Genomic DNA, 57127 nt, shown 5'->3' on the forward strand with positions numbered 1-57127 from the left:
AGTTATATGAGTTATATATATATATATATATATATATATATATATATAAAAAGATTTAAACATTGGAGGCCCTTATCATTAAGAGAAAAGAGAGGGGTGGACAAGAGGAGAGATGAGAGAGAGAGAGAAAGAAAGAGAGAGAGGGGGCCAAGAAGAGGAGCGAGGGAGAGAAAAGAAAAAGACACTCTTATTGGGATAGTTTTATTGGATTTTGTCCTCATCATTAAATAAATTTATTAGGAAGCTTTTGGTTAAAATTCAAAATTTTAAACCATTTTCATTTTTTAAAATTATTTGGGTGTTAGAAACGGTTCACAAACCGTCTTTTATTGTTAGATCAAATCCAATGGTTGGGGTTAAAACCTAAATTTTTAGCCGAGGAAATTTAGGTTTTAACCCAAAAATGGTTTTTCTCCTCCAATACTCTTGACTTAAAATTTTAGCTCGATGTTATTAAAGAATGAATTGGGGATAATTTTGTTTTTCAATAACTTTTTGAAAATTAAAATTTATGTAGATTATCAATCTTACAACAATTACTAATACAAATGTTTTACCCCATTTGATTCGTTTGGAATAGGAAAAAATAGTCTAGAAGTGGGTAGAAAGAAAAATTGGAAGAATTGTATGAGGAAGGTGAATTTTTTGGATGTTTGAACAAATACATAGGTATTTATAGAGTTTTTTGCTGAATTTTGATTTAAATAATTTTTTTAATTGTTTTAGTTGTTGAATTTTATTTTGTGCCATTAGACATTTTGTTTTTTACTATAAGATTTGATTTGGGGGGGCCAACAAATTTGTCAAAGGTGGGTCCCACCGGCCGCAGCTCTGTCACATGTGGAACTTAGGGCGCGTCTGTGCACCAAGCGTGCATTTTCTCCTTGTGCGTGAACGCAAAATGGTGGGCTAGAAATATAGAGGTTTGGCCTATTGTTTGGGCTAAATATGCCCAAATTTTAGGTTGTATCCCAAAACTTGTTTTAGGTCCAATGATTGAAGATGATTTGGGTAGGTTTAACACCTAATTTTAAGTTTTAACCCAATTATTAGAATTGATTTTAGTGGTGGCTATTTATCATTAGGAGATTGCTTCTCATCGTCTGCAATCCAAGGAGAAATACATAGCCTATACCTACACTACACACATAATATTTGACAGTAAAATGAACAAAGCTTACGCACAAAACATACGTAGAAAAACCAGACCTTGGTTGCCACTTTCCACCGAGTCAGCTTCTTAGTCTTCTGTCTCATGGTCGTCAAGAAGATGAAAAATTTAAGTGAAAAAAATGTGGAAATAAGGATATTATTAATTAATCAAGTTGAACATTCAGATTGTATTTATGTCTCAAATAATAAAATTGTTGGAAGTTTAGAAGACTAACTTTCCCCACCTGCTACATAAGACTCAACCAAAGATCTTTTACGTGTGCGAACTTTTAAGGGTCTTCCAGTATTTTTATTGTCTGGGTATATATAATTTCAATTTCTCACCAAATCATCAACCACGTAAAGTTGATACATATAAATGAGGAGGCTACAACAAGGATTAAGCTTAGAGTATTTCGTTGAACAAAGACAAACGAAATTGTTGATTCCATAGAAGAATTTCTTTATTAACCTAACCTTAGTTGACCAAATTAAAATAGTTCTCTCTCATAATTTTTGAATGTCCCTGCATTACCAAAGGTGGTGGCAGTGACAGATTTATTTTTTCGGTTAATTTAAGATTTTTTTGATGTGAAATTCGTAGTTGTTAGTATAGTGTGATGTGTTAATCTAATGAATATCGTTATACATACATATATATATATATGTATGTATTAAAAAAGACATTGATTGTGCTTGTGCTTGTAGAATTCAAAACTCTAAAAATTCCAATTTCCAGTACTGACTTTTGCAATTGTATGGGGCATCATATGTCGAATTAGTAAATCTATTGGCATATGATTGTTGGAAATTTTTTGATAGCTTAATTAATTAACAAACTAATAACGAATTTGAGTATGACCTGAGGATTAAAATAAGGTTGACCGTATCTGTGATGTGACCATTTATGTCTACTACCACATAATACAACCCCTTCCAGAAACTTTGTTTAATTTCTGGGATTTTAATCGGTCAAAGATGGAATGTACGCGTAGTGGTTGAGGGTTTCATCGAAGGGTCAGCTGCGATGGATGGGTTCGAAGCAATACAGCGGCGACATGATCATAAGATGTTGTCAACTTATTGAAAAGTCTTGGAAATTGATAGAGCTCCCTCTCCAAGAAACAAATACCAATTCATTGTTACTTAATACACCGAAATAAGACTAATGTTATTCATACCATATTTTTATGCCACATTTTCACACCACCTTAAGTGGCATTTGAATTGATGTGGACAGCCACATCATTTGAAAAATTTACAAAACCCAAGAAAATGAAGGAGAAAGACTCATTGTATACCACAATTATCATTTAATTAATTAGTTTTTCTTAATTATTAGTTTATGAAGTAATGAACTAAATTTAAAAATATGATTAATTCAAATGATGTGGCTGTCCACTTCAAATGTCACCTAAGGTGGTATAAAAATGTGGTACAAAAACATGGTATGAATAGCACTACTCCTGAAACAAACTTTATAGTTGGAGTAAACTGCCGATCTCTCTCCTGAACTTTCATTTAGCTTTTGATTCCCCCCTAAACTTGGAAAATTAAGGACTTAAATTAATTTTTTTGGCCAATTTCCCCCTACTGTTAGTTTTCCATAGATTTCATCCAAATTAATGTTAATTCTTATTACGTGCACACCACGTGACTCTCCTTTGAGGACAAAAGTGTCACTTCGCTAGACCTTCATACACAAAAGCTATAGAATCACACAGATTTGCATAGGGTGACATTCTAGAAATCTAAGGTTTTCAATTATTTTTAAAAATAAAGCAACCGAACTAACCTACCCTCACATGTTGTGCGCATGCTTCCATTTAACAAAAATTTAGATGGAATTAATGAAAAACTAACATCAAGGAGAAATTGACCAAAAAAATTAGTTTAAGTCCTTAATTTTTCAATTAATTATTTCCTCATGCTTGCATTACTTTCTCTGTTTTCTATCTGTTGTTTTATTATTTCATACTCCAAATATACAATATATCCCATATCATGTTGGTTTATTAAAAAAAAAAAATTCAAAAAAAAAAACCCCCCCGTTTCTAAAAAGAAAAAAACAACACCAATAAGTTATATATATGTTGTTGCTCTCTAAATTCTATTATGGATTAATACCAATCTTTAAAAAATGAGATATTTCATGCCAACGTGATCATTGGGGATTAAGATGTTCCAATTGTGAAAATGAGCTCAACAAATTAACAAATTCAATCCCTGCCACATCAGTGATAGTAACGTATCATTCAATCCAGTTGATAGAATGGGATGAGGAATGAAGGTAAAGAGCGAAATAACAGTAGAGGAATAAGAAATAAATTTTGTATAGAGTACTCAGGGACTTAGCTAAATGCAAATAGGTATTTGCATTCAGCGACCTTACTTGATGTACAAGCCGGATAGAAATCAGTTAATAGAATGGGATGAGTATTGAAGGTAAAGAGCAAGATAATAGTATAGGAATAAGAAATAAATTTTGTATAGAGTACTCGGGACTTAGCTAAATGCAATAAATTTAATAACCATACTTGATGTACACGCATTTCCGGATAGAAATTAGTAATAAACCTTTTCATTTCATAAGCACTGAGGAATCATCCTAAATTAAATAGAAGAAAAAACTAGATACTTGCACAAATGGCACACGACCTTGCCCACTTTATCGAGAAGATGCAGTCTTACAAGGTTTACATTGAGAAATATTCAACTCTAATACACCGCGGTAGTTCCCTTATCTTAAAGTTCGTCAGCCTGTAAAGTGTAATTTGGACACGGTCCAAATGATGTTATTCAACATGGTTGGTTTACTTGAAGAACCAAGTTTCCGCCTTGTGTTCATATCTTTATGCTAGCATTCTCTGACGAGTCACCAATTTAATCAAACTGTTAAGCGCGTCTGTGATACTAAAGTCATTTTGTATGTCGGTATGTTTAACATTCAAAGTCCTTGACAAAACAAATGCAAATTTATTGGATAATTTTCCACGCAATTGTGGAAATAATGGGCCGGTTAGCAACTACTTTCCAAATGCCTATATAAACATAGCATATATCGACCTCTAAGATATCACAAGAGTAATACAATATTCCATAACAATAGACAATTCTCAAACTTCTCATTTCCCCTTTGAGCTAGCTCTTTTAATTTGTTCCCCATATGGCACGCTTAGCCTTTGTGCTAGCTTGTGCTCTAGCTCTATTGGCTTCCTCAGTAGCCTCTGGTGCAATTGTTGAGCATTCTTTTAATGTAAGTCTTGCCTCAATTTTGGGTAGCTCATTAATGTTTTTAGAATGGCTAAAAATGCATTATAACGTTTAAAAATACTTTTGATTCAATTTGACCTAAAAAATGAAAGTATTTTTGGGTCATAGAAGCAGTTTTAGAGACAATTTCAAACGAGCCATTTGGCAACCTTATTTTATCATGCATATTTCCTCACCAATTATTTGAATGTTTCCTTTGAATAATAGAAGTCATGATATTTTTATTTTTTTTCTATTGTTTTCAGGTGAACAACCTGACTGTTAGCCGACTATGTCAGAATCAATCAATTACTGTAGTAAATGGAAGTTATCCAGGACCAGCCATATATGCACGAGATGGAGACACACTTATTGTCCATGTTTTAAACCAATCGCCCTATAACATTAGTATTCACTGGTAAATACCAATTATCCAAAAATCATTTAACAACCCCCAAGGGGAATTTTGAGTTATGTTTTGCTCAGGTTGTATAGTTTTTGTCTTAATGCAGGCATGGAATCTTTCAGCTTCTAAGTCCATGGGCGGATGGACCTGTATATGTAACTCAATGCCCTATACGCCCCGGACAAAGTTATACTTACAAATTTAATATCACCGGACAAGAAGGCACCCTTTGGTGGCATGCCCACATTTCGTGGCTCCGCGCAACCGTCCACGGAGCGCTCATAATCCACCCAAAAGTTGGTCGATCCTTCCCCTTCCCCAAGCCCGCCAAAGAAGTTCCCATCTTATTAGGTAAGGATTAAACTATACCATTCAACTTACTTAACGTTAATCGTAATACGCACTTTAAATTGTAATTTTGATGACTAGCTAATTATATGTTAACTGTTCGATGGAATTGTAGGAGAGTGGTACAATGGCAATGTGGTCGACATTGAGGAAGAGGGCCTATCTAAAGGAATTGCTCCTAACATTTCAAATGCTTACACCATCAATGGACTTCCTGGCGATCTATACGACTGCTCTCAAAATCGTACGTGACCATGCATGCAAGCATGCATACACGTAAATTTATTAATATAGTTTATGTGTTATTTTTGCATGATGAATATTAACAAAGTGACATCAAATTATCAGAAACATATCAACTAAGTGTGGTGAGAGGAAAGACCTACTTGCTACGCCTAATCAATGCTGGACTCAATACCCAACTCTTCTTCAAGATAGCCAATCACAAGATGACAGTTGTCGCCATCGACGCCACCTACACCACTCCTTATGTCACCGACGTGGTGGTAACCGGACCTGGTCAGACCACTGACGTTCTTGTTAAATTCAATCAACCTATTAGATCTTATTACATGGCCGCCACTCCGTACGCTAGCGCTAGTGACACCATCGACTTTGATAACTCGACCACCAGAGGCATCATCGTCTACAAGAGCTCCAATTCATCAACCCCCATTATGCCCTTAATGCCCAACCCTCACGACACGCCATTGGCCCACAAGTTCCTCACCAATCTCACCAGCCTCGCCGGAGGACCCCAATGGGTCCCAGTCCCACTCAAGGTGGACGAGCACATGTTCGTGACAATCGGTGTCAACTTGGAGATGTGTCCAGAAAACGCCACATGTCAGGGCCTATTCAATAACCGAATGTCCGCAAGCATGAGCAACGAGTCATTCGTGCTCCCAAGCAATACATCCATGCTGGAAGCACAGTTTCACAATGTGAGCGGGGTTTACACCAGAGACTTTCCTAATGAGCCTCCAATCAAATTTGACTACACGGACACAAACATCAGCCTCGACCTATCGTTGATATACGCACCAAAATCAACCAAGGTCAAGACGCTGAAGTTCAATTCAACGGTGGAGATGGTGCTTCAGAACACAGCATTTTTGGCCATCGAGAACCACCCGATGCATCTCCACGGCTTCAATTTCCACGTGTTGGCACAAGGGTTTGGAAATTACGACCCGATTAATGACCCCAAAAAATTTAACTTCGTTAATCCGCAAATACGTAACACAATTGGTGTGCCAGTCGGAGGATGGGCTGTGATCAGGTTTCAAGCAAATAATCCAGGTTAGTTTTCTTAATCTACTCATTAATTAATTTTCTTTGTATTTTAATGTATTATAAACATTTCATTTCTGATTATTTGTTTTAAACTATTGTTTCAGGTATCTGGTACATGCACTGTCATTTGGACGTTCATCTACCATGGGGGCTGGGAATGGCTTTTGAGGTTGAAAATGGACCGACACCAGAATCTACTTTGCCTCCACCACCACTTGATTTGCCTAAATGTTAGAAGGTGTTCAGAAGAGACCTCAAAATATTCTTTCATTTTGTATTGTTTAAATTAACTTACTTTCATTCGTTTGTTTACAAATAAATAACTTTGTAATAAAAGTAGTCACAAATGTATTGTGTAAGTTGGTCATCATTATTTGACTAAAATCGTAATAAATTATTTAATTACAAATATATATTTTTTTTTTACTCAAAGATTGATTTTACTAGATTTCTATGAGAATTGTTTACATCTCCCACCAAAATATTGAACATAAAATCCGTACCAATACAATCCTAAGAACGGTTTCCCACATGCTTAGAAACAAAGGATGCTACAGCATGCCCAGCGTGATAGCTTTTGTTGAGGGAGTACTTGAATGCAATAGACTGCAATGATTTTGGGCAAGGCTCCAAACATCATGAATCAAACCTTCCAACATTGCATCTGTTTGAGTGGAAATTTAATGATTGGGCTTAGTAGGAGTGAAGGTCCAGGAACACAAAAGCAAAAAGGAAACTGAGCTCGAACAAGTCGATAGTCCAGAAAGAATTTAAAAGCATAGGCCATATGCCTATGTGAGGAAACCATACTCTACCCTTTGTAGTCGTAGATCCCCCATAGAAAGCCATCTTTTGTCAATTTTAAAAGCTCTGCTACCTTCCCCTAGTATTGTAGTATCGAATCCCTTTAGGAACCCCTATTTATATTTCATTTTCCAGAGTCTACAAACCCTTGTAAACATAAAGAGAAATGGTTGCAAGAAGTTGAATCTTGCTCGACAAGGTTATAATATTGTCCGAGTCTCTTTTGTTTGTGTTTATATAGAGTAGATGTGTTGTTCAATGCATATTACTTTGTGTTTTTAATCATTTCAAATGATCTTCATCCAAAGTTATGGTTAATCTGGCTAAGTTAATCAATCTTGTTTCTTTATTGTTAACTGTAATCAAAGGAATGGTTGAAAGGGCTTTGAACTCCCATTATTTGAACATATGATATTATGAGTTAAAAATCCTTGTTTACAAGGCAAGAAAAAAACTTTATACAGACTCAACTCATTTATGACAATCCATTGATAATCAAAAAGTCTAAATAACTTGTGGCGCAAGTAAACAACTCAATTCATAACTAAACAACAATCTGTTATACAAAGATAACAGTGGCATACTCATATCCTTGTTAGTTTTTATTGTGAGTCTCAAACAAATACCCCACAAAGGCATCCTTCAAACTAACTGCAAACTCATCTTGTAGCACACCAAACAGCAAACCTTGCACGACAGGCAAGAGCCCCGGGGAGTTATGTAAGGGACAGATCCAGCCCGAACAGCATCTGTATCCATCTCCTTGTTAAGCATCTGCAAAACCTTCGCATCTGTTTCAATCTCAGAGGGTTGAATGCCTCTCACGACACATTCCTGCAGCGCTGCCCCAAATGCAGTGGTCTCCGCCTGCTGCATCTTGAAAGTATAGGTCCCCAGCACCGCCAGTAAAGTGCAGAATGCCAGCAAACTTAGGTCTTTGACTTTTGATTCCAGGCTGCATCACAATTCACTTTTAACGTCCCAAACTTAGGTCTTTCCCATCTCTTGATCTTGCCCGCTAACTTCAGCTCAGCAGCTTCTGTTTTAGTTACCCGCGCCCCATTCAGGTTCTTAAGAGCCTCCCTGTATTCCATTATCCTTTCTTTACATATTTCCATCGCTTCAAGCGGTGACTTGAGGATTCCTTGAAATACTATTTCATTTTCAGATTCTCCAAAGTCCAAAGATAATCTCCTGCAAAATTTCCTTGTGTTTACTTGATTGAAGGTTGCTGCAAAGCTGATTCCAGCAAGCAGTGAAATCGCAGCCATCCAATGTGGATAAGTCGCGTTGCAGAGGGTTGCAGAACCAAAAAGCTCGACTAAAATCACACTGGAATAATAGGCGAGTCTCAGTTTCAGTCGGATTCCTGCAAAGAGCACAACTATTATCTACGTTCGTGAGCCTTCTTTGGAGGTTATTTCTCACAGCAAGAGAATAATTGGAGCATCTCTACCGAAAAAAATTTAGTTTTGCCTGGTACCCTCATTTGCCAAAGTTGCTTCCAAGTCTGGCACTTCAAATCCCCGTTGCTGCTGCATCCAATTCCCTTTTTTCCTAGTCTTATCGGAATGATCACCATTTTTGGTGTAATGCGAAATTACTCTATTTTAAAACAGCGCTGATGGGTAGACCAAGTATCAATTCTGCCTCGTCTTTTTTAAAACAGCGCTGGAACAAATCAATCTTCCAAGCACACAAATTCCAATCAATTAACTCATGCACCATCGTTAGCACCAGAGGACGTGGCAACCTGATTCTTCACAAGGGGTGTGCTATCCACACATCCATTTTTACTTTTCACACATCCCTTGTTAATTTTTGTCTGTTGATCTTCTTTATTTCATCCGATCTGACAACCAAAAATTAGAAAGATGTGTGAGAAGTAAAAAGAGGTGTGTGGATATCACACCCCTTTCACAAAATGACCTGATAGTTTTTGTTTATTTAATTACGTTATTTCTGATCTCTTTTTCTTCCAATAAAAATAAAGTATTTATGACTAGGCTAGTAATTTTATTTTTATGAGTAAGTGGAATGTCTCGTGTATATGACTCACATAAATGACAATAACATTTGATATTTGTGTGTGTATGTGTGTTTTTTTTTTTTTTTGTCAAAATATAATATTTGACAAAACACGCCTCTTTTTAGACCTACTCCAACCTTTAGAGTAAAACTCAAATTGTATGTTATAAACATATCCCAACTTGCTCCAATCCTTGGGGTAAATATGAGTTTTAACGCAGAACTCATTTCTGGGGCAATTTTAGGGCAGGATTCCCCTCTAGGTTAGTAAGGCTGGCCCACCATATATGTGTATTATTTTTAATTTTATACTTATAAATTCATTAAATCCAACGGTTAAAATCTACTATAGTCAAATCCAACGGTATAAAAGAAAAATCTAACGCTCCAAATTTAAATCCAACAGCTAAAGTAATTAAAAAAAAAATTGTTGTATGTGCTTCATATTCTTTCATAGTATCTGACGAGTTTCATGGTGTCGGTTTAGTAATTTTTTAATATTTATCAAAATCTTAAATACTTTTAAGTTAAAATGTTCATAAAATTAATTTATGATAGTCTACATAATTTTTTTTTAAAGTTACTTTAAGAATTTAACTCAAAGAATTTAGATTTTAATAATTTCAAACTAAAAATTTAACCCAAAATAGTTTAGATTTTAATCTAATAATTGGAGATGATCTTAGAATGAATTATCCCACTGGAATATCATTTTTTAGAAAGGAAAAAAAAGTCATATATGAACATCATTTGGATTTCTCTCTAGGCTGTATTCCCTTTTTGAGAAGCAGTAAATGTTCTGAAACTCTGAATCGTATTGAGCCCCTAAATCCAGATTCTAGGCTTCTGCACTATCAGAGATTTGGGCTGCCCATCACAACAGCGTCCACATAATAGTTCCTATTACAAAAATGTAGAAAATCTTGAGTTTAAAAACTTATAAACGAACAGCCGTTAATAATATTTATGAAAATTGCATTCCCTCTAATCTTCTTTTAATAAATCTTGACTTTATCCTATGTATAACACGCTAACACATATGAGCATGATTACGTACAATTATTATTCTAACTGACAATATAATTTGATTTTACAAGCATTAACAATTTCTCCTGTATGTGAGTAAGTTGTGTCCTTATTGCCCAAGTTGACTTCGAAATGAGTCATGGCATATTGTTATGATTGCCTTTATCACATTGCTGGGTCGATTTCCATTTGTGGGGTGGACTTACTCACCTCTCTAACAACAATGATGAGAAACAGCGATTCAAATAACATTATTAGTTCAAATGTGCGTCTTTTTTTACCTCATTTACTCCTAAAAAATAAGACTGTCATACGTGTAATTATTGAAACAGAAGTTTGGCGGCAGTCTAGTACTACGGATTACGCTTCAATTAATGTGGCAAATCTCCTCCAAAATTCATTGCCACTATCATTCATGCATGGCTATAAAGGGGCCACGGGCAAATTCATTTAAAAAAAAATTATGTACAACAATTACTAATACAAACTTTTTTACCCATCTGATTTCGTATGGAATAGAAAAAAATAGTTTTGAAAGTGGCTAGAAAGGAAAATTGGAAGAATTGTATGAGGAAAGTGAATTTGTTTGGATGTTTAAACAAATTCATAGGTATTTATAGAGTTTTTAGATGAATTTTGATTTAAATAATATTTTTTTTAATTGTTTTAACCGTTGGATTTAATTTTGGGCCATGAGATCTTTTTTTTTTTTTTTTACTGTTAAATTTGATCATATTTGATCTCAATCGTTGGATTCAATGTTTTTGTCATGTAAGGCATTGGATGAAAAATAGCCATCATGGGAGGATTTAGGTGGCCAACAAAGCTGTTAGCGGTGCGTCCCACTTGCTCCAACTTTGTCATGTATAGGACATGGGGCATGTCAGTGCGTCAAGCGCGCATTTTTTTCTTGTGCGTGAACACACAATCGTGGGTCAAAAAAATAGATTTGCCCTATTTTTTGGGCTAAATTTGCCCAAATTTTAGGTTCCCCAAAATTTGTTTTAGACTCAATGATTGGAGATGGTTTGGCTGGATTTAATAACTAAAATGTTTTAAACCAATCATTAGAATTGGTTCTAGGGGCCACAAGCTATATATCATTAAGAGATTGCTTCTCATCATCTACAATCCAAGGAGAAATACATAATAACTGTAATAACAAACTAGGACATGTGTTAACTATGTATTAGTCCACTTATATTGATTGTATTGGTTGTATGGTAACTTACTTGATAAGCTAAGTAATAGCAAGCTTTATATATGCTTGTAAGTAATAAATGAGTCAACTAACAACAATTCCAAACTTTCTTCTCACTGTCTTTCTCCATCTAGCTTTCACTACTGTTCTTCGAATTACCTAAGTTCATTCAATCTTTCTGCAAGAATCTCAAACAGTTAACATGGTACCCAGAGCTCGTTTTTCCTTTGTGGAATTACTTTGTTCGTGAATTCTTCCGCTTCACGATTTGCTGCGATTCATGGAGACAGTTTGAGATCTACGGTGAAATTTTTTGGGGATTTAGGGTTTTTCTGATGATTTCAGCTTCATGTTCTATGTTCTTCATTGCTTTGCTCAATAATTTCAGCTGCTTAGGTTATTTCTTTCCATCATCTGTTTAATTGAATGAATCTTGAAGGCCAAATGCCATAGTTCTGAAATTGATTTAGGATATGCTTGAAGGCCGATCCATAGCTCTAAATCTTGGATATTTTCTGTGAATTGTTGATCAAAATTGTTTCTTCTATGTGTTACATATATTGAAGGCCTATTGCCATTACTTCTATGTAAATTGGTTTTGTTCAAGTTCTTTGGATTCTTTTCGTTTCTTGATAGCATTACAAGATGACTATTCTTATTGTGAAGATTGAGAGTATTTTGGGGATGTTAACCATGAAGCTTAATGATACGAATTACTCTAAATGATCTTTTCAATTCAAGGGTTACAAGGTTTGTTATCACTTTGATGGTACATCTGTTTGTCCACCTAAGTTTGTGATTAATATTGAGGCTAGAGTTACTCGGGAAATCACTTCTGCATTTCAAGAATGGAAAACAGTGGATCTAGCTCTTCTTAGTTTGTTAATAACCACCTTGTCTGATGATGCTATTGAACATGTGCTTGGTTGCAACTGCTAGTAAGGCCTAATTAATTCTTGAAGATCGATATGCCACTGTTTCAAAGTTTAGAATCAATATGCTTAAGACAGAATTTCAAACACTTCAAAAGGGCATAGATAGTATTGATAAGTTATTGTCTAGACTCAAATCCATCAGAGACCAATTAAATGCTGCTGGAGAAATTGTCTCTAAGAATGATTTAATCATTGATGCTTTAGCAGGTCTTCCAAGGGAGTATGCTATTATCAGGACAATTATCTTGGCCAGAGAGAACACAATTTCTTTGAAAGAATTTTGAGTTCAACTTTTGAATACTGAAAGGGACATTGAAATTACGGAACACACTATTTCCATTTCTATGGCTGCATTGTATGTTCAAGGTTCATCTTCACAGGCTTCACAAAATTTTTCTACTCAAGGAGCTTCTTTCTCAAATACTCCACCTCATGCTAATATTCCATCAGCTACAGTTGGTATTATTGCTCCTGGTTCGTATTATCCACCCAATGTGCCATAAGTTCCTCCAGTTCCATATAATCTCCCACCTCTACCTTACAATGCTCCTCCTTCCCCACCTATATCATTCCCATATAATGCTCCTGGATATGGATATGGTTTTATTGGTTCTACTAATTCATCCAATCCTCAGTCACAGAATTCAATGTCTTCTTCTCAATCATATTTTCAGCAAAGACCTTACTATGGTGGTTCACAAAGAAACAATGAGGGTTATAGATTCAATAAAGGCAGAGGCAATAATGGAGGATATAAGCAAGGAAGATGGCTTAGTAATACTGATTCTCGATTTAACATGTAGCCTGAGTGTCAGATTTGTCAATGAAGAGGACATACTTCTCCAAATTGTTTCCACAAAAATTCAGCACCAAGTCCCAATTTTATAGAATGTCAAATATGTGGTAAAAGCGGCCACATTGTTTTGCAATGTTATCACAGGGGCAATTATGCTTATCAAGGGAATGGTCCACCTCCTACTCTTCAATCTAAGTTTGCTTATCCATAACCTGCAAACAATTCATTTCCAGTTGCTTCACCTCAACAATCTTTTCAAGGACAACCTGGTTCCAGTTCTTAAATGCATGTCATGGCTGCTCATACTATAGCTCATTATCCCACATAAGATGCTTGGATTGTAGATACTAGAGCTTCTCACCATATGACTCCAGGTGTTCACAGCTTGAATCAAGTCACTCATTTTGAAGGCAGTGATAGAATCAAAATAGGCAATGGTCAAGGTTTGCCTATTAAGCATGTTGGATATGTAATGCTTACTACACCAACACATTCTCTTAAACTTAATCAAGTTCTTTATGTTCCTCATCTTGCTGAGGATTTATTGTCTATTAAACAACTTTGTAAAGAGAATAAGTGCTGGTTTATTTGTGATGACCCTTTATTCTTTGTGTAGGACAATGTAACAAATTAGATACTGTATCAAGGCAGAAGTAGGCATAATGAGTTGTTTCAAATTCTTGTTTTCAAGTCTATACAACCTACAGTGCAGCAAGTTCAGTCTTCTACTTATATTGGGTAATTAATAAAGTCTACTTTATGGCATCAAAGACTAGAGCACCCAACTAATGAAGTCTTATCTATTATATTGAGGAAGTCTCAAATAGATACTCTAGTAGATGATAAATGTACAATGTGTTTAACATGTATTCAGGGGAAGATGTCCAAATTACCCTTTTCCTCAAGAGTCTTCTAGATGTTTAATACCCTTTGAAAGGGTCCATTTTGATATTTAGGGTCCATCTCCAGTGAAATCCATTAAATGATGTAGGTATTATGTAACCTTCGTGGATGATTGTACTCATTTTGTATGGATCTTTCCTTTATGCAATAAATCATATGTGTTTTACATCTTTGTCAAGTTCTACAATTTCATTTCAGTTCATTTTAATGCTTCTGTTAAGTATTTGCAATCTGATGGAGGAAATGAATACACTAGTAAATAGTTTGAGGATTTTTTAAGTTCAAAACTTGTCCTTATACTCCTCAACAAAATGGATTTGTTGAAAGGAGAAATAGACACATCATTGAAATTGTTATTACACTGCTCTCTTTTGTTGGTTTGTCTTAGGATTTTTGGTTATAAGTCTATGCTCATGCTATTTATTTGATTAATAGAATGCCTTGCAAATCTTTGCATATGGACTTACCATTTTTTGCCTTATATCATAAACCTCCACTGTTGCAACATCTCAGAGTTTTTGGCATTGCTGTTTTCCTTATATCAAGCCATATAACAGTAACAAGCTTCAGCCTAGATCAGTCTTACGTGTGTTTTTAGGATATTCAGTTGGTTATAAGGGTATTATATGTTATATTATTCAATCAAAGAAGTTGATATTGTCTCGACATGTTGTCCATGATGAAAGCTTGTTTCTTGCAAAGATTACATATCCAATATCTCATTGTGCTCATATTTCTCAAGATTCCAAATTTGCTGCTCTCATAATGGTTACTCTACCAGTACTCAACAATCTAAATAGGATTAGTTTTTCTGGTACTCCATCTGGTACATCAGTGTCTACTTCTTCATCACAAGTGTCTACAATCATTAGTAGATCCCATTATTACTTAACCATCATCAGCAACACTTACAGATATTGCTTCCCTTTGATCCTTTTGCTATACCCTTTGATATTACTTCTGAGCCTCCTACTTCTTCAACCCAAACTAAATTGAAAACCAGTGCTATATCAAGACAGGATTACTCAACCTATTTGGCAACTTCTTTAGAATCATCTTCTTTACAAATTGCTTCCAATGAGTACAGTTTTTCTAGTTATACATATTTAGCTGATGTGATTGATGTAGAGGAACCTCAAACATTCAGGAGTGCTTTTACTAATCCATTATAGCAAAAGGCCATGCAAGAAGAATTTGATGCTCTTAAATCTTAGGGCACTTGGGTATTGGTTTCTAATCCTTCTCACTAATCTGTAGTAGGGTGTAAATGGGTTTATAAAATAAAATGAAATTCTGATGGTAGTATTTCTAGATACAAAGATCCACTAGTGGCACATGGCTTTACTCAAGAGCAAGGAATTGATTATTCTGAGACCTTTAGTCCAGTGGTGAGGCATTCTACTGTTAGGTTAATTTTGGCTCTTAATGTAACGCCACAGAAATTTTTATTTCCGAAACTAATTATGGTAATATTAAACTCTTGTTTATTTACTACCATTAATCACAATTTCTTTAATAAATTCTTAATTCCTCACAAATTTTATAGCTAAATTTATTTAACAAAAACATAAGGTCCATCCTTAAACTAAACACTCAATCTCTTTTCTTCTTTCCAATTTTCGATAAAGATTAGTCTCGGTTATTTTATGGCTGCATCTAACCTTCTCGTTAGACTGCCTACGTACCCTACGAAGGGATCAAGCCAATCGTAGTTCACATTCATTCTTTTATCCATTTCCGAAAATATTCTAGTAATGGAAATATTCAACATTAGCTTTCACAATTGAATCACCTCAAATGGGTATCAATTAAGGATTTAAAATATCAAAATTTGCATGAAAAGGCAGGATCGGCCCACTGGCCACATTCCATCGTAGGTGGCGATTTCCGATGAACGGAAACCCAATTTTCCGACGAACTCCAAAAATTACCAAATTTTACAAGCAAGAAAAGTTCAATGAGATGAACAACTTTCATATTTGGGCCAAAGTCCATTTCAACCAAGAAACACCTAAAATCGCCCTCAATCACTGGAAACCCTTGATTTGGGTGTTCTTGATTCGACTCCAAAACAACTCCGATGCCCCCAAACTTGTTTGGACCTTGTTCCTTGGTGGTGGTGATCGAAGGAAATTGTTTTAGAATTGAAGGATTGACGGCAAGAACCCCCGCACCCACCGCTGCAGTTTTTCCCAATTCAATCCAATTTCATCAGTTTTTCAGGTGGAAATGGGAGAGAGAACAACTAGGTTCAAAGTAAGGATCATTTTGGCACCGGTCTCATCGTCAATGGTGACTGGAATCGGAAGATAAGGATGGGTCAGGGCGGTGGGTTGAAGGAGGTCCGGGTTCTCCTCCTTCTCTCCTCCCTCATTTCCCTTTTTTCTTCTTCTCCTATTGGTTCCTTTCTTTCCTCTCTCCTCCTCTGATTGCCTAATCCCTCTTCCTTCTTCTCCTTTTCTTTTCTCTTCCTCCATCCATCTCTCATTTTTCTTTCCTCAACTCAGCATCCAACCACACAAGTGGCATTTTCCCACTGCTCCAAAATTGCTGGAGCCTTCTAGATTGGGTTACATTTACAAAAATGTCCTTGACTTTAAATGTTAATAACTCCTTCGTTATAGCTCTGATTCACAAACGGTTTTCTCCCACGCTTTCATAGCGTTGAACTCTATCCAATTATATCAAGAAATACGATAAAATATATAAGGATAAAATATCCTCATAAAATTACATTTAGTCAACTAAGGGCATTTTCGTCTTTTCCACTTATCGATAATTTTTCGACGTAAATTATAATAAATCCCAGAAACAAAATTCTAAAATTTCTCTACTCAATTTTCATAACCATAAATCTATTTATTCTCGATTTACTCCGCATATTCATATATTTTAAAATTTTCAAGGTATTACACTTGCTACCTCTTGTAAATGGCCTCTAAGACAGTTAGCCATTAAAAATGCCTTATTGCATGGTGATTTGCAAGAAGATGTTTATATGCATTAGCTTCAAGGCTTTGTCGATTCCCAATATCCAACACATGTTTGTAGATTGGTTAAGTTCTTGTATGGACTAAAATAAGCTCCTCAAGCATGGCATTCAAAGTTCACTGGTGTTTTACTTGGTATTGGTTTCGTCGTTTCTCAATTTGATGCTAGTTTGTTTGTCAAGTATGATCATACACATGTTATGATTTTATTGTTATATGTTGATGATATAATCATCATTCGCTCAGATGCATCTCAGGTTCAAATTGTCATCACTACTCTTGGCAAATTGTTTGAATTAAAGGATATGGGCAAATTGACTTATTTTTTTGGGCTTTCATATTCAATATAAGGAGAATGGTGATATGTTTATTAACCAGACAAAGTATGCAACAGATTTGTTAAAGATAATAAGTATGGATACCTCCAAACTTGGACCAACTCCAGCCAAACCACATTCTCAGTTACTTGTTACAGAAGGAATAACTCCACTTCCAGATGCAACTTTATACAGAAGCTTAGTGGGGGCTCTTCAATGCCTCACTTTTACTAGGCCGTATATTTCACATTCAGTTAGTGCAGTATGTCAATATATGAGTCAGCCTACTAATGCACATTTCTTTTTTGTCAAGAGAATTTTGCGATACATCAAAAAGACCTTACATTGTGGTTTGACTTAAACATCAGGTTCTTCTTCTCTTTTGTTAGCTTATTCAAACTCTAATTAGGTTGCTGACATTAACACCAGAAGATCCATCACTGTTTATGTTGTACTTTTAGGCTGAAATTCAGTTTCATGGCAATCCAAAAAGCAGTCATTTGTGTCTCGTAGTTCTACTAGGGCAGAGTATAAATTCCTTGCTCACTATGTTGTTGATATATGTTGGCTTCGATCACTTTTGAGAGATTTACATGTTTATCTTCCTTCTCCTCCAATTTTGCATTATGATAATCTCTCCACGCTTGCACTTAGTACAAATCCAGTGTTCCATTCTTGGATTAAACATCTTGATACAAATTTTCATTTTGTTAGAGAGAATGTTCAAAAGGGAGATCTCTGGGGTGCAATACATTCCTATTAAGGAGCAAGTAGTTAATATCTTCACCAAGGGTCTTCACAATCCTGTGTTTGTTCAACATTGCTACAATCTTTACCTTGGTACCTCGGTTAAGATTGAGGGGGAGTAATAACTATAATAACAAACTAGGACATGTGTCAACTGTGTATTAGTCCACTTGTATTGATTGTATTGGTTGTGGTAGCTGACTTGATAAGCTAAGTAATAGCAAGCTATATATATGCTTGTATGTAATAACTAAGTAGGTTAATAAGAATTTCAAACTTTCTTCTCACTGTCTTTCTCTCTAACTTTCACTGCTGTTCTTCGAATTACCTAATGTTCATTCAATTTTTCTGCAAGAATCTCAAATAGTTAACAATACGTAGCCTCCTCAAAATGTGCGGGAGGCCAGGCCAGCGCCACACGCAGCCTATACCTTGACACAGAGACGGATCTACAGAGGGATCTGGGAGGTCCCAGGACCCCTCGGCGATTCTAAAATGCTGCTAGAAATTTTCCGGAGGACCCCTCGTACTTGAACACGAGGTCTGTACTGCAGGCTGCAGCTTGAAGGTTGCAGCTTGCAACGAAGACGAAGACAGCGGGGCCGCGGAGGGAGAAGAAAGAAAACAAACAGGCCTTTTGAAAAATTGGTCCAAAACGCAGTGTTTTGGCCAATTTGTTTAATTTGTTTATTTTTTATATTTTATATTTTTTTGAGCCTGAGATAAACGGTGCCGTTTGTCCATGATTCCATACTCTCTTTTTTGGGGTTTTTTGAAATGGGTCCAAAAGTAACTAAAAATTGGACTTATTTCAAAAATCAAAAGTCACTAAAAATTGGACCTATTTCAAAAGGTAGTCTATAAAATTGGACCTATTTCAAATTTTCCCCTCTTTTTTTTTAAGGCCTAGCCCCACACGGGCCATCTTTCCCAAGAGTCCTTTCCCTATTCCTCTGTTTTGCCCCCCGTAATCCCCCCATCTTTCTTATATTCACCCAATTCCAAAACCCTAAATTTCTAATCCCACCCAATCCCATATTATAATTACATTACTCTAATATCATACCTCCACTTGTTTCAATTCTCCAAGCCACCACTATTTGGTTCAAAATTCAAGTAAACTTTTTGGTATTCTAATCTAATCTCAATTAAATTATATTAGATATTGGTGGAGATTTTTAGTCTATTATTGATATGATTGTTGATATGTTTTATGTTTGTATACTCATTTTATCATTGAAATTTAGATGGAATTTTTGTTTATTGGTTGATTGGTATATGTTTTGTGTTTTTGGTTAAATGTGTAGTTTAGAAATAAAAAATATGGAAAGATTTTTCAAGCCAAAGCCAATAGCACCATCTACTTGTTCGGATAGTTCAAGCTCAAGATAAAATGAGTGTGACATTGATTTTAATAATCTTGAGAAAGACCCGGGAAAAAGAATTCGAATGAAAGACTATCCTTCTAATATTCAAGATGAGGTCCGAAGAGCATATTTGCAAATGGGACCTTGTAGGCCTACAAAGTATGAGTTCCCATTTTGTGCGTTTTGATAATGATTTTTCTCAATTGCAGGGGATTAATGAGCTTGCTAAGAAAATGGTGGAGAAAGGGTTGCATCAAACATTTGCATATGTATATTTGGTTGTTCAGTTGACTTTGGTTTTACCAATTGCAACTGCTTCAGTGGAGATGACATTTTCCATTATGAATATCATTAAGAGTCCACTTCGCAACAAAATAGGAGATCAATGGTTGAATGACAGCTTAGTTGTTTACATTGAGAAAGATGTTTTTTTCATGTATTGGTAATGAAGCTATCATGGAACATTTTCAGACTATGAAACCTCGTCGTGGACGCTTTAATTAGGATTTTATAGCTTGTAATGTTGTTTTGCACATGATTTATGAATGAAATGTATTATATTTAACTTTTTGACGTTATTTTTGTCTATAAATTTTTTGACCTTTATTATTAGGACCCTCCGAGTTTAAAATTCTAGATCCGTCACTGCCTTGACATATAATATTTGATAGTAAAATGCACAGAGCTTCCGCGCAAAACATACATAGAAAAACAAGATCTTGGTTGCCACTTTCCACCGAGCCAACTTCTTAATCTTCTTTCTCATAGTCGTCAAGAAGAAAGAAAAAAAAAATTAAGTGAAAAAAATGTGGAATGATAATCACGTTGAACATGCAGATTTTATTTATTCTCTCTTAAATAATAAAATTGTTGGAAGTTTAGAAGATTAACTTTCCCCAACTGCTATATAAGACTTTCATCAAAGATCTTTTACGTGTGAATTTTTAGAGGTCTTCTAGTATGTTTATTGTCTGGATATATATAATTTTAGTTTCTCACCAATCATCGACTACGTAAAGTTGATATATATAAATGGGAAGGCGATAACAGGTATTGGATATATTAAATACTTTTGCTTTTGATACCAAAATTTTCGTTGAACAACGACAAACGAAATCGTTGTTTCCATACAGGAATTTCTTTATTAGCCTTAACTCTAGTGGACCAAATCAAAGTAGTTCTCTCTCATAATTTTTTAATGTCCCTGCATTGTCAAAGGTGGTGGCTTTGACGGTTTGGTGTTATGAGTTAATTTAGAGACAGTTGTTTAGGTTAGGTACGTTAGGAGCTTAATTAAGACACTAATAACAAATTTGAATATGACATGAGGATTAAAATAAGGCTGACGGTATCTGTGATATGACCATTTATGTCTGCCACCACAGAATACAACCCCTTGCCCAGAAATTTTGTTTTATTTCTGGGATTTTTTAGTCGGTCAAAAATGGTAATGTACGTGTAGTGGTTTAGGCATTCATGGAATGGTCAGCTGCGATAGGTGGGATTCGAAGCAACGGCGGCGAAATGATCATAAGATCTTGTCAACTTATTGAAACAAATATCAATTTATTGTTATATCAGCATATCTGTAAAATAATTAAATATTTCCACATGCATGCATTACTTTCTGTGTTAGTGCTCCAAATATATATCCCATATCATATTGGTTTATAAAAAACAAAACTCATCATGTATATGTAATTAACTAAACAATATAGTATCCCACCTCCCCCGTTATAAAAAGAAAAAAATTGACTAAATTATTATCTAAACTATATAATAATAGAATTCTCTTTTTAATTTTCTATCACAACAAAACAGTTAAAGACAGTAAGGTAATTTCATAAAATAAAATTTTACTTTTTTTATTTAAGCATAGCCTACAAATAATTTTAATATCTCTAATTTTTTAAAATTAAAATTCTCTCCCTCTCTCCCCACTCCTACACGCTCTCTCTATCTAAGATCTCCTACAATTTTAAAAACAAAAATAAAACCTTTCACACGCTTAAGCGTACCATCACTCAGAAAAATATAACAAGACCAAATCCCAATATGCGTTGGTGGCCTAATAGATTCAGTAAACTATGCATGGGTCGCTTAAAGCAAAAAATGCAATGGTGTGAATGCATTTTTTTTTCCAATAAGGTGTGAATGCATAAATAAACGTACACTACGTACATTATCATGTTTCATTTTCTTTGCCGGCCATTAAATATTTTGCAATTTGCAAATAAGTGTGAAAAAATTACTTTTAATAAAATATAGGATAGGCAGATTTTAATTTTCGTAAAGTTTAGGGGTGAGTTCGTTTAATTTTTTGATATATTTTGGTGACAAAAAAAATTACACATGCACTTGAAATTTTATCTTATTTTTAATTATTCCTCTTGTATTCTACACAATATCTCATTTTACTCTCTACGTTCCATTATGGGTTAATGACAGTCTTGAAAAAAATAACTATTTCATGCCAACGTGATCTTTTGGGGTTTCAGATATTCCAATTGTGAGAATAAGCTTAACGAATTAACAATTGAATCCCTAGCCACTTCAGCCAAACTAACCTATCATTCGATCCATTTGATAGGCTGAGATAAAGTAGAATACAAAGAATGAGTATTGTGAAGATAAAGAGCGACAAAGTACTGTAAGAATAAGAAATAATTTGTGTCTAGAGTACCCGGGTCGTAGCTAAATGTAATTCTTTTAATTTCTTAAGTGCTCAGAATTCCTCCTAAATTAAATAAAAAAAGAAAAATAAATTTACAGAAATGGCACACGACCTTTTCCACTTACCGAGCAGTATCCAAACCAAACGTGTTCTTCGAGTACACCGGGGGTGTTCCATTTTTCTTTTAGTTCGTCAGCCTGTAATGTAGTTTGGCCACGGTCAAAATGATGTTATTCAACATGGTTTGTTTGCTTGAGAACCAAGTTTCTGACTTGTGTTCATATCTTTATGCCCTGACGAGTCACTAATTTAATCAAAATGTTAACTGGATATATACTACCAAAGTCATCTTATATGTCTGTATATGTTCAACATTTCAAAGTCCTTATAAAAAAGTGCAAATTTATACGCAATTGTGGAAATAATGCGTTAGCAACTTGTTTTCCAGTGCCTATATAAACATCACAAATATCGACCTCTGAGATATCACAAGAGTAATACAATATCTTCATAAAATATAAGATTCTCAAACTTCTCATTTCCCCTTAAGCTAGCTCTTTTGTTCCCCATATGGCACGCTTAGCCTTTGTGCTAGCTTGTGCTCTAGCTCTATTGGCTTCCTCAATAGCCTCTGGTGCAATTGTTGAGCATTCTTTTAACGTAAGTCTTGCCTCAATTTTGGGTATGCTCATGCATGTCTTTAAGATGACTAAAACCGCATTCTGATGTCCAAATTACTTCTGATTCAATTTGATGAAAAGAAAAAAAAAGTAAATATTTTTGGGTCATAGAAGCGGTTTAAGAAACAAATTCAAATGGGCCCTTTGGGATCTTTATTTCATCATGCATATTTCCTCACCAATTATTTGAATGTTTCCTTTAATAATAGTAGTCTTTTTTTTTTCCATTGTTTTCAGGTGAACAACCTAACTATTAGCCGATTGTGTCGGAATCAATCGATTACCGTAGTAAATGGGAGTTATCCAGGACCAACCATCTATGCACGAGATGGGGACACACTTATTGTTCACGTTTTAAACCAGTCGCCCTATAACATTAGCATTCACTGGTAAGTACCAATTATTCATAATCATTTAACAACCCCCAAGGGGAATGTTGAGTTATGATTTGTTCACGTTGTATAGTTTCTTTCTTAATGCAGGCATGGAATCTTTCAGCTTCTGAGTGCATGGGCGGATGGACCTGCGTATGTAACTCAATGCCCTATACGCCCTGGACAAAGTTATACTTACAAATTTAATATCACCGGACAAGAAGGCACCCTTTGGTGGCATGCCCACATTTCGTGGCTCCGGGCAACCGTCCATGGAGCACTCATAATCCACCCGAAAGCCGATCGATCCTTCCCCTTCCCCAAGCCCGCCAAAGAAGTTCCCATCATATTAGGTAATTAACGATTAAACTATACCATTCAACTTAGTTAATGTTAATCATGATACGTACTTAAAGAGTAATTTTGTGACTAATTATATATATTATAATTAACTATTGGATGGAATTCCAGGAGAGTGGTACAATGGCAATGTGGTCGACATTGAGGAAGAAGGCCTATCTAAAGGAATTGGTCCTAACATTTCAAATGCTTACACCATCAATGGACTTCCCGGCGATCTCTACGACTGCTCTCAAAATCGTATGTAACCATGCATGCATGCATACAAGTAAATTTATTGATTTATTGTATATATTATTTTTGCATGATGAATTAACCATTTGACATCAAATTACCAGAAACATATCAGTTCAGTGTGGTGAGAGGAAAGACCTACCTGCTACGCCTAATCAACGCTGCACTCAATAACCAGCTCTTCTTCAAGATAGCCAATCACAACATGACAGTTGTCGCCATCGATGCCACGTACACCACTCCTTACGTCACCGACGTGGTGGTTACAGCACCCGGTCAGACTACCGACGTTCTCGTTACATTCAATCAACCTATCGGATCTTATTACATGGCCGCCACTCCGTACGCTAGCGCTAGTGATACCATTGACTTTGATAACTCGACCACCAGAGGCATCATCGTCTACAAGAACTCCACATCAACCCCCATTATGCCCCCAATGCCCAACCCTCACGACACGCCGTTGGCCCACAAGTTCCTCACTAATCTCACCGGCCTCGCTGGTGGGCCCCAGTGGGTCCCAGTCCCACTTGAGGTGGACGAGCATATGTTCGTGACAATCGGCGTCAATTTGGCGTTATGTCCCGAAAATGCCACGTGTCAAGGCCTATTCAATAACAAATTGTCCGCGAGCATGAACAATGAGTCATTTGTGCTCCCAAGCAATACATCCATGCTAGAAGCGCAATTTCACAACGTGAGCGGGGTTTACACTAGAGACTTTCCTGACGATCCTCCGGTCAAGTTTGATTACACGGACACGAACATCAGCCTGGACTTATCCCTGATATACGCGCCAAAATCGACCAAGGTCAAGACGTTGAAGTTCAATTCGACAGTAGAGATGGTGCTTCAAAACACGGCATTTTTGGCCATCGAGAACCACCCGATGCATCTCCACGGCTTCAATTTTCATGTATTGGCACAAGGGTTTGGAAATTACAACCCGATTAATGACTCCAAAAAGTTTAACTTCGATAATCCGCAAATACGTAACACAATTGGTGTGCCGGTCGGAGGATGGGCTGTGATCAGGTTTCAAGCAAATAATCCTGGTTAGTTTTCGTTATCATCTCCTTAATTAAGTTTCTAATTTGTATTTTAATTATATCATAAATTAATTTCTGATTATTTGTTTTAAATTATTGTTTCAGGTATTTGGAACATGCACTGTCATTTGGACGTTCATCTGCCGTGGGGGCTAGGAATGGCTTTTGAGGTTGAAAATGGACCGACCCCAGAATCTACTTTGCCTCCCCCACCACTTGATCTGCCCAAATGTTAGAAGTTGTTCAGAAGAGACTTCAAGTTATTATTTCATTTTGCATCTTAAATTATATTTTCGTTGTCAATTTCATTCATTTGGTTACAAATGAATAAATTTGTAATAAAAGCAGTCTCAAATGTATGTAATATTATAAGTTGGTCATCATTGTTTGACTAAAATCACAATAAATGATTTAATTACTAATATTTGAAGTGCCTTAATTTATTCACGAAATGACCCCGCAATCCTTTGTTTCCTTAGTTACATTATTTCTGATCTCGTTTTCTTCTAACAAAAATAATTTTTTTATGGCTAGTATAGTAATCTTATTTTAATGAATCTTCACTTTACCTTATATATAACACATACTAATAAACATGAGCGTGACTACTTACAATTCAATATTGTTCTAATTGACTATTGTAATTTGAATTTTACACGCATTGACAATTTCTCTTGCATGTGATTAAGTTGTGTCCATGTTGTCCAAGTTGACTTCGAAATGAGTTGGCATCTTGTTATGATAGCCTTGATCACATTGCAAGATCAAATTCCATATATATGGGACGTCCGTACTCACCTTTCTAATAGAGGTAATGAATAAGAGTGATCCAAATAACATTATTGGTTCAATGTGCACCTTTTTCTGACCTCATCTACTCCTAAACAATAACAATGTCATAAATGTACATTATTTGAAACAGAAGTTTGGCGGTCTAGTATTAGGGATTACGCTTCAATTGATGTGGCAAATCTCCTCCAAAATTTGTTGCCACTAACATTCCAAAGGAGCAGCAACATGCATGGCTATAAGGGACCAGGGGCAAATGCAGGATGAAGTTTTCTTGACGATTCTTGCGAAAAAGGACTAGGCATATGAAGGGGCATCGCCATAACTCGACAGTTCTTCCATAGCGCGGTGAGGGTTGGACCGTTGTTTTTCACAAAGATAAGGCAAGAATACTCCTACATTTTTAAAACACAAACATGTTAGTAGTTGTACATCAAGTTAGAATACTTCGATACTATGTTAGATAACCACTAAACGCTAAGATTAAGAAAAATGGTCAATCATATGCACGTAGATTTGCGAGATCTTAATTACATACCTTCTCCAACAGCCATGTTGAAGTAAAGTTCAATAATGTTAGGGCACTTGTGGTAACAAGCTGTTGAACAAAGCTTATTGAGAACTCGAGGGTCAAGGAGGGTATCAGAGGAAATTCCAATTGCCTTCCTATCAACACCGCATGCCTTGATGCACTCATCCGTCTCTATGTATTCAGCCATCTTCTCTACCACCACTCCCGATGTCCTGCATTCGTGTTCAACCTTTCCGCCTTTCTTAGCCATCGTCTCCAACAAGCATCGTTTCCCCAACGATGACACTGAAAATGCGCAAATCTCGTTTGGCAAATGCTCACATACAATCTCACCTGAAAATTAAAACCAAACGAGATTGATTTCAAGCTAACCATGTTTAGCGATTAAAGTAATGATATTTGTGTACCTAGAGCTGCATGGATGAATAGGAAAGAGTGGAAGAGGAGCAAAGGAATAAACATGGTTGAGAAATCCGTGGTTGAACAGCCTAAAGTAATTGACTAAGAGAAAGAGATCTGGTTTACGAGAGATAAAAGGAGATTGATATGAACTATATATAGGGAGGAAACCGATTAAAAGGTTCTTAATTGTTTGTAGTATAGCTCCATACAATTTTAAGGCGTCTCTATATTTAGGACTCTAAGTATTGATATTGCAATATCTTGCTTCTTCCTGTAAAGTTCCTGAAGCAAGAAATTGTGTGTACTTAACTATGTTTAGGTCGTTCACCTGTTACCCTAAATGCACATTGATTTTTTCACTTTAAAAGTACAATATAATTAATAATAAGACGGGAAAGTATTAAATAATTATACATACACATTTTGGTGCGGGTTGGACCCCCACTAATTTCCTTTTCCCTAACAGCATATTGCATAATTTATTAACGCTATCGATCCACTAAAAAATTTATTGAGAGGCATATCTAATTCGCGCCAAACTAACCAGAAAACGTATCCCAATTCCAAGAGGTTCAAGAGGATTGGGCTTATTATGTCTTCAGGTAGTCATAAGATTTTTTTTTATTATTATTATTTTGGCTAAAATCTAGATATAGTTCAGTGCCTCTGTTTCAAGTCTAAAATGGGGTGTTATATTTCTTCTCTCTAAGTTTGATTTCCATAAATAGAAAGTTCCAAAACAATTTGTTCCTGGCACATTTTGCATAAACCAATCTGAAACCCTCAATACCGTTACATGATCTTTGTAAAGTAGTACAATTACGTTTAATATAACGTTGTATATCTCAACAAAACCCACCCACAAACAAAATGAACTCAAATTCCCCCTCTCCTTTTCCCACTTACTTAATTATTCCTCACTTAATTTACGTTAATATATAATTCAAAAGAAACTATATGCAGAAACTAAACAGCATGATTACATAGGACTAGGAGCAGCTCCAGGTTCAAACGCCTCGGAAGGAGGAAGTGATTCTTCCTCAGAAGGGGGATATGCTACACTCAACCTTGATGGTACTTGAGAGCCGTAGGGACAGGGGGCGGCCTCGCCGGAGCTCATAAGCGCGATCATGGCACGGTGAGGGTTGGAACGTTGCTTGTCACAGAGATCGGGCAAGAATACTCCTGCATTTGTCAAAACATATAATTAAGTTCCATATATTAGTTTTATGTTACATTGTGATTAACATATATAAGTTTTTACTTACGTACAATGATATGCCTACTATACTATTGTTGTAAAAATTGATTGCGTAATTAACATATGATAAAATATAAGAACGTTTTATATACCAGTTGTATGTAAGAATATTTGGTTCAATCAGAGGCCTTCATGCATCATCAAAGTTATTAAATTGTACGATAGTGAAAGGGGGAAATTTTGATTGAATTAGAAGAAAATCCATCACAAGGAAGGTATCATAATGCCATCTGTGGAGCCAAAAATAATCACAAGGCGACACATGGATTTTTGGTAAAAATGACAAAGTTACCCCTGAGACACATCGGTTGTTCTACGCACGAGCAGTGGACAATCATTCTTTAATCAAACCAAGAGTGTCCAAAATAGGTAACAAATTCCAAATTATCTCATCCATCCTCATCTTAGGTAATTACTTCATAACCTACAAATTATTCCATATAAATGGAGATTAATTGGCTAATTAATGGATTAATTCCTAATTTATCCATTAATCACCAATTAAATCACCCATTTTCACACAAAAAACCTCTAAGGGCCGGCCACCTCCATTCCCTATATATATGACCCTATTTTCTCTAAAAGCTAAGTCCACACTCTTGTAAAACTCCAAAAACTCTCCAAACACTTTTTCTCTCTAAATTCTAACTTTGGCATCAGAGGTTCTTTGGCAAAAGCCCCCCCCCCCCAATTCATCGTGGGCGCGTGACGCTCTTGGCCTTAACCTAAGATGTTAATTGTTTTGTAGGTGCAATTTTGTCCAATATCAAGAAGGTGGAAATTTGCATCCACAAATTGGTGCTTTCATTGAGAGTTGAAATTCACACTCGAAGAAGACTCTCGCATAAAAAAGGTTTTTTCTCTATTTTCTAGTCCACTTGTATTTTTCATACATTCTTATTATTAGAATTTTTTATTTGCAAAGATTCTTTGATAAATGAAAAAGAGAAATACAATGGCTAGAAATTTAGAAAACTCTATGAGTGAAAATTTCAATATAAAAGAAATGGGACCACAGCAATCCACACTAAATGTGATCCTCGGGGGAGTGGCACCACGACCACAAGGTTCCACCATGGGAACCACCGCGGTGGCCAGCCGCGGCGAGGTCCATGGCACCACTACCACGACCCAAGCCGTGCCACCAAAGCAAGCCCAAGCCGTGCCATCCAAGGCTCATGGCACCAAGGCCATGACCCAAGCCATGTCACTCCAAGCCCTAGCCTCGCACCCACGTGCATCACACGCCGAGTAGCCCACTCTCGTGGCCCAACCTGCTCCCATCAAACAGCCTACTCCCGCTGAGCAGTTTGCTCTCGTGGCCTAGCCTGCTCCAGTGGTCCAACCTGCACTCACCGAGCAGCCTACTCCCGTGGCCCAACCTGCTCCCGCAGCCCAATTTGCTCCCATGGTCTTCCAAGCAGCCCAAATTGGTCCAAGACTAGTTCAACCGTCCCGGCTCCAAATTTCTGGACCGATGATCAAACCGGGAGCATTTTCACCATATTTTTCTGCGAATTTGACATTTCCTAGCTCAAATCTCGCGTTCAGAGTCTACCACACTTCCACTGCTCAAGGAGAAACATTCCTTCCAAGCTCTTCTAATCCAATGGTGAACAACATTTGTCTCGACAAGTCATAGAGTTGACGAGCGCCCTAGCACAGCAGACAACCTTGGTGAACCAGCTCTTGCAACGCACGAAGATGCAACGTGTTCCAAATGAGGTGTCCCGAAGAAGGACAAGGGCAGACGAAGAACTTCTCCAGCAGTGTCTCAACAAGCAGCCACTCGACTTGCCACGAACCGAGCGTTTCGGCAGAGTACACTCCTGATTAAGCCCCCGAGATAGCGCATACTCCCGTCGTAGAGCGTGGAGGAGCGTGCACTCTCGACTAGGCCCACGAACGAGCATACATTCACGGTTAGGGCCACACTCCGATAATCAACATGAGCAGTCTTCCAAACAAAGTGTTCATTCATGGCTAGGCCCGCAAGGATCATTATCCATATCACATCGGAATAGGCAGCATGACGGGAGGAGAGAAGCAGTCACTAAATCCGCTCAAGTTCAACCAGCAGCCTGCGAAATCCCTCGCCTGCTAGGAATCCACCATATGCACTGCTACCGAGGCAAAGATAAGCCGAGCACGTAGAATAGCAGCCTAGACCAGCAGGTCAAGACTAGGGCAGCTGAGAGCTCTGCCACTCCCAACAAAGGCAAATTCAAGAAGAAGTAGAAAGGCTCTTGACCAAGCAATTGCGTAATTTCCCGCGCAACGAAGCTATTGACAAGGCGCTCCGATAAGACATAACCAACATGAGCGAGTCATCTTTCAATGACAATATCGAGCAGACAGGACTACCCCACATAGATTGTCGGATATAAAGACAACCTCTACTCTGACAAACGCAGCAACTCAGCCTAATGGCGCGCCGGGCGCAGACGAGTACCAGAAGGGCACACCAGCCCAACTACCAAGAACCGGGGGCAGGCTAAGGATTATTTTGGTTGTCCCAGTAATCCATGTTTCCTCAAGTGCACTCACAACAATGATTTCCATGCTCTCCAGTGTGAGAGGGTAAACTAATTGCTTTCCAGTGCGAGAGGGTAAACCAATTCCCCGACACCCATATGGGTCTACTCTCAAGTGCGAAAGGATAAACTAATTGCTCTCCAGTGCGAGAGGGTAAACCAATTCCCCGACACCCCAAAAGGATCTGCTCTCCAGTGCGAGTGGATAAACCAATTCCCCGACACCCCAAAAGGATCTGCTCTCCAGTGCGAGAGGATAAACCAATTGCTCTCCAGTGCAAGAGGGTAAACCAATTCCCCGACACCCCAAAAGGGTATGCTCTCCAGTGCGAGAGGATAAACTAATTGCTCTCCAGTGCAAGAGGGTAAACTAATTGCTTTCCAGTGCAAGAGGGTAAACTAAATCCCCGACACCCATCTGGGTAAGCTCTCCAGTGTGAGAAGCCCACATAGCTCAAAAAATCGAATGCTTGAAGATCAACTAAGCAACAAATGTTGAAAAATCAAACTTAAGCGGTTTCCTCATTTTCAGCATGCAGCCCAGACGTGGCAGCCCAAACAATTGCCTATTCCACGCCACCTCTTCGGCCCATACCGAACCAATCCTTAGCTTCAATCAAGTCGAGTTGCTCAAGCAATGGCCCTTGCCACATCACCTCCTTGGCCTATGCCAAGCCAACTCCTAACCTCTGCCAGCCGACGTACCGCACCACCCCGACGACTGCCTCGTGGCAGCACCACCCAAGAAGAATACAAGAAGAAATTAAGTTTTTATTACATTGGTGCAGCACGGAGAAGACGAAGAAAGCAACGAAAGACGGTCCTTTGCACAGGCAAGATGTAGAAGATTGCTAGAGAAGGGGGAACAAATATCCTCTAAGCTCTCTCTTTCTCTCTCTCTCTCTCTCTCTCTTGTAGGGTAGAATAAATCACTCTCCAAAGTTGATTTAATAACCCACTTAAGGTGGACTTAAATAGGCTTTGAGAGAAATTTATTTTCCTTTCCTAGAAGGATCTAATTTCATATTAAAGAGGGAATCTAGATCAAAACATGAAGCAATCCTAAGTTTCCTAGAGCAAGAAGATCTCTACACCTGCTGCCCTTTCCTATGAGCAACCCAGCAGGTGTGGGGGCATTTGTGGAGCCAAAAATAATCACAAGGCGACACGTGGATTTTTGGTAAAATGACAAAGTTACCCCTGAAACACATCGGTTGTCCTACGCATGAGCAGTGGACACTCATTCTTTAATCAAGCCAAGAGTGTCCAAAATAGGTAACAAATTCCAAATCATCTCATCCATCCTCATCTTAGGTAATTACTTCATAACCTACAAATTATTCCACATAAATGGAGATTAATTGGCTAATTAATGGATTAATTCCTAATTTATCCATTAATCACCAATTAAATCACCCATTTTCACACAAAAAACCTCTAAGGGAAGGCCACCTCCATTCCCTATATATATGACCCTATTTTCTCTAAAAAGCTAAGTCCACACTCTTGTAAAACTCCTAAAACTCTCCAAACAATTTTTCTCTCTAAATTCTAACTTTGGCATCAGAGGTTCTTCGGCCAAAGCACCCCCCCCCATTCATCGTGGGCGCGTGAGGCTCTTGGCCTTAACCTAAGGTGTTAATTGTTTTGTAAGTGCAATTTTGTTCAAGATCAAGAAGACGGAAATTTGCATCCACACCATCAACATGACAGAAAAAGAAAACCAAACCATACCAAAGTGAAGCATATTCCTTGGCAACCTTTTCATGTATGGCCAAAATTCTTCTCGGTTTTTCTAATTCACTAGTACCCATTTTTAAATATCTGAGTTAAGACCGTGAAAATATAACCGAACTATTTAACACACGGGTGCATCTTTTACACCAGTATTATTAGAGAATTTTCGAACTATTGTACTCTACTTTGTTTTAATATTCGTCCTAAAAATAAGAGTGGGAATATTGTTTTAGCTAGGTGTGACAAAACAATCATTGTTACTCACTTGGAACCACTAAATAAAATTAATCGAAAAAAAAAGAAGATGAAATTAATCAAGGATTTATGAAAATATTCTTACCCTCTCCGCCAGCCAAATTGAAGTAAAGGTCAGCAATGTTGGGGCACTTTTGGTAACAAGGAGCGGAGCAAAGCTTAGCCATGAACTGAGGCTCAAGGAGGGTATCAGATGAAATCCCAACAGACTTCCTATCAATCCCACAAGCCTGCACACACTGATCTGTCTCTATGTACTCAACCACTCCCTCCACCACAACTTCTGATGTCCTGCACCGGTACCGGTACTCTATGCTTCCATCTTTCTTGGACATGGTCTCTAACAAGCACCTTTTTCCGGCCGACGACACCTAAAATGCACAAACATCGTTTGGCAAATTCTCACATATAAACTCACCTGAAAAAAATATATATCAAATCATGTTTAACTTAAAACCGTGTTTATTTAACAAGTTAAAGATCAATCTTGCATAGAAAACTAAGCAGAATACACACTGTCCAACTAACCTAGAACTGCATTGATGGAGAGGAGGAACGAGAGGAAGAGAACGAAGAACCTGGTGGAAACCGCCATGTACGGTGGATTTGCGATTAGGGTTTTATGATCTAATGTTGGATTTTGTTGGACAAAAAAGAACTCAAAAGAAAGATTTGTTTGTGAGATTAGTGGAAGGGTGAAGCGTGGATTTATGAGGAGGTGGCGGTTATGAACTACAAACAACAAAAGGTAACGACTAGCTATATATATATACAGACAACGTTGAACTATAAGGCGTCCTCTGTATTCATGAGACGCGTTTGCAACCTTTCAGGTTGCTGAAACTATACGTCTACGGTTCTCTATCAATTTTTCTGTTTGGAGCAGATTTGTCATTGGTTCTATTTTCTGACTTTTTTTTTTTTGATCTTTTGATATAGGCGCCTCAATTTTGAATTTTCTAGATCAAACATTCATGCATTTTAGTGATTTGATTAAACTTTTTTTGTCACAATTTTGATGACATATGCACATTATATTGTAACAATTCCTATAATCTAGCCTTTTGATTACACTCGATAATTGTAAAAATAAAAATAAAAAATAAAAAAGTTGGTTAGATTCAAAATTATTTTCACAATAATGCTACAATTTAGCAATAATTATCTACTATTTAAGATATTTTCTTTCCAAAATAGTTTAAAATATTTTTAAATTCCCCAAAATCAAACATACCGAATTGCAAATAAACGTACCATAATTGCAAATAAACGTATCAATTAATGATTTTTGTAAATTCAAACGTACCTGCAGATAATATATACGTAATGTATTATACTTAATAATAATTCATCAACAACTATACTTAAAAAAAACAGCAAAAAAATTTGAAAAAAATTACACTGAGCTTTTATGTTGATCACTAACTATTTGAAAAAGAAAAAACCATTTGGAAAAAGAAATAATATTACATGTTTGCATAACAAAAAAAAAATTCTGATCGACAAAACATATTTAGAAGAAGAGAAAATATAGTTTAATTACAAATATCTCCACTAAATAAGGAAAAGTGCATCATGCAGATAAAAAGATATATTCAAAAATTATTTTAATTTTTAAAAATAGAGGTGACTATTAGTCAAAGCACATTAATCAAATTTTAAAATGGCACATATGTTTAATCTAAATGATATAAAAAAAAAAAACTGTAGGGGATTCTAATTTTTCCTTTTTTTTCTCTTATTTGTATTTTGTGTTATAGATATTATATTAAAGTGTGATTGTATAAATCCTAGATAGATTTGGTTACTAGTTATTTTTTCCTACTAGTGTTGTACTTACTTGAAGAACAAGATTCCTCCCCTCTCTATTACTATAAATAAAGTCATTGTGTAGGGAAAATACCACATCTCATACACACAAAAAAATCCCTACACTTTCTGTCACATCCTAAACCGACTCCACCGTAGCACGACATTGTCTGCTCTAGGCTTACCATGTCCTCACGGATTTGTTTCTGGGAACTCAAACGAGAACTTCCCAGTGGGTCACCTATCCTAGGACCACTCTCGCCCAAACTCGCTTAACTTCGGAGTTCCGATTGAATCTGAAACCAGTGAGTTCCCAAAAGGCCTTGTGCTATAGGGAGGGGAGCATGTACATATAAGGCACATCACCCCCTCTTTGTTGGTCGATGTGAGATCTTATAATCCACCCCACTTAAGGGGAACCTGGCGTCCTTGCAGGCACATCCGCACCGAACGGCAGAGTGGCTTTGTAGGCACATCTGCACCGAATGGCAGAGTGGCTCTAATACCAAATTGTCACATCCCACCGCGACTCCACCGTAGCATGATATTATCCGTTCTGGGCTTACCATTTCCTCACGGTTTTTTTTTTTTTGGGAACTCACGAGTAACTTCCCAATGGGTTACCCACCTTAGGATTGCTCTCGCTCGAACTTGCTTAACTTCAGAGTTCTGATGGAATCCGAAGCAAATGAGTTCCCAAAAGGCCTCGTGCTATAAGAAGGGGAGCATGTACATATAAGGCACATCACCCCCTCTTTGTTGGTCGATGTAGGATCTTACAGTCCACCCCACTTAAGCGGAACCCAGTGTCCTCGCCAGCACATCCGCACCGAACGGGAGTAGCTCTAATACCATTATGTCACATCCCAGACCGACTTCGCCGTAGCACGATATTGTCCGCTTTGAGCTTACCATTCCCTACAGATTTGTTTCTGGGAACTCAGATGAGAACTTCCCAGTGGGTCATCCATCCTAAGACCGCTCTTGCCCAAACTCACTTAACTTCGGAGTTTCGATGGAATCCGAAGCCAGTGAGTTCCCAAAATGCCTCGTGCTATAGGGAAGGGAGCATGTACATATAAGGCACATCACCCCTTTCTTCCTTTGTCACATAAATTTGCCACAGCATTTTGGTTATTCTTATTTGTTTTAGTTTTGCTTTTGTTATTGCTTATTGACTTGTTTTATTTTACAAGTGTTTTATTGTTGAAGCCTGGTTAATGATATAATTTAACAGTTATTTATTATAACTTATTAGCTTTGTGATACGACTAAAAATCTGCAAGATTAAAGTTTGATATGATTGTCAAAACGACCTTAATTAATCAATTTGGTTAAGGTAAATGAGAAATAAGAAATTGTTTTTTTTTTTAAGGAAAACTAACGAAAAGGGTTTGAAAACTTTGAGTTTTAATCAAAAGGAGAAAAAAATGTTGTAAGTGAATAGTAATAGGAACGACTTTTTAGAGTAAAAATATGATTTTTCGTTATAGTGAATAGTACCAGGAATGGTTCGTTAAAACTCCTCTTTTTTTTCCCACTGCTACTATTTATTTGTTTTGGTTAGCTAAACTAGACAAACCATTAAGCAAATAAATGGTCAAGTAGTAGTTTTGCTTTTAGACATCAAGTTGTGTAAAGTTCAAACTAAATTTTCAGAAATTTAAGGATCTTTTGGAGGTTTCAAGTTCCAGCCAAACCGTGCCAATAACAGATAACAAATCCCTTTTGCCTTTTTTTTTTCCTGTCTTTCTTTAGCTAAATCTCTTGATCATTTGGTGAATAAGAAATCTATATTTGATATCAAAGATTGAGATTAAAATATCAAAAGCACGTTTAATTATTTTCTACTTTTGATACTGGATTTAAGAATGAGTAATCATGCATTCTTTAGTCACCAAGAGAACATATTATGATATTATGATAAGTTTCGGGCTTTGACATTCCTGGGCCTAGGTTTTAAAGCCCAATATCCTTAAAGACAAGGCTTTATAGAGTTTATTAACGACCTAAACCCAACATCAAACCCAACCCGACAACCCAAATTGCATTCCCACTTGCTATTTGTAGTCCCCCTCGTCCTATTTTACTCCCCAAGAAACCATGATCACAAAAACGAACATATACAGAAGCAGGATAAGTGGGACCCAAAAGAAAACAAGAAAAATAACAGAAATTGTTGCCAACCTCACAAATCCCACACATACAATCCAAGAAACCCAAAAAAAAAAAAAAAAAAGACATCAAAAACCGGAAAATCAGACACTCAAAAAAACAGAGCAAACATCACAAACACCAAATCATGGTTGCGGCAACGTTAACTTCACCGTCGTCTCAACTCCTATGCTCAAGCTCCCGCTCTCTCTCTAACCTCTCTCCTCTCCAACAATGTCTGTTGGGGTCCAAAACAGTCGTCTCATGCCCTAACAACTTCAGTTACAGCAAGAGGAGGCATGCGGCCGACGGAGTTAGGTGCATGGCGGTGGCAGCGGAGACGGAGACGGCGGAGCCAAAGAAGAAGAGCGGATACAAGATTCAGACGCTGACGGGCTGGCTGCTGAAGCAAGAGCAGGCCGGGGTGATTGACGCCGAGCTGACCATTGTGCTGTCGAGCATTTCGTTGGCGTGCAAGCAGATTGCTTCTTTGGTGCAGAGGGCAAGCATTTCCAACTTGACTGGAATTCAGGGTGCGGTTAATATCCAAGGAGAGGACCAGAAGAAACTTGATGTTGTCTCCAATGAGGTTTGTGCTGCTTCTAATTCTTACCTGGAGATGTGAGTTTGGTCAGTTTATCAGGAGCATATGTCCATACTGACACCCGCGTTCGAATTCTCTCCCGTTTTGTTTGAATCCCTCGCACGCATTAGATTGATTTAGAAACAGCATTTGTTAAAAAGAAAGATTTCTTCGCAAAGAACATGCTCAATTAGTCAATTTGTTGATGTTTTGGACCTTTTGGTATTAAATAATGTTGGGAAAATTTTGGGATAAATTAGACAGAGTATTAGGAAAATAAAAATTAAGATAAAATTACAAAAAAGAATTCCGTTGCCGGGACTTGAACCCGGGTCTTTCGGGTGAGAGCCGAATATCCTGACCAACTAGACTACAACGGATTGGCGATTTTTTGTTGCTCACAAAGGCCTGGTTTGGTACTGAGGTGATTCTGAAAAAAGCTGGTATCAAAAAAAGCTGGGAGTTGTTTTTGTGTTTGGTAAACATTCAGCTTCAGCTTTTTTTCACAGTTTTGGGTGAAAAAAAGCCAAAAACAAGAAGCTGCAAAACCTAGCTTTGAAAAACTGGCTTTTTTTCACATCTGTTTTACATAAAAGTCTACCAAACACTATAATACTGCTTTTTTTAATTCAAAAGCACTTTTACAAAAAAGTTTACCAAACACTCTACTGCTTTATTTCACACCTACTTATTCTCACAACACAGCAGAAGCAGCTTTTTTTTAAAGCACAGCAATACCAAACCAGCCCAAAGTATTATCATGGCGCCAACCTTTATAAATAGGGGGTTTGATTATTTAGTACAAACTACAAACAGGTTTTCTCGAACTGCCTGAGATCAAGCGGAAGGACAGGGATTATAGCATCAGAGGAAGAGGATGTGCCGGTGGCGGTGGAAGAGAGTTATTCCGGCAACTACATTGTGGTGTTTGACCCACTTGATGGATCATCCAACATTGATGCTGCTGTCTCCACTGGATCCATCTTTGGAATATACAGCCCAAATGATGAGTGCTTTGCAGACATTGAAGAGGACTCAACCGTAAGTCCACTAATGCGACGTTGTTTCATTTGTTCATTAAACTTCGTTGGTTGATATCAGATAAGAAAATGTCAAATGTCATGTCATATGTCATATTAGTTGATAATTAGGGCTAAACCTACATACAACGGGAATGTTACTGTATCTGTATTTCAAGTCAATCATGCACTGTCAATGTATCACGTGTTTTAACTCTCAAACAGTGGTGCATGATTAGCTTGAGATATCATCATGGCATCTCCATTGAACGTAAGTTCTTCTCTGAGGGCAAACGTAGTAATCCGAATAGGGTTCTTCCGAATTGTCACAGTTGAATGATTGGAATGATTTATATGTTGCATTTCAGCTTGACAGTGCGGAACAGAAATGTGTAGTGAACGTGTGCCAGCCAGGAAGCAACCTACTTGCTGCTGGCTACTGCATGTACTCAAGCTCTGTGATCTTTGTGCTCACAATTGGGACTGGTGTATTTGCATTTTCCTTGGACCCCATGTACGGAGAATTCGTCTTGACTCAAGAAAACATTCAGATTCCGAAAGCCGGAAAAATCTACTCGTTCAATGAAGGGAACTATCAGATGTGGGATGACAAGTTGAAGAAGTACATTGATGATCTTAAGGACCCAGGTCCTAGTGGCAAGCCCTACTCTGCAAGGTACATTGGCAGCTTGGTTGGTGACTTCCACCGGACGCTGCTCTATGGCGGCATTTATGGTTACCCTAGAGACAAGAAGAGCAAGAATGGGAAGCTGAGGCTGTTGTATGAGTGCGCACCAATGAGCTTTATAGTGGAACAAGCCGGCGGGAAAGGGTCGGATGGCAGTTCCAGAGTACTTGACATTCAACCAACTGAGGTGAGTACAATTCATTTAATAGTTGTGAGTTTCTGCAGTTCACTATGTAAATTGATTAACTAGAATTTCTACTTTTGTTTCTGCAGATCCATCAACGTGTTCCGCTTTACATCGGAAGCGTGGAGGAGGTGGAGAAATTGGAGAAGTACTTAGCATGATCAGAATGTGACAACAAAGAGATTTAATTTTGTTTTGTGAAGATAAAGTTGTATGCGAACTTTTTCACAAGAAGAACAATGAATTAAAGACTTGGGACTTTATATTTTGTTTTTGCTGAAATTTTGAAAGTCAAAAGTAGCCCTTGTAAAATATGAACAAACCTTCATACTGGAGGAGAGAGACTTACATGAAACAAAACTAAGTACAAGCCATTAGCCTAATTAAGCCCAGGACTACAACCAGGGCATATTAACTACCAAATTACATGTATTTCCAAGGAACGTGAGTTGTCTAATGATATAGCAACTCTAGTAAAGCTTCTAAAATGGTTTTGAATGGCTAACATAATTAGAAATCTTTCCGAGGAAGTCGTTCCCGAAAACAGTCAGGTCATTGCTGTACAATTCTCCTAAGCGTCGGAGCTTCCACGATTTTTCACTGCAAATTGCGGAAGCGTGCGAATTAGTAATTCTAGACTTTTGAATGCAAACGAGAGGAAACATAAGAAAAGGATGGTGAATTACCAGGGCTTATAATCCTAATACATTTCGTCACAGACTTCATCGCAGTCAGAGGATCAGATCCTGCAACAACCGTGAATCACTAATTAGATATTCAAGATGGGTGAACAGGATGGAAACTTTATGGCAAATAGAAGTTGTTTCAAATCACCTTGCGCATTCATGTCCTTCTCTGATAGTACTTCTGTCACAGTTGATGTAAATTCTGACATAAATTGATTGACCCCCACGTTACCATCCGCAGATTCATAAGATGACCTATATGAGTTTTGTAGAAGAGAACATAAGAGAATTGAAGTGAAATGACAGTAGTGAAGAAAATAATGGAGAAACAGTTGTGATGTAAAAGTATGGAAGGCAGAGAATACCCTGAAACCGTCGCAGTGGAAGCATCAAAATTTGGTAGACCAAGTTCTTCACAATGAAGATCAAATTCACCTAACAGTTCAGTGAAGGAGAAATCCGCCCCAATGGCATCAAAGTTCGTCAAATCAATGTCGAAAAGATCAACTTCCTTTTCAGATTCAGGTGATGAAGTCTCATCGCCAGTTGGTTTCTCAAAGCTCATTGGCACATCAGAACAATCAAAATTAAGCCTCCCCTTTACATGGGACTCCCTCTTACTTGTCTTGGCAGGTGAAGAAATGCAATGGTTTGTTTCCACAGTGTAGCAAGCTTTGTTCGGGCTCAGAATCACTCTCTTTGAAGAAAATATGGTGCAAGTTGGGTTTACGTCTGGAGGATAATTGTTATAACTGCAGGTAGCACTGGAAGAAATCTCAAAAGGTGGCGTAGAGTTGTCACTTTGAATTGAATTTGGTCGCTGAGGTGTCCGAGGACCAGAGTTATTGGTTGGGACAGACAATGATGCCTGGTTGAACAAGCATTTCTCCACAGTGGAGCCATTGGGAACCAAATTGTGAGGTGATGATTGAACATCCAAAGACTGCTGGACAGATTCTTGATTATCAAGCCCATTATCTGATCCAGAAACTGCTCCTGCACCTGCTCATTTTAATGTTCAAGAAGAATGAACACCCAGTAACGACATAAAACAGATTAAGAGCAGCACAACTTTGAAGAACATGCACAGTTATATACCTCTGCTGTGCATATTGCTCTTGCCAGCAGGTAATTTGCAGCGATATCTTTTAGCAGCATTTGAAGCATCCACAGGAACCTTTGAACTCTTTCTCTTTGTTGTAGGTGGGTGGATTGTTATTGGAGAGCAGAAATTTCCAGGCCTCGTGTTGGGGTTGGAAGGTGTGGTCACAGGAGCAACTGGTGTTTGGTGCATTAGAAGGCCTAATCGAAAGGCGCAGGAAAAAAAAACATGTTGAGTTCATAGCTTATAGAGCGATTATTCTTTTGGGTTTCTGTTAATTTATCACACCCTCAGAGGGATTCAAATAATTTAAGGCATACAAAACAGAAATCCTAAAAGTTGAAGCATCAAAACTCTCAAAAACTATATGCAGCTTTCACTATATTCTTAATTGTACCTGCAGCGGACCCATTAGACGGGTGAGATGGAGAAGCCAGGAGCATCGGTTTCGGAGCCACAGCCGGAGCTGTAGAGATGGCGGGGCTTCCACTGGCATTGTATGTATTCATCACGCTTTGCATCCCCTTCAACAGGGTTTGGACCCGGGTCTTCTCCTGCTCCACTCGGACCTTCTCCTGATCCAAAATCACCTTCTGCTCCTTCAACCGTATGTACTCGTCCAAAATCTCCGCCAAGCTCAGCAAGCTCTTCGGCGCCTGCCAAATTCAGAAAAATCCAAATCCCAAATCAAACAAAGACAAAAACTTTGTGACCGATTTCGAACAAATCTTCGAGAAAAACAGATTGGGTACCTCTCGAATCGGAGATTTGGCGATGAGAGACGAAGCCTCGGTTCTGAAAACGGAACGGGTTTCCGAATAGTTGTTGTCGCAGAGGTAGCGGTCGACGATGAAGGCGATTTGGACCGGGGTGACTTTTCCCTTCCCCAAATTCTCTGATTTCTTGCCTTTGGATTGCTTCCCCATTTCTGAAGATTGCGAGATGCTGTGGAAAACTAGGGATTGGATGGAAGTGAGGAGGAAGGAGAGGTTGAGAACTTGAGATCTGAGGAAGAGAAAATGGGAGAGGGTTAAAAAGGAGGGAGTTTTAGAGAAACGAGAGGAGGGAGATGGAAGAATAGAAACCGCGGGAGTTTTTGAAATTTTGGGACGAAACTGGGAGAAATGGGGGACGCTAGAAACAGGCCTCTTCGAATCTCTTTCACCACCAACAGAGGTTAAGTAATCCGAATCTTTGAAATTTCATTTAACTGCCCACCTGTTTTGATTCTTTAAAAGCTATAATAATTTTTGATCATTTAATGAAATTTCAAAAACTCGGATCACTTGATCAGATAAACTTGGTAAAAGAGATCTGTTAGATCTCTTTCCCGGCCGGGAACTGCAATTTGTATAAAAATAAAAATTCAATTCGGCAACTGCAATTTGTGCAAGTATCCTAATTCCTAACCCTAATTATAATAAGCAATAGCAATTCACTTAGCCAATATTTGATCAAAATAGGAATTTGGGACAAAAATAGTGTAACTAGACCTAATGCAAAAGTTTTTTTTTTTAATGGAAATAAAACTTTCACGACAACTGTTAAAATGGTCTTAAACGCATAAATAGAAATTTATGAGTACAATAATTTTAAAGAATTTGCCTCAGATTCACAAAATATCATAAAGTATATCCATTTTAATCACGTGCTATAATTTATTTTTATTTTTTTGGATAAAAAACATCAATGCGCTATCTTTAGTTTAAATGACATACTTATACATCTTGCTTTAAATAATTAAAATCGAGCTCAAAGTCACTTATATTATACACATTTCATGCTAGTTAGAAAATAAAGAACCTTGTATAGCAACTGGAGGAGTCCAACCCAAATTCGTACGTAATTTATAACCAACATAAACATTAGATCGTAACACATGAAGTGTTCACTATTTGCTCGCCAATGTAACACATCAGCATTAGTAATGATCAGGAATTATTGTTTGTTACACTCTAGTTAATTAGGACAGGACACTTACATTATGTTTGGATGAGGGAATTAAACTTGGAATCTAGGTAAAAGTCGGAATTTATAAGTTGACATGCATCAATTCTCTTATTTGGATTCATAACCACAAAAATTTAGAATTTCCGCATGGAAAAAATACTTGGAATTTGGGACCTCCAATTCCCAAGTTTAAATTTCATGTAGATAAGTGTTATTTCTCAATTTCTATGATTGCGAGTTTAAAAATAACAAATTCCGCATTCAATTCCATTATTCTTGTAGATTAACCAAATAAGAATATTTACAAATTCTAGAAAATAAAATTCCGTCATTTCAGTTTCCATCATTTTGAAATTCCTTAGTAATCTTAAATTTCTTCGTCTAAACATAGTATCAGTGCTTCTTTAATCGTGATATTAGTTAACTTATCAATAAGTGATGTTCATTTTTCTTTCTCTCTCTCTCTCTCTCTCTCTCTCTCTCTCTCTCTCTCTCTCTCTCTCGATCAAAACCTACAACTTTTTTGTTTTTTTAACAAACGATATTATCTACACTGAGAGCAACTCCACCCTTAGAAGTCTCCTTAAGCTACATAAATAATGTAATTCAAATTTATATTTGATGAGAACCGAGCCTAAAAACTCTCATTTATAAGTGCAAAGAAATTTTATTAGACCGTAGTAACGGAAAAAATAAATCTAGTTAATGTCAAGGACTTAAGGATAGAGACCTTCCAAGCCTGCTTCGGTTCATTGGGCTTTTTAGATTAACCGCCGACAACCAAACAAAACATAAAAACGGCCCCAAACTAAATTCTGGGCCATCTAGAAATTCAGTCATAAATCCAAAGGGACAGAGAATCCACAACTCCCTCCTCCTCTCTGCAACACGCTCAACCGTCAGGATGACACTAGGACTTCTCCCATGGAGTCCTTGCCACCACTCTCTATCTCCCACCTCCCTCTTCTCACTCCCCCTTGCTTTCCCCATTACCAAACACACCCAATTCCCACCTTCCATCTCCGCCACTATTGAACCCGCCACCGCCGGCACCCAACACCTTACAGCCAGAGAGAGAAGGCAGCTCAGGAACGAGAGGAGAGAGAGCAAAACTGGCACCAGCTGGAAAGATGAGGTGGAGGAGAAGCTTTTGGAGAAGCCCACGAAGAAGTTCGCCAATTGGAAGGAAGAGCTCAACCTTAATAACCTCGCTCACGAGGGTCCACAATGGTGGATCATCAAGGTCTCTCGAGTCAAGGGCCAGGAGACCGCTCAGCTCATCGCTCGATTGCTTGCCAGGAACTATCCTCAGATTGATTTTAAGGTACTAGATTACTTCAATTCAATGTTTTGGTTTCTGGGTTTTTTGCAAAATTGAAGAAATGCGATACTATTGTATGTTTGATTTCGTTGATTTTAAGGTATTTACTAGTTCAAGTCAATGTTTTGGCTTCTGGGTATGTAGCAAATTTGATGTAATGGGATAATGATGTCTGCTTGATTCCAGCTGAACATATTGAATTGGTGCCCTGAAGTATTTCTTCAATTTAATGTCTAGACCAAAATTAAACATGCAAGTATCTGACTGTTTGCTTTTCAGATATATGCGCCAGCTATCCAAGACAGGAAGAAATTGAAAAATGGTAACTTGGTTAAACCGAGACCACTATTCCCAGGGTGTGTGTTTATAAGGTGTGTATTGGACAAAGAGATACATGACTTCATAAGAGAGTGTGATGGAGTTGCAGGCTTTGTCGGTTCCAAGGTCGGAAATACGTGAGTAAATTTCTTCCATAGTAGGTTTGCTGTGTGTTGCGTAATGTTATTGTTATCGTAGTATGACAAGAGCATGGTTGATTAAGGAGATATGAAGAAACCTTTTAGATAGAAATGTCAATTTGTTATTTTCAGAATTAAATCCTGTTTGGAACTGATTGAGCTTGCCTGGTTATATTGGCGTGATTGTAAGAGAAAAAGAAGATCCTGGTATTCTTTTAGAAAAGAAGTTCTGAAAGAATGCTTCATTTGGTCAAAACGACAGACATTATGTATAAAGTTATGAAGTCATGTTATGCCTGCACAATTACGTAATATGAAGCTACTTGTGCGCTCATGTGTTAGCTAAAACACACAAGGTAGATTGTGGGTTAAGTTTTCTGGTTTACTGGCATTTTCGGGATTCCCTGGCAGGCATTATTTTCACTGTTAATTTCTAATGTGGAGGCCATCTAAATGATATATCCTTCTAGACTACTACCTTGTGCGTTTTCCAGTGAGATTTTATACAATGTTATTCGCATGTGCACAGGAAAAGACAGATTACCAGACCCCGGTCAGTTTCTGAGTTTGACATGGAAGCTATCTTCAGGCAGGCTAAGGAAGAACAACAGAAAGCTGAACAAGCTTTTGAGCAAGAGCAGCAAGAAGCAGCCCTCAATGATGCTGACGAATCTGCTGGAGATTCTATTTCTAAACCAAAAAGGCGACCTAGAAAAACACTTGATCCTCTCATAAATGGTTCGTCTAAAGGAAAGAGTGAGAAGCTCATCCCAGGTTCTTCTGTACAAGTTTTATCTGGGACTTTTGCAGAATATGTAGGCAGCCTGAAGAAGCTGAATAAAAGAACAAAAAAGGTTTGTTTTTTCTGGCATGAAATATTCAGTTTAATTAAGTGAAAATGGGTGGAGGTTAAGCATGCATGTCTTCTTTTTGTTTGGGATATATATGATAGAACTATTAGTGTCTTCTTATGGGTTATTTACAACAATATCAATGTCTTCTTTTTGTTTGGGATATATATGATAGAACTATTAGTGTCTTCTTGTGGGTTATTTACAACAATGTCAACACGATAAATGAAATAATTTCTCTTTTGGAAACTTAACAAAAGGAAGAAAAATGTGTGTCATCTTGCAGGCAACCGTGGGATTTATGTTATTTGGGAAAGAAAGCTTAGTCGATTTAGATATCAGTGAAATTGTTTTAGAGACCGTTGAATTTGTTTCAGAGACCATGTAAATATGTTCAGTCGTCAATCATTTTTAAATGGTAAGCTTTTCAATCTTTTTCCCCTTGTTATATCTTACTTTCATCTATATGAAAATATCTAGCGCCTTCAAAGTATAGTTTGGTTTTCTGTTTGATCTGCCATGAAATGAAGATATAATGCATACTAATCACAAGTTTTCAAAATTCCATACCATTATCGTTTATGTGGTTAGGTCCTCATTGTAAGTTTCTGATGACCCGATGCACCAAGACATGGATATAAAATCATAAATCACATAAACAAGGGAGATTATATGAAGGTCCACTACCAACCGTATTAAATCGTAAATAGCTAATTTGGATTGGCTGCCTTATTTGTGGCCAAAACTACTGTACTCATATTGGTAATGTCTGTCCTTAGTTCTACATAGGTCACATTTTGGCCTCCCTCTAGATGTTTTTCCCATTTGCTGCCAACTTCCTTTTTGAAATTATGCTGAAATTTTGAGTGGCGTATTGCATATCAGAGCAGTCTGCTTTTGGTTGTGTTTTGGTACTTTTGGTGTTTAGGTTCTTTCTGGTCACATGGAATTAGGGTTCAGACTTAACCATACTCGTGAAAGTTCAGTCAAGGCCTTTGAAAAATTTGTGATAGGAAAATGTGTCTTCGTGTGCACAGAGATGATGGCGTGAGTAGATTATGAAGGGTTGCTCACCAATTCTACGAAAGGAGTAAATGTAAGTTGCAATATAAACACATGGTAATTGGTAGTGATGATAGGCCTTAGAACAACAGATGAAAATCTCTTTCATTCTTGAACACTTTGTTCTTCCTCACTCTCCATATGCACTAGATTGTGACTGCATAAGTCATCTTCTGTAGGGTAACAGTAAGGGATATACCCCTCCAAACAAAACCAGCCCAGACACAATGATTGGTACTCAACCAGGGAACTCTGCAATTGCTCAAAGCCTGCCTCCAGATTCCCTTGCTAAATGGACAATCAAAAGAAGCGTGAGTATGAGTCTAGTGCTGCCAGACAGAAAACACAATTAGCGTTAGCTTTGATCTCTACCGCAGCAAGACAGAAAGTATGCACAATTAGCATAGCTGAAGGAGAAAATATAATGACCCTCTTTAAGGTAGCAAACAGCCTTTAGTAAGTACTGTCCCGTTCTCCTGGACCCTACACTCCAAGGAAAATGCGGTCACCTACCACTCGATTTAATCCAACGGTGGAGGACAAAGTAAAACAACAAAAGTTAAATGAACATTTATTCTTCCCACCCTTGGATTAAGATCGAACTGTATATGTCCACAATTTCCTTGGACCATAAGGTCCGGGAGAACAGGACTATTAGTAGGTAATAGCCAACCATAGAATGGAAGTCATTCTGCCCACACAGTAGTTTAGTGCAGCTATGCTAACTCCACATTTAGATGTTCAAAGTATAGGTGCCAGATGTGGCAGTTAGCCACCTATAACATCTGTACTATTAGCTTTAGATCCATGCCAATCCCAAAGACCACCTTGGACTATGCTACTTGATGCAAAATATATTAAGCACACAAATTAAACCCTCTTCTGACAATTGTAGCAAAGTATGTAAGTAGGGATCGTTCAAAACCGGGGATTAGGAGGGATTGCTAAACTCTTGAAAACTGACCTAAGAAGTCCAAAACAAAGTTAAAAACACTAATTTGGACTCAAAGAATGAAAAACCAAAGTTAAAACACTAAAACAAAACAAAAACTCAAAACAGCAACTAGAAGACTCAAAACTGCCTAAAAACCACTTTCTGGGCAGTTTTGAGCACCTACACTAACTTGGACGAAATTGGTTGAAAACATGACTCAAAACACTTAAAAACATGAACCAAAACAATTTCTAACTAAATTGAGACTTCAAAGTAAAGGGGGATTTGATTTGGACGAAATTAAAGTTGAGAAAACAGATTGCAAAGTAAAACTGATCTTGAAACGTTTTTGGGGTTTTTAATGGATGATGGACTAGTTAGGGGTTCTTTCTCCACACATGACAAGTATGCAAATGACTCGATTTCCAGTTATTCCTTCATAGAATTATGAATGACAATGCCCCAAATTAACCGTGACATCACTAGTTAATTCTCAAGTTTTCCTTGTGTTATTGAATTGGATGACATCATACGACAACCCAAAGCATTCTTCAAAAGTTCCTTACATGACATCATAATAAAGATACAATCAAAGATCATTACGTTCAATGAAAACTATAAGCATTAACAAAGCACTTGTGACTATGACATCATGACACTTATGCTAGGAATTGAACTTAACGCGATTGTGACTAGCAATCTTCACTACTTGTGCATATAAGTGTGTGACAATTATGTGAAACAAACTTATATTCTAGCATCATATTCATGCAAGCCAATTAAGTGTCGACCCCTAATTAACAAACACAAATACGTTATTACTCGCACAGTTAAGCCAATTGCATTCACGATTCAAGAACTCATAACTGGAATTTATCAAATCAACTTGCACACATAGTTATGGCTTCGAAATCACCCCTAACCAATAGGGGTTTAGCCACTCATGTTCATAGCAAAATGAAAGGAAAATAAATTAAACATTGAAATCATAAAACGAATTACACCTAGAATGCACCAACGACGAAGCTTGAGCATCCAAGAGTCCTTCCTTCTTTCTCCTTGCTACGGCACAAAGGTGGATGGGATGGTTGGGATGTGTTTTAGGATCAGGGATTATGGAATTGGATGGAGGATAGGCACGGCAAGGTGTAGTGTTTGGTTGGAATTGTGTTTCTAGGATTTTAGGATGTGGAGAGTGGTGTGGCTAGATGAATGGACGAAAATTGGGTGAATGAGTGATTCCCCTAGTGCCTTGCTGCAAACCCTTATTTATAGGGCTAGGAAAGGTTTTGAAACACTTAAAGGATATATGTGTGTAGCTTGGACAAGGTAGGACGGCTAGTGACAAGCTAGGAAGGCTAGGAGACAAGGTAGGACGGCTAGGAGACAAGCTAGGACGGCTAGTGACAAGCTAGGACGGCTAGTGACAAGCTAGGACGACTAGGAGACAAGCTAGGACGGCTAGTGACAAGCTAGGACGGCTAGGAGACAAGCTAGGACGGCTAGGAGACAAGCTAGGACGGCTAGTGACAAGCTAGGACGGCTAGGAGACAAGCTAGGACGGCTAGGAGACAAGCTAGGACGGCTAGTGACAAGCTAGGACGGCTAGTGACAAGCTAGGACGGCTAGGAGACAAGCTAGGACGGCTAGGAGACAAGCTAGGACGGCTAGTGACAAGCTAGGACGGCTTGTTCTTCCAATACAGAAATTAGGCACCATGTGTGAATAGATAAAGCCTTCTAGAAATAAGGTTTTTAGGCCCCCTTGCAGCTCCCTAACTGAATTCAAGCCTTCAAATTCGTCCATCCTCATGCCTCCATGCTTGCACTATCCAATCTTGGCCCAAAAATGCTCTAGAATGCTCCAAATTGCTTCTTTTTGCATACTTTGACACTAAAACCTGAAATTGCACGAAAATGACTTTAAACACTAAACTAACTAAGGAAAAACAACATAAATGCATGAGAACAAGCCAATTAAGTCACATAAAAATGCTCCTATCACTACTACCACGGCTTCGTGGGGAAGGCTAACTGGTCCAATTTTGTTAGGGCTCCATCTAATGAATAAGGGGCCAAGGGTTGTCAAATGTCATGATAAGGAAGCACTGCCATCCTCAATAGTACAACGAAAGAGAGCGAGGGAGCCTCATAGCATTAGAATCTTCAGTTCATGAGCAAATCTGTGTAGATATTGCGGAGTCAGTCCACTAACTCTACTTTCATGCTTAATTATTGTTTACTATGATTCTCCTTTAGAAAACTAAGTATATTATCATCTTGGGGTCCTCCTTAGTCATTATCTTAATGAGCTGCTAATTATTTAATGGGCAAGAAAGCAATTGAATCTGCCTGCCCCAGATGGTGCTCCCTTGCATATTCTATCTGTGAAAAACTTTAAAGCACAAAGCAATTGAATCCGCCAGAACATACATGAAAAGTGGTGTCTTACTGGACAGAAAAAGTCATGTTATCTTTTGCACTTGAGCGTTTTATGATCATACACGTCCAATGTGCACATTCGTTAAGTTTATATTGTTTTTCTGAATGTTTTCCTTAAGTTGTTTATCCAATTCTTAGTTTGGATCAAGAAATTATGTTGCGTTTACTCGAGTTTTGTAATGTTCTTGCTTGCATTTGTCAAAACCCGGCACCTTCCATGTGTTTGGAAATAGCAGACTGATTTTATCCAAGCATACAGATGATGGATTCATGGAGACTGCTTAGTTTATGGTGGGGGTTTCGAGGTTTGTTATGTGTTGAGAAAGGGACAATGGAAGGGGGACCAAAGAAGTTGAATCTCAATACTCATAAAAGTGAAATCTGTGAACTGTATTCATACTTTAACGCTTGTATTTTCCTTCATCACTTTAATGCTTGTATTCATACTTGTTATATGTGGTTCTAAATCCGTTATGAATACACGATATAGATAAGACGCTCTACCGAGTCTTTCTAACATACAACAATGTATGGACTGGGACGTCAGGATGACGGTAATTTGGTAACTGTCAAATCCTCACGGTAGTATTGATTAACTAATATCACGGATTGTAACTCTTGGCATTATAATTTAAACAAAGCAATATCAAGCGTTTCGCTCACTCGTATTTGAACTTGCGAATTTGTGACGGAGCTACTTTAGCATCGAAGAATATTTCGATCTTCGAGCTGTAAAACTTAGAGGCGAAGACAATTGTCCATGTCCACGTGGTGATTGCACCCAACCGATGACTTACACGTATGCTTTTACGGTAGAAGGAAAAGTAATTAAAGAAGAAACAAAACAAAGAAGGTTCGTTGTTAAACAAACAATTTGTTCCACTTTTACGGTGAGGCAGTGAGATAACACGCAGATTAGATTAGATTAGATTGGATTAGATTAAGATTAGATTAAAGATTATATAATTAAATAAGTGAGTGAAGGAAACTCCATCCTGTTTTTGTTTAGTCCAAGAACAGTAGACGACACAAAAGCACGCGCACAATAGTTGTTTACTGAAAAGAGCTTGCTAAAGTAAGCACCATGCACACCACCCTATCTCTCTCTCTCGTCGGTTTGATTTTTATCAAACACTTGCTGCGGTTTATGGATGGTCCCCTATCCAAAAGCCAAATGGACAAAACTGAAAAGAGAGAGGAAGTAGTGGGAGAGAAATATTAAAAATTGTAATACAGCTGTCCCTTCCTTTTAAAATACTAACATCCTTCTATTGGTAGCAAAGTTGTGCTCCTACCAGTTGTATACAATCAGTAACACTTAAGAATTTCGCTTGTATTGAAGGTCTTTCACCGGCTTCATCTAGAAAACTAAATATACCTTGCTATTTCTTTTATAGAGTGGGGTGAAGAGTTTTATTTCTTTTATATACAAACGATGTTGAGGGATAGAGTAATCGAACTCTAAAACTTGAGTGTAGGATGAATGTTCTTAACGAACTGAATTAGTTTATGGTTGAACTTTTGTATAATTGAAGTCATTGTACCTCATGATTCACTAATGTTGTTTTGCCATATTTATGGAGATAAACGAGTACTTATTTGCTGTTGTTTTTTTGTAAACTCAACCTAATTAGTAGTCTAAATTTACCTTATAATGTTATAAGATGCTTATATTGTCGGATAATCAAGCAAAAAGAAAAAACACTTCCATTTCATTTCCGTATGCCCAAGAATCTTAAAAAGAAAAAGTAATTTTATAAAGTTCATCACCATCAATAGAAGTATAAAAATGATGGCTAATTCTGAAAATACACACAAAAAAAGAGGTGGAAGTGCAAATTGAAGAAAAGTACAAGCACACAAGTGCAAAAAAAACTTTATTATATTCCGCCAGTCAGCAACCACTCAGAGAAAGTGCGTCAGAGAGTTTGCAGAAAAAAGAGTAAACGTAATAAATTTTCACAACCTCCAACCCAACCGCCTCCATATTCTTTACCCACCTCCTCTGCTTTCTTCCACTTCCAAACCCTGAGAAAACCAAACAAATTCACCTTTAATTGCAAATGGGCATCTTCCCCGAGTCCTAAAAACCCCACTGCTCAATCCCCAACCAGATTCAGCTCCAACCCGCTTCCTCCATGGCCGCATCTTCCATCTCCACCCACTTCGTCGCCGTAGCTTTCCTCGTTTTCTTCCTCAGAACCACCTCCGCCGCCTGCAACTCCTCCTTTTCGGTCACCCATTTCGGTGAAGTTTCAAACTTTGGGTCAGATATTGCTCTGTACGGAGATGCAGAGGTCGTCAATGGCGGATACGCAGTTCAGCTCACCAGTTCGGTGAGCTCGAGCGCCGGCCGAGCTATTTACAAGAGACCCATCGAGCTGTTTGAAGGTAAGCCTCGGAAATCCGTGTCTTTTTCGACGAACTTCTCGTTTTCTATTTCCAACGGCGGTGGGGATGGATTGGCGTTTGTTGTGGTTCCAAAGGGTTTTAATCTTAGCCTATTTGGTAACGGCTCTTTTGGGCTTTCTCTGGGAAATGTTAAAAGTAAATTCAAAATTGCTGCTGTCAAATTTGATGCATTGAGTGATGGAAATGTTCATGTTGGAATTGATGTGGGTAGTACTGTTTCTGTTAAAGTAAGCAATGTTTCTGCTAAGAATTTGGATCCAAGTAATGGGAATAAAACGCAGGCTTGGATCGATTACGAAGCGGGTTCGAATCGATTTGAAGTTAGGCTGAGTAAATTCGGTGGTTCGAAGCCGGTTGATCCTCTGCTGTGGTATCCGATTGATTTGTCGAAAATGTGGGGAGATAAGGAAGTGCTTGTGGGATTGAGTGCGATGAGTAGGAATTCGTCTCAGACATGTTCTGTATACTCTTGGAGCTTTGAGCAAAGGCATGTGCCTCACTGGACGCACTCGCAGCCGGTAGATCCTAAGGCCGCTGCGAAGAACTCGAAGGCGGAGGAAAAGAAAAGGGATTGTACAAAAAAGGCTTTCGGTGCAATGGTTTTCGGTGTTGCTTGTGGAGCATTGGCGTCATTTGTCGGACTGTATCTGTGGACCGTCTTTGGTAACAGGCGTCCGGTGGTGCCGGAGGAGTATGCTGAGAAGCAGAAAGAGTTTGAGTACGAGAAAATGAGAGCAGTTGCAGATAATAAAACCATGGAAGATGGAAAGCAGTAGATGCTTGAATGTTGAAGGATGCTGTTTGTTGTGTTGTAAATCAATCTTGTTTTCTTACCCTAGTATTTTCAGGTTGTCCTTTACTTGTACTAGTTGTAGTTAAATGTTGCGGTCAATTGTCAAAATTTAGTAAGTTTTGTTACGTATTTTGTCCAATGTTGGAGCACTGGGATTGCACTTTTGAAGGCTCCTTCGATGGCTGCTATCTTTCTCTTTGAATGCCGACCCTCTACATTTAGCATCGCGGTTCCCGCATGATTGTTTAGTTGTTATTTTTTGTGGGTTAGTACTTGCATCCCTCCATGAGAGGAATGCACATACTCTACCATTTACGAATGACGTATTTTTGCCCTGTAACCTTCAAAATAGGAGCCGTTCAATTTTTTGATCTTCATTTGTAGATCATCCCACAAAAAAATTATTCAAATATTGTTTAATTATCCAATGTATCAGATAAATCAACGGTTCATTTAATATGTAAGGTGGCACACACATTGTCCATTTGTTCCACACATTTGGGTGCATAAATGATTTTCAATTTGAAGGATTTTTTTTTAAATGATCTTTAATTGAAGATAAGAAATTGAACAGTTTTAATTATGAAATTTTTATCACGAAGATACGCAAATTGTGGAATATGTTCGTATCCTTAAGAGGGATGCAAGTATTATTCTCGTCTATGTTTCAATTGCAGGTCTTTCTAGTTAGAGATACCGCCTTCTTCGTGTCAAGTATTTTATTTTGGGTAATGTTAGGAATACCAAATTTTTAAATCAAATTTTGTAAACCAAATAATTTGGTTATTGATTATTGGATTATCATTAAGTGTTGATTAATGTGTTTATATTCTATTGGTGACACATCATTTTGTTTGCAAACTTGGTTTAAAAATTTGTCTTCCTAAACGATGAACCATTTTTACCAGAAATAATTCCCCTGCTCTCCTTTGTGGTAACTGTAGATGAGGGCCAGCAACTGCAAGTTAATAAAGGTTATGTCACCAGATGAGATCCAAATTAAAGGTTTGATTTCTAAGCAATGGCATACTTAATCCTCGGTTTAGGTCTTAAACCCGTAAATCATACATATCACATGAACAAGAAATGCGGAATCTTTTCTCTCTCCTCACGTGACGAGATAAAGTTGTATACAACATAGTTCAACAAAGCCTCTCTGGTGATCTATGCATAATATTGATTTTTCAAAAGATGGCATTGACTCCAAAGATTCAACTGATTCTCTTGACGGAATAAGAATATTTATCGACAGCAATCTAAATTTTATAAGAAATTACAAAATAACAAGACGCGGTAAATTTCTTAGATTCATACAAGAAATTACGCTTCTACTTAAAAAGGGTAATACCACCATATAGAAAATCTCAGCTTACTCAAGTACATATAACAAAAGAAATTTAACTGAGATAACAAGTTTTGCTTTTAACGATATTAAAACCTACAACTACAACGAACAGCATTCGCTTTGTCATACTCCAGCAACTGGGAGTTGCGGCATTTCAAACCACGTTACATCTCCTCCTGAGCTTCCTCCTCTTCGTCCTCATAGTACTCATCCTCCTCAGCTGTGGCATCCTGGTACTGCTGATACTCTGAAACCAGATCATTCATGTTGCTTTCAGCTTCTGTGAACTCCATCTCGTCCATGCCTTCACCAGTGTACCAATGCAAGAAAGCCTTCCTCCTGAACATAGCAGTGAACTGCTCGCTCACACGGCGGAACATCTCCTGAATTGAGGTTGAGTTTCCAATGAAGGTGGACGCCATTTTCAAGCCGGTGGGTGGGATATCACATACAGTAGACTTGACATTGTTGGGAATCCATTCCACAAAGTAAGAAGAGTTCTTGTTCTGGACATTGATCATCTGTTCATCAACTTCCTTTGTGCTCATTTTACCCCTGAACACGGCTGAGGCAGTCAAATACCGACCATGGCGAGGGTCAGCTGCACACATCATGTTCTTCGCATCCCACATTTGCTGTGTGAGCTCAGGCACAGTGAGAGCTCTGTACTGCTGTGAACCGCGTGAGGTCAAAGGAGCAAAACCCACCATGAAGAAGTGAAGACGAGGGAAGGGGATGAGATTGACAGCAAGCTTTCGGAGGTCAGAGTTCAACTGACCAGGGAACCTCAAACAGCATGTGACACCAGACATAGTTGCAGAAATCAAATGGTTCAAATCCCCAACTGCATAAACATTACAATCAGTATACTGTATCCAAAAACAAATAAAATCAAAGTATCAAGTACAATCAACTGAGGAAAACTTACAGCTCGGGGTGCTGAGCTTGAGTGTGCGGAAGCAAATGTCATACAGAGCTTCATTATCAAGAACCATACACTCGTCTGCGTTTTCAACAAGCTGGTGCACAGACAAGGTTGCGTTGTAAGGCTCAACAACTGTGTCTGAGACCTTTGGAGAGGGAAAAACCGAGAAAGTGAGCATCATCCGGTCTGGGTATTCCTCTCTGATCTTTGAAATCAAGAGAGTACCCATGCCAGACCCAGTACCTCCTCCCAGAGAATGACACACCTGAAACCCTGCAATCCAAAACAAAACCAACCTAAATTCAATGGACCTATAAACAAAACAAATGAGAAATAAAAAGAAGCCCCAGACAAAATTTATCAAATACATTTGCAGGCATTAAAAAATAACACAAATGAAAGAATAAGTCATTGAGGAAATTTATCAAACACTTTCAAGGCAATCACAACACTCCATGGACACATAAAGTCAAGACAAACGAAATGATATCAAGTCGCTCAGGAAATTATCAAACGCCTTGCAGGCAATCACAATTCTCTATAGACACATAAAACAATACCAACAAGATGAAAACAGATCACACAGGAAATTTATCAAACGCCTTGCAGGCAATCACAATTATACATGGACACATCTTATAGACCAAAAGAAATAATATCAGGGCATCAGGAAAATCATCAAACACCTTGCAGGTAATCATAATTCTACATGAACACGTAAAACAAAACTAAATAAATAAATAAAAGAAGGAATTAATCAAATACCTTGTAGGCAATCACAATTCTCGGCCTCCTTGCGAACCACATCAAGAACCGAATCGATCAACTCAGCGCCTTCGGTATAGTGACCCTTGGCCCAGTTGTTTCCGGCACCAGACTGGCCGAAAACGAAGTTGTCAGGCCGGAAAATCTGACCGTAGGGTCCAGATCGGACGCTGTCCATGGTCCCAGGCTCGAGGTCCATGAGCACAGCCCTCGGCACGTACCTCCCGCAACTGGCTTCGTTGTAGTAGACATTGATCCTTTCAAGCTGGAGCTCCGAGTCTCCCTCGTACCTTCCGGTGCCGTCGATGCCGTGCTCGGCGCAGACTACCTCCCAGAACTTGGCGCCAATCTGGTTGCCGCACTGGCCTCCCTGGATGTGAAGGATCTCACGCATTTTTGGTTGAAAGGGGGGTGAAAAATCAGAAAGGGTTAGGGTTTGTGGGTCTCTCAGTGAGAAAATCGCAGAGAGAAATGGATGAGACAGAAGGGTGGGGACGGAGAGAGAGGATTTTATAAGAAAGGTAGGCTTTTTGGGTCGCAACGGTTGGATTTGAATGGAGAAGCGGGAGTTTTTGTTTGAAAGGATATGAGTTGTGGGGATTGGAAATGGACGGTTCAGATTTTATTTGGAGGACCTCGGTTTGAAATTTGAAATTCAAATTTCAAAAACTAGCTGGGTGCCAGTAAATTTTGGCTCCGTTTTTATAATTTGGGAACAGAGTTTCCTTAAGAATTAAAATAAAATTTGGAATACACATACAATTTTAAAAGGATTATTTACGACCACTTCTTGAAACTCAAATTCAGTCTTAATTTATCTTTTAAGGGTGCGTTTGTTGCACCGGACTATTTCGAACTGAACTAACTTCAGGGACTAAGCTAGTTTGGTATGTCGAGATGTGCTGGTCATCACGTGATAGTGACGTAACCAAGTGCGCAACAGAAGTGATACTAATAAAAGAAATGTGAATAATTAAAAACCAAAACAAAACTTATTTAACTAGAGATATTATGTAAGTGTGCAAAAGTGATCAAATATAAGATACACGCATATCAGAGCATAAGTAAAACGAAAGCGCAATCGAACTAACTAAGTACTAATTATACAAACAGGGAGAAGATCCCTACTTTTATTTATGAAAACGTCAGAACCGCCGTGTAGTCCTCGTGAGCTACCAAAGACGAGCAACTACCTA

The 57127-nt window shown here is 37.8% G+C and overlaps 8 protein-coding genes, 1 non-coding gene and 1 pseudogene across 15 annotated transcripts; 5 read left to right on the top strand and 5 right to left on the bottom strand.

Annotated features, from left to right (window-relative positions):
* The first annotated feature begins 4216 nt into the window (after positions 1 to 4216).
* On the top strand, positions 4217 to 6840 carry LOC137722916 (laccase-7-like). Its single transcript, XM_068462035.2, has 6 exons — positions 4217 to 4408; positions 4671 to 4822; positions 4917 to 5161; positions 5274 to 5402; positions 5507 to 6460; positions 6559 to 6840. Exons 1-6 carry the CDS (start codon positions 4319 to 4321, stop codon positions 6687 to 6689), a joined length of 1701 nt encoding a protein of 566 aa, XP_068318136.2. The 5' UTR covers positions 4217 to 4318; the 3' UTR covers positions 6690 to 6840.
* Positions 6841 to 22724: 15884 nt separating this feature from the next.
* LOC137722917 (laccase-7-like) lies at positions 22725 to 25361 on the top strand. The gene is made up of 6 exons (XM_068462037.2): positions 22725 to 22902; positions 23160 to 23311; positions 23405 to 23649; positions 23768 to 23896; positions 23995 to 24945; positions 25045 to 25361. The coding sequence occupies exons 1-6, from the start codon at positions 22813 to 22815 to the stop codon at positions 25173 to 25175; spliced, it is 1698 nt and encodes a 565-aa protein (XP_068318138.2). The 5' UTR covers positions 22725 to 22812; the 3' UTR covers positions 25176 to 25361.
* Positions 25362 to 25653: 292 nt separating this feature from the next.
* On the bottom strand, positions 25654 to 26772 carry LOC137721843 (uncharacterized). The gene is made up of 3 exons (XM_068460866.2): positions 26668 to 26772; positions 26267 to 26593; positions 25654 to 26123 (listed from the first exon to the last, which is right to left on the bottom strand). Exons 1-3 carry the CDS (start codon positions 26720 to 26722, stop codon positions 26026 to 26028), a joined length of 480 nt encoding a protein of 159 aa, XP_068316967.2. The 5' UTR covers positions 26723 to 26772; the 3' UTR covers positions 25654 to 26025.
* An 869-nt stretch (positions 26773 to 27641) lies between these two features.
* Positions 27642 to 33044, bottom strand: LOC148697564 (uncharacterized; annotated as a pseudogene).
* A 3331-nt stretch (positions 33045 to 36375) lies between these two features.
* Positions 36376 to 39149, top strand: LOC137722874 (fructose-1,6-bisphosphatase, chloroplastic). Its single transcript, XM_068461981.2, has 4 exons — positions 36376 to 37001; positions 37812 to 38036; positions 38383 to 38889; positions 38976 to 39149. The coding sequence occupies exons 1-4, from the start codon at positions 36561 to 36563 to the stop codon at positions 39045 to 39047; spliced, it is 1245 nt and encodes a 414-aa protein (XP_068318082.2). The 5' UTR covers positions 36376 to 36560; the 3' UTR covers positions 39048 to 39149.
* TRNAE-CUC (transfer RNA glutamic acid (anticodon CUC)) lies at positions 37303 to 37375 on the bottom strand. The gene has a single exon. It is a non-coding gene; the product is annotated as a tRNA-Glu (tRNA).
* Positions 39127 to 42028, bottom strand: LOC137722873 (uncharacterized). The gene is made up of 7 exons (XM_068461979.2): positions 41427 to 42028; positions 41072 to 41330; positions 40671 to 40874; positions 39938 to 40574; positions 39721 to 39827; positions 39573 to 39632; positions 39127 to 39486 (listed from the first exon to the last, which is right to left on the bottom strand). Exons 1-7 carry the CDS (start codon positions 41598 to 41600, stop codon positions 39458 to 39460), a joined length of 1470 nt encoding a protein of 489 aa, XP_068318080.1. The 5' UTR covers positions 41601 to 42028; the 3' UTR covers positions 39127 to 39457.
* Positions 42029 to 43451: 1423 nt separating this feature from the next.
* LOC137723001 (uncharacterized) lies at positions 43452 to 50208 on the top strand. 7 transcript variants are annotated; one of them, XR_015961723.1, is made up of 6 exons: positions 43452 to 43948; positions 44225 to 44400; positions 44933 to 45257; positions 45541 to 45672; positions 46292 to 46350; positions 49925 to 50208. XR_015961723.1 is itself a non-coding variant. In XM_088692700.1 (5 exons), exons 1-4 carry the CDS (start codon positions 43529 to 43531, stop codon positions 45640 to 45642), a joined length of 1023 nt encoding a protein of 340 aa, XP_088548826.1. In that variant the 5' UTR covers positions 43452 to 43528; the 3' UTR covers positions 45643 to 45672; positions 49925 to 50208. The 7 variants fall into 7 exon arrangements, 5 of the variants coding, with proteins under 5 accessions (XP_088548826.1, XP_068318254.2, XP_088548827.1 ...); XR_015961722.1 differs by having other exon boundaries at positions 49928 to 50208; XM_088692700.1 differs by lacking the exon at positions 46292 to 46350.
* A 1397-nt stretch (positions 50209 to 51605) lies between these two features.
* Positions 51606 to 53120, top strand: LOC137722762 (L-type lectin-domain containing receptor kinase VIII.2). The gene has a single exon (XM_068461845.2). It carries the CDS (start codon positions 51830 to 51832, stop codon positions 52877 to 52879), a length of 1050 nt encoding a protein of 349 aa, XP_068317946.1. The 5' UTR covers positions 51606 to 51829; the 3' UTR covers positions 52880 to 53120.
* A 1017-nt stretch (positions 53121 to 54137) lies between these two features.
* LOC137722761 (tubulin beta chain) lies at positions 54138 to 56490 on the bottom strand. The gene is made up of 3 exons (XM_068461844.2): positions 55932 to 56490; positions 55170 to 55439; positions 54138 to 55085 (listed from the first exon to the last, which is right to left on the bottom strand). The coding sequence occupies exons 1-3, from the start codon at positions 56323 to 56325 to the stop codon at positions 54406 to 54408; spliced, it is 1344 nt and encodes a 447-aa protein (XP_068317945.1). The 5' UTR covers positions 56326 to 56490; the 3' UTR covers positions 54138 to 54405.
* Positions 56491 to 57127: the final 637 nt, after the last annotated feature.

This window comes from Pyrus communis, chromosome 4, assembly GCF_041283825.1.
Source record: "Pyrus communis isolate YQ-2024b chromosome 4, ASM4128382v1, whole genome shotgun sequence".
Classification (NCBI taxonomy): Eukaryota; Viridiplantae; Streptophyta; class Magnoliopsida; order Rosales; family Rosaceae; genus Pyrus; species Pyrus communis.

What these genes read in the sequence shown, in the direction of transcription:
- LOC137722917 (XM_068462037.2), top strand. Translation starts at nt 22,813, where the DNA reads ATGGCACGCTTAGCCTTTGTGCTAGCTTGTGCTCTAGCTCTATTGGCT. An exon ending in AGAAGTTCCCATCATATTAG is followed by an intron (nt 23,650 to 23,767) that starts GTAATTAACGAT and finishes ATGGAATTCCAG; the next exon opens with GAGAGTGGTACAATGGCAAT. An exon ending in CTACGACTGCTCTCAAAATC is followed by an intron (nt 23,897 to 23,994) that starts GTATGTAACCAT and finishes TCAAATTACCAG; the next exon opens with AAACATATCAGTTCAGTGTG.
- LOC137722762 (XM_068461845.2), top strand. Translation starts at nt 51,830, where the DNA reads ATGGCCGCATCTTCCATCTCCACCCACTTCGTCGCCGTAGCTTTCCTC.
- LOC137723001 (XM_088692700.1), top strand. Translation starts at nt 43,529, where the DNA reads ATGACACTAGGACTTCTCCCATGGAGTCCTTGCCACCACTCTCTATCT. An exon ending in ATCCTCAGATTGATTTTAAG is followed by an intron (nt 43,949 to 44,224) that starts GTACTAGATTAC and finishes TTTGCTTTTCAG; the next exon opens with ATATATGCGCCAGCTATCCA. An exon ending in TGAATAAAAGAACAAAAAAG is followed by an intron (nt 45,258 to 45,540) that starts GTTTGTTTTTTC and finishes GTCATCTTGCAG; the next exon opens with GCAACCGTGGGATTTATGTT.
- LOC137722916 (XM_068462035.2), top strand. Translation starts at nt 4,319, where the DNA reads ATGGCACGCTTAGCCTTTGTGCTAGCTTGTGCTCTAGCTCTATTGGCT. An exon ending in TATAACATTAGTATTCACTG is followed by an intron (nt 4,823 to 4,916) that starts GTAAATACCAAT and finishes GTCTTAATGCAG; the next exon opens with GCATGGAATCTTTCAGCTTC. An exon ending in AGAAGTTCCCATCTTATTAG is followed by an intron (nt 5,162 to 5,273) that starts GTAAGGATTAAA and finishes ATGGAATTGTAG; the next exon opens with GAGAGTGGTACAATGGCAAT.
- LOC137722873 (XM_068461979.2), bottom strand. Translation starts at nt 41,600, where the DNA reads ATGGGGAAGCAATCCAAAGGCAAGAAATCAGAGAATTTGGGGAAGGGA. An exon ending in TCCACTGCGACGGTTTCAGG is followed by an intron (nt 39,828 to 39,937) that starts GTATTCTCTGCC and finishes AAACTCATATAG; the next exon opens with GTCATCTTATGAATCTGCGG. An exon ending in TATTAGGATTATAAGCCCTG is followed by an intron (nt 39,487 to 39,572) that starts GTAATTCACCAT and finishes CGCAATTTGCAG; the next exon opens with TGAAAAATCGTGGAAGCTCC.
- LOC137721843 (XM_068460866.2), bottom strand. Translation starts at nt 26,722, where the DNA reads ATGTTTATTCCTTTGCTCCTCTTCCACTCTTTCCTATTCATCCATGCA. An exon ending in ATTCATCCATGCAGCTCTAG is followed by an intron (nt 26,594 to 26,667) that starts GTACACAAATAT and finishes TTTAATTTTCAG; the next exon opens with GTGAGATTGTATGTGAGCAT. An exon ending in CAACATGGCTGTTGGAGAAG is followed by an intron (nt 26,124 to 26,266) that starts GTATGTAATTAA and finishes TTAAAAATGTAG; the next exon opens with GAGTATTCTTGCCTTATCTT.
- LOC137722874 (XM_068461981.2), top strand. Translation starts at nt 36,561, where the DNA reads ATGGTTGCGGCAACGTTAACTTCACCGTCGTCTCAACTCCTATGCTCA. An exon ending in TTGATGTTGTCTCCAATGAG is followed by an intron (nt 37,002 to 37,811) that starts GTTTGTGCTGCT and finishes AACTACAAACAG; the next exon opens with GTTTTCTCGAACTGCCTGAG. An exon ending in TTGACATTCAACCAACTGAG is followed by an intron (nt 38,890 to 38,975) that starts GTGAGTACAATT and finishes TTGTTTCTGCAG; the next exon opens with ATCCATCAACGTGTTCCGCT.
- LOC137722761 (XM_068461844.2), bottom strand. Translation starts at nt 56,325, where the DNA reads ATGCGTGAGATCCTTCACATCCAGGGAGGCCAGTGCGGCAACCAGATT. An exon ending in GAATTGTGATTGCCTACAAG is followed by an intron (nt 55,440 to 55,931) that starts GTATTTGATTAA and finishes TTTGGATTGCAG; the next exon opens with GGTTTCAGGTGTGTCATTCT. An exon ending in CAAGCTCAGCACCCCGAGCT is followed by an intron (nt 55,086 to 55,169) that starts GTAAGTTTTCCT and finishes ATGTTTATGCAG; the next exon opens with TTGGGGATTTGAACCATTTG.